The sequence below is a fragment of the Diadema antillarum genome, unplaced genomic scaffold (assembly GCF_040938485.1).
Source record: "Diadema antillarum isolate AM-2024a unplaced genomic scaffold, OU_Dant_1.0 seq00000799_RagTag, whole genome shotgun sequence".
NCBI classification, from domain to species: Eukaryota; Metazoa; Echinodermata; class Echinoidea; order Diadematoida; family Diadematidae; genus Diadema; species Diadema antillarum.
The window spans coordinates 162525-234613 of NW_027271683.1; the positions used below are offsets into that span (position 1 = coordinate 162525).

Consider the following 72089-nt stretch of genomic DNA (forward strand, 5'->3'; position numbering starts at 1 on the left):
AAAAACCTAAAGCACCATGACAACAGAAACTGTATCATCCCTTTAAAGACCTGGCAGTAAGGGGCGTATGATTGAATCGACCTTTATTCGCTGGCCATCGGGGTATGTTCAAAAAACAAAACAAAACGAAACAAGAATAGCATCAGCGAATGTATGGTGCATCGGAGCGTACGCAAATCAGTGACGGTGACTCCGGTAAGTTAGCTCAGTCGATAGCGCGTCACTCTGCTTCACGATCAAAAGGACCCCGGTTCGATTCCCGGGCACCACCGTCCCCTCTCGTAAGAGGCAAAACACGACTCTGTCCCTCGGAGGCCCCGTGTATGAGAGAGTCACAACTCATGCTCGTAAAAGATCCCGCTTCATTTATTCATCGCAAAGAGCAGGGTGTTTAAACCGGTGAAGTGGCCCTGTCGACGTCTAAGTGGACCACGAAGACCAGCTATATATTGCAGCTGATTATGGGCTATCCGGCCATCTTCGCAGATGGAAATGAAACAAACACTTTTCATGACAATTACAGATTCCATCTATTCAAGACTTACGCATGTCAAAAAAAAAAATATATATATATTCCCTCTGTTTTCAGAGAGAGGTTTCCCATATGCAGGGCTTTTTTATTATTCTAGAAAAGTGAAAATGATATATTATTTCAATTTCCTTCATATTTTCTTTATTTTGTACGTAGTGTTGTCCGTAATAACGTCACGAAGTGAAGTCTCCTTATCTTGCTCTGACGGTACAAAAACTTTAACATTAATTCATAACTTCTGAATCGATTATCCGATTTTCCTTAAAACTCTTCTAATATTCACATATAAATTTGGATATTGGTTTCCTTTAAGCTCGATTTTGATGACAATTCATCTTGTCGTCGACTGGTGATAGTCTTCTACTGAAACCAACCTTAACTTGGTTAGTCACTGCATCGTGAATGCAATAAATTCATGGTAGGACGCTTGTTATTACAGTAAGCACACCTGACTTCCCTCGTGCGACAAAGAATTTAATTTCCACGTTCCGCGACCAATACTTTCTATTTATAAGTTGTCAGCGGAAATAACTATTTCTTTATTGCTGAAAACACTCGGCTAAAATCCACATTTCTCTTTGAATCCATTATTCTTTTTTTCCAATCTGTCTCCTTCTCACTGCTTGTCATTTCTCTCATCAGAACAAATACGGACGACTGTGTTTCGGCGCCTTTTTAAAAAGAAATGATATTAAAACAGCACTTTGGCAAAATAATTGTAGGCCTACTACCCACTCAATCTAAAAATAACAAGAAGAAATCAATAGTTTTAGGAGCCATGGATTACAAACAACACCATCTCAAGTTCATTGCATTATTTATTTCAATTATTTAATATCCAACAAACACACAATAACAAACAAAAATACAATTACAGTATAAAGATATTCAAATACACATAATTGAACAAAATCAATACAAATCTGTAATGAAGAAACTACAATGAACCGAAGTGAAATAAAGGTAACTCTGATTTAAATGCACATGAAAATTGTAGGAAATGGAGAAATCTGCTTAAAACAGAGTTTTTCAATTCAATTTAATGCATTTATTGTTCGATTCATTTTTTCTTCCAACAAAACGTAATACAGAATAGATCAAGAATTATATTATAAGCATTTGTGAAAAAGATAAACGATAATCAACAAATACAGATACACATACATACCGGCAAAATAGTAAGTGACGTTTAGAGGGGAAAAAGAGGACTCAGATGTTCACTAGAATGCAATGCTTGTATATTGCGAACCACTCGAGTTTGTATATCGCAGGCATTTCATAAACAATGATTAAACCACTTTCCCATAATTATAGCCAACAGGCAAGATGACTAAAAAAGGAAAGATCAAAGGACACACAATATAACGCACAAACACCATGAACACGAGACAACTCTCTTGTTAAAAAAGGAAAAAAAAGACGGATAAGTAAGGAAGGAGCAACAGGAATTGGCTTAAAAGACAGGGTTAAAGACGAAGAAAGATGAGTTGTAGGGTCTAAGCCAATGCACGTGGTACACGAGATGTACGGATTCATGGTGAGAGAAGGTTGAGTTTTGAGACGATAAATGAGTTTGTTAGAAAAAAAGACTTGAAATTAGGGCTTACAAAAGTGTAACTCCTTCTGCTACATAGGAATTTTACAGAAAATTATTTACTTTCAGAGTAAAAGTATTCAAACTTTAATACAGCTTATACTTTTATACTGTTATCAAGTAATACTGATATCAAGTTAATTCAAAAATTTTGGGCCAGAAAAAGAGAAAATAGTTTGGCAAAAATATAGTGCCAGTTTCGGGAAGGTTATGAGTGAGCATTTTTTTTTCTTTTTTTTAATGGAACGTGGAATCAAACACAAAAGGAAGAGGATGATTACAAAATTTGTACATAAATTGTCCTAAGTGCAAACAGAATCTTGTCATTGATTTACGTCCACATTGTAAATGTTCTAAACAGTGTTGCCATGGCAACCGCAGTTTTCATAATGAAATTGATACAAATCAATACAAAAACACAATGGATTAAGGTAACTCCCTTGGTTTGTGAGCTTTTGATTTGAGATTTAGTACTTGTGACGGATATAGTTTTCAGATATGCAAAAGATATTTCCCGTCCGTGTTGTTCCTGTAGACAAGGTTAGGGAACCGGTAGAGGCATTGAAGCGAAACTTGACATAATGCGTTGCAGTTGCAGTTGTGCTTATCAAATATTGAGCGCACACATCATAGGTCATAGGACAGGTTCGAGTACTGAAATTTTATTTATTTCCTATTGTTGAACAATGCATTGCCATGATAAAAGCAAGTTTGCAATGAAAAACTTACAAAAAATAGGTGGATTTTTTTTTTTCACTCTAAGAGTTTCTGAGTAATTGACCGGATATTTGCATTTATGACTGCTATGGTTTAGATAGGTAAATTCCAGATTTTTAAAGAAATATTAAACACTGTGTTGCCATGGTAACCGCAGTTTTTACAATGGAAACCATGCAAAATACTGTGAATTAAGCTAAATTCTTTGTTTTTTTAGTTTGGTATTTGAGATTTAGCATTTCTGATGGATAGAGTTTTCAGATATGCAAAAGATATGTTTTTCGTCCATGTTGAACAATGGGCTGCCATGGTGACAGTATTCCTGAAAAAAAAAGAATTGTGGACAGAGCCAACTCATCCAGTTTTTCAAGTATTTTATTTGAAATTTCATTTCATTTCATTTCATTTCATATATTTCATTCTTTCTTTTTTCTTTTTTCAGCAAACATACGTTCACTGAAAAGCATGCTTGTAAATTGTCAACCACTCAAAGGATTCTTGTGAACATATTTGTTTACAAAGACAGGACGGAACAAGACAGGACAGAACAAGACAGGAGAAACACAACAACGTGACATGACTTGACAGAAGGGTATCCCATTGAAAGTAATAGAGCACAACAGGATAATGGAAAGAAAGAAAAGAAAGAGAAAAGGAAATTTGGCACATGTGCCCGTTTTGATGTATAGGTGTGTAAGTTTTACTTTTTGTTAAAATTGAATTATGTGTTGAAATGGTAACTTTTTTGTTTTTTGTTTGTTTTTTGTTTGATGTGTTTGTTGTTGTTGTTGTTGTTGTTTTTGCCAGCTTTGAGCTGTGTGTTGCCATCTTGACAGCAAACTTCTCTACGTTTCTTTTTTTCCTCTTTTTTGTTGTTGATAAGGCAAGCTTAGTATGTATTCGGCTGATTCTCTCACTGCACTGATTAAGCATTTGACTTGAGATTTGGCACATGACATGTGATCAACGTAATGTTTATAATGTGACCAACAGGCATCGTTGTGTACGTATTTCTTTCTTTATTTTTGCTTTTTAGCTTTGCCAAGAAAGTTATAGCCGTTTGATCATTTCTTTATAGCATTGTTTATTCAGAGTATGATACTGTAATAATCTATTTTTTACGATTATGATTGTAAATACGTGCAATTTAGCCTTTGTTTGTTATTATTTATTGATTTGGTGACACTGAGATTGCGCGTGGTAGTTGGATATTACCACCATACTGTTAATATCACTATAAAAATTCATAAGCACTTTCATCCCCGACGAAGGGGGAGGCCCCCGAAAATTCGGATTTTGAATTAAAATCAAGGCAACTGGCGTTTGATGCATGCCTCAATTGTGACAATTTGTATTACTATATTATAATATATACATATATATATATATATATATATATATATTGTAACAAAATTTGGTTGAATCGATTGTTATTAATTGCTTCCAACTACAACTTGTTAGAATCGATTGTAATTAATTGTTTCCAATTACAACTTGTTAAAATCGATTGTACGTTTAACAGTAAAAGAGGGCGTCCTATTTATTTCAACAGTAGTGCCGTATACGGTACTCTCAATAGTCGTTGTTATGGGATAATTCATTATCATGATTTAAACATTGATGTTAAATAATTAGTTATATTGTTGGAAATTTATGAGTTGGCACCATCGTAGTATTTACATGTTTGTTTTAGCCGTCGGTACATACCGTTAGATGGAACGATGAACCCCAAATATGTTTAGAATCAATAATTATGTCGAATTTACTAACCATGACATGATAATAGGTTATTTGATTGATATCCGGAGGATTCGCTCTGCACTACAAGGCCGTGCGGGATTGCATCCTCTATCCTTCTTCTTAAGGAAAGGAAGCATATAAATTGGCCGCTGTCCGACTGCGTCGCCAGCAAGAAGCCCGTAGCACTAACAGTACAGTAAGTGTTTGCATGAGTTCATTTGCTTTTGTTTCATTGCTGCTTGGAAGCACCAAGTAAACTGTTTATACGTTCATAAAACATTGACTCTTTAGTCTCCTTCTTTGAGTTTGATTTGTAAAGCAAGTAGTATTTTGGTGGTGGCACAAGCAGTAGAGTTCTACCAGCAAGCAGCATTGGATTTCGGGTAGTGGTAATGTGACTTGTCGCATAGTCCGTACCCAATCCAAGTTCCAGTCGTCGCCGTTGGATTTCGGGTATAATGGTAATGTGACTTGTCGCATAGTCCGTACCCAATCCAAGTTCCAGTCGTCGCTATTGGATTTCGGGAATAGTGGTAATGTGACTTGTCGCATATGCCCGTGCCCAATCCAAGGTCCAGTCATCACATTACCTTGTGCCACCACATAGTTGTGAAATGTGTTCCACGAGTTGGTAGCAAAACATGGTAGCAGAACTCGGTAGCAAAACATGGTAGCAGAACTTGGTAGCAAAACATGGTAGCAGAACTTGGTAGCAAACCTTGGTAGCAGAACTTGGTAGCAAATGTTGGTAACAAAAATAGGCGTACCAATTTAACATCCTCAACAAGAGACGCTTGGGAGTGAGCTACGTTAAGTGATGATGAACTTGTATGTATGCCGCTTGTGTTGGTGAGCTGCTTCTGACCCAACATATTACATGGTAGACACAGACTAGTAGTTTTAGTGATTTAAAAGGGATCGTTGTAAACTGCAACAAAACGAACCCCGCCTACTCGGCCATCCTGACACGGCTCGCGGAGACATTTGTACAAACAGTCAAATACACTCTCTTAATTCACGACGAGAAGGCGAGTTCGTCACAATATATATATATATATATTATATATATATATATATATATATATATATATATATATATATATATGATATATATCTATCTATATATATATATAAAAATCGATGAGGAGACATTAAATAGTTGGTTGAGGTAAGTAGAAGTGAGAGCAATTAGGGTAATCAATCCGCGAAGCTGGACGGGGTCGAGTGCAGGGCTTGTTGATGACACGCATTGTGGCCGAGGAAGTTAACCAATGATTTCTTAATACACTTGATAATTTGAAAGCTTTAAAGGGATCGTATAGTTTTGGTTGAGACCTAATTTCAGGTTTCTAACATTTTTTAGTGAGATAATCAGAAACCTCTTCTGAAATATGAAAGAGCATGCAATTCTATGAGGAATTCAACGTTTATTTGATGAAAATTGGTTTTGAAATGGCTGAGATATCAAAAAAGAGCGATTCTACTAAAGTGTGGGACCCACACTTTATCACGATTGCTTTGTTTTACTTTGTTTTTGGATGTTTCAGTCATTCCAAACCCGATTTTCGTCAAATAAACTTTGAATTCCTCTTAAAATGGTATTCTCTGTACTATATAATAAGTGTTTTCTTGGTATCTCGCAAAAAGTTAAAAGCCCAATTCTCATCTCCACCAATACTGTACTATCCCTTTAAAAGAATTTCAAACAACCTGAGATAAAAGATTTTTTATTATAACTTCAAGGCGAGATCTCCCTCCCCCTCCCGCCTCTCTCTCTCCCACCACTGTCAAACTATTAAACCATGTCATTATATCAACTGAGGATATTTGAACACTGCTCAAACAATTGGAATTTCAGAAAGCAATATACAGTTGGTTTTGAAATGTGAACGTATTAATTCTGATAAAGAACCGCGACGTCTTTAAGAAGATAGACACGGAGTCATGCGAACTTTTCTTTTCCACTTTTTTCTTTCAACGTCGAGCGCGGGAAATGGAAATAATTACATGATTGGCCCTGAGGTTGAAAGCGCATTTTCCTCGTCACCTTCCAAATTCAATCAGCTTCATGAGGTGCATGTCCATTTATTAAAATCCTTAATACGTCCTGACATTTCGAGAAATCGGGTCATTGGCCAGGAGCAAGGGCGCTCGGGCAAGGTGGAATGCATACACCAAAATTCCGCCTCCAACAAAAGAAGGTATAGCTGGCCATGCCGACATCTAGCCGCTGTCAGCTTTTGGAGTGCATTCTCTTCGACCTCATCCGATTCTAAAATTGGAGAGTGGTCCTGATGTTATTGCTTTGCGCGATGGCATTTGCCTTAGAAATTAAGTTCAGATTTTCTTTATCTCTCATATTCCTCTCGGCCTTTCCATTTTTGTCTTCTGCTTCTTTCAAATTTCTCGGTGACCTCTTTTTATCCCTTTCGGACGTCAAGAAAATAAACTGTTGATATGGGGGCTCCGTGACGCCAAGCAGCAATGGGCGTCCTTCTGCCGTAATCCAGACAAAATTTCCCGTATATCTGAAGAAAATGAAAAGAAAATTGTAGTAAGATGATTTCGAGTATTATAAAGCATGCAACGAATAAGTAAAAAAAAAAAAGAAAACCAAAGAAAAACGTACTAGGGGAAAGATCAGAAATAAATCAAACCGGCAGCGAGAAGTTTCAAAATAAACCAATTTGTTTGATATAAGGGTCCGAAAGGAGAAGAAAAAGAATCATATTCTCTGATGAAATGACATGACGTATTTTCAGATTTCATCATCTCTCCCTCTATTTCTTTCTTTCTTTCTTCTTCTTTTTTTTTCTCTCTCTCTGTCACTACATGAGTACTTACTTACTTCAGTAACGTTACCTCAAACCGGAGGGCATTGTTTAAACATGAGAATAAGCTTTGATTGAAATCGGGATGTCAAGAAATTTCGATAGAAAGTTTCTTCTTTAAAAAAAAAATCCAGACACAGACAGCTCAATACTCTTCCCTCTGGCCTTTGCCAGTTATTGAGCCTATTATTTTCTGTCAACCCTACCTACCCTTTATATAAACAACTTCTATTCAAAATTTCTTTTCCATCGCATCGAATAATCTCTTCTCCAGAGTTATTTCTATTTCTCTGTCTCATTGTCGTCAAAGAAATGAAATGAGGGGTGATATTTCAAGAACAATGCCGATGATTATGTAATTCATGGATTATCTGTACTCGTACTCCATTTTATGCTTGTTGCTTTTGTTAATTGTCAACGTCCACTTGTTTCGCTATTTGTAAAGCTTTTAGAAACATTATGAAATAGGTGCTATGTAAATGTTATCATTATCATTATCTTTATTATTACTATTACTATTACCATTATTATTATCATACTGTAATTTGCTGGTCACTGGCCGTTCTTTATTCACCACAGATGTAGCAGGAGATGTGTGAAAATTTTACAACAATCAATAAACAACATAAAAACGCAAGTTGCAGTCAGCTGTCCTGATCAACGTGATCACAAATTGACCAGCTTGACCGGCTAGAGGGCGTGATGCTCGTCGACATCCTCGTCTCAATACTCTTTTGTCCTATGTTTATTTTATTACTGTGTTTGTGTGTTTGTTTGTTTGAATGTGTGTGTCTGTCATTGACCCATTGCTTTACTTCCAATTTGTTACGGCACATTTTGGTAAATTGCACATTTTGGTAAATTAATGTGCAATTTACCAGTTACGGCACAGTTTGGTACTAAACTACACATTTTGGTTTTAAAAAATGTTACCAAAATGTGCTGATAGTGCACCTATACCTGACGGGATCAACTGTTACCAAAATGTGCAGTTAAAATTGGATTTGCCCTCACATTTTGGACAATCTGCACATTTTGGTAACTGAACTAAAAAGCCATGGAGGGGCTTGAGAGTTATTATACGGTCAGGGAAATAAGGTGATGGTCCTGCAGTAAAGACAGGCAAGACAAATTTGCTTCCCCGCAAGTCAACCCGCAAAACTTCCCCGGATACGGTATGACAAGGCCTTGAGCATGCTCAAAATATGTTCCGATTGAGTCGCGGGGGTACACGCAGAACACCAGCAGGAGACCCTTACCGCAGCATCTTGTAGGCAGTACCAACGCAGGTACTTCGCAGTACCCGTAAGTCGCTCGTAACAGAAAACGGATCGGTTTCAAAGCTCTCACGCAGGTCACACTGAACACACGCATGTAGAAGGTAAGTAGCACGCGTCTAGCAGGTAAGAGACAAGCACGAAACTCACAAACATTCTTGTCCGCCCGCAGAAATTTTCCTGCGTGCTGGAAAATCCCTACTCGCAACAAGCCAGCGTAACTTGCCCGGAAAGGTGTGACACGGCCTTACAGGCCTTACAGGCCGCGTCACATCTTTCCCGGCAAGTCTTACGTGCGACTTGCGAAGAACAATTTGTACTACCCGGAGGTCCCCGCAGATGACCCGCACTTAACAGTAAATAGCACGTATCTCACTCGTAGTCGCCCGGAGGTGCGCACGCAAATCCGTTTTACCCGTGGCCGTGTTTAGGCCTTGTCACACCTTTCCGGGCAAGCTACGCGGGCTTGTTGCGTATGGGGATTTTTCAGCATACCGGACAATTTCTGAGGGCAGACAAGGATTTGGGCGAGTTGTGCATGTGTTTACTTGCTGGACGCGTTCTACTTATGTTCTTCTTGCGGGTATCCTGTGTGACCTGCGTGCCAGGCGCGTGGGGGTGACTACTCAGTTAGAGATTCATCTGAAGGAATGGCAGAAGTCCAACAGAAATGACAGAATGTCATTATTTTGGCAGCGCTGGCCGCATACGGGGACTGCGAAGTATCTGCGTAGGAGTTGCCTGCGAGGTGATGCTCAAAACTTGGCTGCGGGTAAATCGGAAATGCGTGCGCACCTCCGGGCAACTACGGGCGAGATAATTTTCCTGCGTGCTGGAAAAACCTTACTCGCAACAAGCCCGCGTAGCTTGCCCGGAAGGTGTGACACGGCCTTTAGGCTACCAAACTCATTCGGTGGGGACAAAAACCAACTGCACTTACAATTTGTTTTTGTGATGATTGTGGAGGAGCAGAAAGTTACCAAAATGTGCCGTAACATGTCACAGCACATTTTGGTAACTGCACATTTTGGTAATTTACCAAAATGTGCAATTTACCAAAATGTGACGTAACACACCTCTTCCTCGTATCCTTTCTGAATCGTTATGCCCACTCGTTCATGTACGCACGTATGCAGACTCATTTTTTTTTCTTTTCACTCCGGGAACTTGGTAATTGTACAAGCTCTGCTTTTTGTGCAAGTTCCCCCATATTCCCTCATATTCCTTAGACTAGCGACTCGTGAATTCATGATGATCAACTATGTAAATCACGTGTATCTTTATGTGGGTGCAGCTGTACATGTACTTTACTTTTGTAATATTATTGTTTGTATTTGTATGAGTGCTTCATCACATTTCACCTTTCCACCTGTTTGTACAAATCGATTTATGCTACTTTGCAATTATTTTGTATTATTTGGATATGGAAACAAATGAATGAATGAATGAATGAATGAATGAATGAATGAATGAATGAATGAATGAATGCTCCTATTTTACTGGGCAATGTACATAGACGTGCAAACATGGTCTGGCGCTGAGACAGATGTGAAAAATGGAACCTCGTTGAGAGACTATGTATTTGCCCGGCTAGCACACTTGTTATCATCTAACACCACAGTTCTTAGTAGTCTCGTTCCCAACAAAAAGTAGTCATCTTAAGAAGATATGGATATACTGAGAGGTTTACATGAGCCATATTGATATATCACTTGCCAATCTTTTCTCTACGGGCGGTGATGTGGTTCAGTGAGTCGGTTAATAGCGTGTCTGCCTCGCAATCAGAGGGCTCGGATTCAATTCCCATTTGAATCTAGCTGAGCAATGTTGTATGTAATCATATCGTCCCCTCTTGTAGGAGGTAAAACACACTGTCCCTCGGATAGGATTAAATGAAGCTCCCTTGTGTTAGTCACGACTCAGCACGTAAAAGATCCCACTTCATTCATTCATTCCTCGAAAAGAGCAGGATGCACCCACCAAAGAGGTTCTCCTACCGACCTACACATACACACAAACAACAAAACAACGGGCGACTGGTGCCGACCCTTCACGGTTCGCCCTTGATAATTAGCAATATTCAGCAAAAGGTATCAACCAGGTACATTGTGCCATACGAAGAATAAGAAGATGAATCTTTTTCTCACAAAGAACAACAAAGGAAACCAAGAGAAACCAAAGCATGCAAGAAACTCTTTTTTTTTCGAAGACAAAAACAATCAAACAAATAAATAGGTAACATTCCTTGGTCTCTATGGGAGATTATTTAAGAAAGTTGGCATTTCTATCCCAAATTCCTTGTACATTCTCTACAACAAAAGGATTAATTCATTGATTCTCGAGGATGAAACGCCCACAGTAAAGTGGAACTGTACCACCTTAGTTGGCACGTTTGCTTGAAAGCTGCTACGAGATGATTGTTTTCGTTGATGGGTAAAATCTCATTTTCAACACGACGCGCAGGAAGCAGGAAGGGACTGAAAGAAATAATTCTGAACAATCATGATTCTGCTCTGACGTCATACTTCATCTCATCTGTTCACGGTAACCCGCTCTGGCCCGGTAAAAGTGCGACGTAATTTATCGCGGTGACGATATGAATTGTTTATAGTTTTGGATGGGAGAACGCGCAATAATTTCCCCCTCTCCAAAATCATTCCCACGGCAGTAATAAACCTGACCGACTTCAATCAGATGGTCAATCACCGCAGGTTGACGCCGATATATCGAGTGATTTGTATCGATAATACAATCACTGACCTCCGTGTATGGGGATGTTGTATATCAGGCGGAGCTGTTCTGCTCTCTCTAACTCTGCTCTTTCAATAAGAAGAGGCTCTTAACCCATTGAGGACGGTTCGATTGTGCTACAACATGCATTTCCCATATACACCTGCCCGAGTATACTCGGGACTCTTCCTCAACAGGTTAAGAACCGAATTCGCGTTACCAAGACCTCACAGCCTAGCCTACGATACATATAATATTATGACGATGAACCACGCATAGACCTTTATCATCCTACGATGCGCGTCACAGCATAACTATATATAACCAGCTTTAAAGCACAAAAACGTCTGTACAAATAAGCAATAACATCCACCCCAACAGACATACAAACCCACACAAAAAACACACACACATGCAGGCAAAGACGTTGATACACTTAAGATAATCCAAATACATGAAGTAAGGATAGTTTTTACCTTATTTGTTGAAGGAAGATAATCTCTGCTGAAAAATAATGTACAACTTTTCCAAAATGGGATCTCCTATAATCCACTAAGCAATAGAAACCTAGACCATTGGAAGATTATTTTCAAAGAAAAGGTCCTTGAAAATAATGAACTGTTCAAATGCAATGAGTCTTACCTTATTGTACTCGGGACTTAGAAACAATAATAATTTTAACAACCACTATACAAGGGTGCTATAGCAGATCATCCTAATGAACTAGAATCATGCGCAAGAGGCCATTTCTATTGATGACGTCTTCAAAATATCAGTACAGCACCTCACTTTTTTTCCTTTGATATCATAAAAGGATTTTTTCAGGTTCGCACGTTACATGTGTAGAAAATGGAATCCAACATTAATTTTGAACCAAGATATATGCTGTAAATATAGAAACTGCGCAAATTACCTCTTATATCTAATCTGACGAGTAGAAGTTTCTTTACAATATAGTGCACTTTATCTTCTAACTCATAATATAATTGTTACTTATACGTCTTTTGTGAAATCTCAATTCGATGCAAAAAACTTCACTACGACATTCAGTAACAACATAATACGTGACGGTGAATCCTATCTTTGATTTATGAATGTAATATCTGTTATATCACGTGTATACTTTCGGTGACGTGTAAGGTCTACAAGGTGAAATGTGCTGTAATAGTAAATATTGACTATTTCATCTGTCTCAAAAGCTGTATTTCTTTCTTTGTTTCCCTCTCTCTCTCGAGCGCGCTGAAGTGTAAAACCTACTGCTGTACCGATACAACCTTGACCTTTTTTTTCTTATGTTTCCATATATTCTTTTTATTTTCTGTTCATAGCAAATTGTGCCCATCAGAGGTTCAGACTAATTTTGTTTTTGCAAGTTATACACTCACACACGCACACACACGTATAATAATATATATATATATATATATATATATATATATATATATATATATATATAGAGAGAGAGAGAGAGAGAGAGAGAGAGAGAGGGAGGGGAGAGATTCATATATATATATATATATATATATATATATATATATATAATATATATATATATATATAATATATATATATATATATATACTAGCAGATATACATTACCCATGAGATTTCAGTTGAGCTTCCAGACTTTAAAGGATCAAAGCACAGCCTACTAAACTGGTACTAGTACTCGGGTCTGTTTTTCCTAGGACGGACATTTCCTGCCAATGATGTTCATGAACCCTTTAGAGGCCGACAGATTGTCGGTACTAAGCCCCCAAATTATATCCACACATTCCGCGGATAACTGGGTTACGTAATGCCATCATCATCCCATTGACGTACGCGTTGCCCATGGCAACCAAACTCTTTGAATGGAAGAGGATGCGGAGGACCGGATAAAGTTGAACGCAATGAAGGGAAGCCCCTCTCGGCTCTTGACAATCATGGTAAGGGCGGCGGCCTGCTGAAGTTAGTGAGATGGAGCCATGTGGTAAACATCTCACAAGGAACTAGGCGAACAAATTAGGTAATATTTACACGAATGACTGCACCCTCTCATCTGCAGAGGCTGTTAGACGCCTTGGGCACCCAAAATAAAGATTATGATGAAAAAACTTGGAAAAAAGATGAAAAAAAAAATCGTCTTTTTTATGGTCAAGACAATAAAAATATGCCGGGGTAATCTTAATCAACATGATGTATTGTATTTCCCTTCATACTTGGAAGTATCTTTTGTTCGATGTGCCTTCTTTGAATTCATGAACAAAATGAATTTATTTTATCCAGTAGGCAGATCAAGGCAAGCAAACATTAACACCATTATCTTTTCGTGAGAACTGTGGCTTCATAGCATAATGTTTATGGTGATAATGTGAATAATGAGTTTGCAGGCAAATGTAAACATTCGTTAAAATGTGTGAAATTACAGAATTCAGAGTCAACTTAACTTTTTTTTTAATTCTTTATAACATTTGAAAGTCTCATTCCATACCCAAATTAATTGAATTACCACCTTTATGTTAGCAAGGTTTTACATTATCTATCCAAATTAACCTGATCATGATGTAGAATTACACTTCAAAACAAAACAAAAAAGAAACAAAAGTGGAGAGTTATTTCAATCAAAAAAAAAGAGCGAGATAAGAAACCATGAGTGGAAAAAGCAAAAAAAAAAAAGACACTTTGATAACATTATGAAAGAGAAAAGAAGAGAAAAAAAAATGTCTCTCGGAAAAAAAACAACACTAAACAAAACAAATAGAATAAAAGAATGGACAGCTGTACGGCTGACTACGAAGTCACGTGCTCGGAGGAGCCAGTCAAGTGTGGCATTGACTGCGAACATAGTCATGGATGTAAAATGTTCATTAGGACACTGTGACCGATTGCTCTACCCTGGGAGTACTCATCCTGCAGTTGTAATTGCTGTAAATTTGAGCCTCATCCCATAATGTGAGGATGGAAGAAAAACAAATTCAGTTCGAGTTCACACGGACGTCATTATAAGCTTAATCTCTCCCTCGATGCTTTTGCAAGGACAGTAGATTAATGAGCTCCGGCTTGCTGTGTTTAGCAATGAAAATGGAGGTGCCTTTTCGTTTGCGTCCAAACAAAGGGAGATGGAGGACCTGAATTGGGCATTATTCATTTTATAATTTATAGGTTGTCTGTTATTACGTGTGTGCTTTCATGCATGATTGGGGCAACAATGATGATCGCATTAGAAGACATCTCGCCTCATTTGCTTTTGCGTCATACGAACGTCGACTATCAACGAACTGAATAAGGAAACTGGAACAATGGATCCTCAAATAAATCAAACCGGCTGCACTGTAGCTGGACTGCCGATAGCGTTACGCGTGATAGGAAAAATCTACCACTTTAATTCCAGCTTTTGTCTGGCTTCTAGCCTGCAAAAAGGATATTGATCTTGATTCAAAATTTCCAGTAAAGATCTAAAGTTTCCTCCATCTCATATTTAAACATACCGGATGACCTTGATCAAACATTATTTGAAATGAGTTAATGACATGCGAACTAAAAATAGTAGGCAGAGTGAATATTCACGTAAAATATTCATGACGTTTAATCGCAAAATGAGATACTTCCATTCTCGCAGAGATATTTGCAATTATAGTTGCTAAAAAAGTCCTCCAAAATAGTGAGAAACTATGGGATAATTCGCAATCGTAACTTCAGTAATATTCCATGTTATGTAATAAGCGAGGTATTTCTATAGAAAAGACTTATTTTCTCTTTCTGATAATGGACTTCAGACTTCAAAATGTTATACATGTACATTGGATTTAGCTAATTTTGCGATTAAACTTTCCATATACACTCTCAAGAAAAACTGTTCAACTTTGCACCGTTACCAGTGCCGCACTGGGAGCACCTTTATGGGTGCAATTTTGCACCTTCGAGACCAGACATGTGCAAAAGTTTTACCTTTAATGATGCTCCCATTGTGACACTGGTCTAAAACGTGCAAAGTTCAGTTCAATTCAATTCAAACCAATCCAATTCATTTACTTTCATTCTTTCTTTTTTCTTTTCTTTTCAGGAGTTATAATATAGGCATAAATTCAACTGTGCAAAGGATAAAAAATAGTCGACAAATAAAGACATACTATTACAACAATACCGGCAAAATACAATGTTATGTTTAGAGAAAAAAGAATTGAGAGGTTCATTAAAAACCATGCTTGCATACTGTGAACAAATTAAGGGATTCTTATGAAATTGACTGTTTACAAAGACAGGACTGAACAAGACAGGAGAGACTACTCGTTTTGCAAAGACAAGACGGAACAACACAGGAGGAGAAACACAAAAACATGACATGACCTGAGTTGCCGAGATAAAGGCGCTCCCTTGCAGAGAGTGTTACACTGGTAAAGGTGCAAAAGTGAACCTGTTTATCTTGGAGTTTAGGTATATTATGCAACTATTATCAATATTTTATCTGTTCTCACATTAATTTGAATCTAAGGTTTCCAAATGATGTATGATTCATTCCAATTTATTTTTATAAAGCTGACACAGAAAAAGAAAGAATGCCAGCAACCAGAATAGACTCAACTTTTGGTAAATGGGCTACGACATGATTGTGTTTTCAAACATACAGAAGGTGTGGCATTCAAAGACAATGATTACATCCAAAATAGTAATACCAATAGTAATAGCAATAACAATAACAGCAACAATAACAATAATAACAACAATAACAATAACAATAAATGTATAGCTGTAACAGTAATAATAACAATAATAACAAAGATAACGATAACAATAAAAGTATAACTGTAGCAGTAACAAGAACTATAGCAATAACAGTAACAGTAACAACAACTATAGCAATAACAGTAACAGTAACAGTAGCAGTAGAGAGCAGCAGTAATATGTAGCAGTAAAAGAAAACGCAATAGTTCATTTATCGTTCCCCGGCTGTGGAATACAAAAAGACATGATGCCAATTAGTGACAAGATATAAAACGTTCGATTTGTGAAGAGGCCTAGACCTGCATGTATCACCAAGATTATGGTGCTGAGTAAAGTATACAAAGAGTTAGATCGCAAAATTAGTCAACTCCATTCATGTTAAAGGAATAATTAAGATTTGCAGATGAAACAAAGAGTCAGCCTCAGTGATTCAAAATAGTTTTTAGATATGAGTTAGGGATTTAAAAAAACCAATGTAAAAATTGGAATCATTATGATTAAAGTTAAATATTGTTGAATATGCAAAATGTGAACAATAGTTTTAGTAAGAAATATTTCTAGACTAAACCGTCTACAGTTATGGTTTTGTGAGAAAATTAGCAATAGTAAGAAAAATAGTGATACATGTATCTCCTTTATATTTAAGACTTTATTGCGAAATGTTTAAATGGTAGGATATTTTTTGATACAACTGACCTACACATATGCATCAAATGTGATATCTAAAACACTTTGTAAATCACTGCTCCCAAAGGTAAACAGTACCTTTAATTTGAAATAGTTGCGACTACAGCTGCTAAACAAACAAGCAAACAAAGAAAATGATGAGTAAATATTATGATATTATCAATCATGAAGAAAAAAAATATCTTTTGCTATGTTACGAGTGATAATCAATTGGAATTTTTTGTTTGTTTTTGTTTTTTGCTTGTTTGTTTGTTTGTTTGCTTGTTTTTATTTTTGTTTATTTTACTACAAAATATGCTGACCACATGCAACTAGCAGACTCTATCTCACGTGTATTCACACTGTTAGGTTTCACATTGTGTGCAGAAAGTGGGGGGGGGGGGGGAACTTGCACCACTGGCGCGCGTGAGATGGCGCTGTTTATGATTAGGTGCAATGACGCTTGTTTCCAAGTTGTGTTTGATAGATATTTTGAGTTGTATGGATGTCCTATGTAGACATCTCAACTTCGTGTGTTTATTCTTGGTGCGACCTTTCCAGACATTAAAGGAAAACAGGTTTGGCTTAATGTGAAGTTGCACTGAACATTGCAGCTGTCAAAATTTATGGCACGTTTGAAATTTAGCACAAAAATATATTTCGTACGTATTTGATCTGTTTTACGTTGAATCAAAATACATGTATAGTCATCATTTTGTGTAAAATGTGTAGCAGACATGCGTGGGATTGATGTCATCAATTTCTTCTCAATACTTATACCCCACTTTACATAACATGGGATTGATGCCATCAATTTCTTCTCAATACTTATACCTCACTTTACATAACATGGGATTGATGCCATCAATTTCTTCTCAATACTTATACCCCACTTTACATAACATGGGATTGATGCCATCAATTTCTTCTCAATACTTATACCTCACTTTACATAACATGGGATTGATGCCATCAATTTCTTCTCAATACTTATACCTCACTTTACATAACATGGGATTGATGCCATCAATTTCTTCTCAATACTTATACCTCACTTTACATAACATGGGATTGATGCCATCAATTTCTTCTCAATACTTATACCTCACTTTACATAACATGGGATTGATGCCATCAATTTCTTCTCAATACTTATACCTCACTTTACATAACATGGGATTGATGCCATCAATTTCTTCTCAATACTTATACCTCACTTTACATAACATGGGATTGATGCCATCAATTTCTTCTCAATACTTATACCTCACTTTACATAACATGGGATTGATGCCATCAATTTCTTCTCAATACTTATACCTCACTTTACATAACATGGGATTGATGCCATCAATTTCTTCTCAATACTTATACCTCACTTTACATAACATGGGATTGATGCCATCAATTTCTTCTCAATACTTATACCTCACTTTACATAACATGGGATTGATGCCATCAATTTCTTCTCAATACTTATACCTCACTTTACATAACATGGGATTGATGCCATCAATTTCTTCTCAATACTTATACCTCACTTTACATAACATGGGATTGATGCCATCAATTTCTTCTCAATACTTATACCTCACTTTACATAACATGGGATTGATGCCATCAATTTCTTCTCAATACTTATACCTCACTTTACATAACATGGGATTGATGCCATCAATTTCTTCTCAATACTTAAACTTCACTTTACATGACACAATAGTCTAAGAGTTCATGTTTCAGTGTTACGGTGAAAAAGTAGCAATGGTAACAAAAGTATCTAAGTGGGGCTGGTATGGTGACAGTTGAACAGTTATGTAGTAAAAGTATTAATAGAAGTGGTAGTAGCAGTAGAAGTAAGCCTGTTAGCCACAACAAGTAGTGGCAGAAGTAGCAGCAATAGCAGCAGTAAAAGTAGTAGTTGCAGTAGTAGCAGTATAGTAGTAGTGGTAGTATAGTGGTAGTGTTAGTACAGAAGTAGTAGTAGTAGAAGTAGTAGCAATAGTATAGTAGGAGTAGTAGTAGTAGTAGTAGTAGAGGTAGTAGTAGTAGTAGTAGTAGTGGTAGTAGTAGTAGTAGTAGTAGTAATAGAGGTAGTAGTAGTAGTAGTAGTGGTAGTAGTAGTAGTAGTAGTAGTAGTAAAAGAAAAGGAAGAAGAAGAAGAAGAAGCATAGTGGAGAATGCAGATGTAATAATCACTGATGCCAAATCTTTGTAAGATGGTAGCCAAGTTTCGAGAGGTTGTCCACGCCGACTAGCTCCCACATCCCTCGTCATGGATCGTAGAATTAGTTCCCTATAATAACGTCCCTTAAAGAGAGGGACCTTGCTAGCTTTTCTAAATTGATGCTTTTTTTTACAATGTATTCCAACCTGTGCATTATCATGTCATTTAGTAAGTGAATTGAAATTACTTGAAAAAAAAAGAAAAGAAAAGTGCACACAGTCAAAATTTATTGAACTTTCAGTCAAGCTTTATTCAATATCCAGTATGAAGTGAATTCAAAGTGATGGAAAATTAAGGCATGATTTCGAAGCTGGTCGAGCTGTAGATTACTTTTTTATATAGTTATACATACGTATAGTATATTATATCAGGGATGTAGGAAATGAGCGTTGAATGTCTTTGTCAAAAACGGAATATCTAAAAGCAATGAATATTCTACTCAGTCGGCATCTCTATCCTTATATAAAACTTTTTTTCTACCTTTGTTGGACTCACATTTTCTCATATTCTTTATTTTATTTGTCCATCTTTCATGCAGCCTTTTTGCGACCAAAAACACATGCGTCTAAACTGTCTATTTCCTTGGCTTCTTACCCTTGCTTATTGATGGAATTTCATTGTGTACTATAGGCAATCTTACTCCTCTACCTTTCTTATAAATCTTTTGCTGAAGAATATCCTTATACATAATAAATGCATACTTTCTTTAAATGTTTTCAATTGTTCTCCGCATTTAACTTCTTTTCAAAATGTCGATTTACTGACGAACCTAGCAATTAGGCACTAAAAACTAACTTTTCGTCTCTTTTGTATTCTTTATAATTTAATTGTATGTAGCACAAGAGGAGATGAATGCATATTCTTGAATGTTTTTTAAAACATTATGGTCTGTTGTCTTCTCTGTGAACAAAGTTGCCTTAAATTGGAAATAGTTTTTAGTTTTTAATGTGAGCAGGGCATATAACCAAACGACAGTACTGGCAAGCAAAATAAGTCAAATAGTGTTAAACTGAATTTCTGTTGTAACCTTGTATCAGTATGGCTTCACGAGCACGGATAGGACTAAAAGCGTGTTACCATTTTTCCGTGTTCAAATAAGCATTTGACAAAATTCTTTAAATTATGAGGTAATTGTCTTTTTTCCATTTACGAATTTATCTATTCATTTATCTATTCATTTATTTATTTATTCATTTACCTATCTTTTTATCTATTCGTTTTTTCATTCATTTGTTCATTCATTCATTCATTGCCAAAACTGCCTTCGATGGTATACGTCATATTTCTGTCGCATGAAAATGAACATAAATCAAAGTGTGGAATTTGATCCAAAAAATTATCGCAAAGTGTATGATAATGTTTGATATTGTATGACATTTGACCTGTCACCAATAGCTTTTTTTTTGTATTGGTAACAAGAATAAAATTTGTTTCATTATCTCTTAAAGGACAAGTTCACCTCCATAGACATGTGGGTTGAGTGAATGCAGCAATATTAGTAGAACACATCAATGAGAGTTTGAGGAAAATCGGACAATCCGTTCAAAAGTTATGAATTTTTGAAGTTTCTGCTCAGGCACGGCTGGATGAGAAGACTACAATACCTTGTGATGTCATATGAGTACAACTGTATAAAGAGAGTATAAAGAAAATTCAAGATATTCTCACTTTTCTCACATAATAAAAGAACACTCGACCTCTCCCTTTCAGAAGTCAGGGGGAATAATATTACCCCTAACATAAGTCAGTAACAAGTCAAAGAAATGTGCACTTTATTCAATAAGTAAAGTTTTGTGAAATTCTCTTTTTATTTTCCTTATATCGTTGTACGCATGTGACATCATACACTGTAGTAGTCTTCTCCTCCAGTAGTGATTGCACAGATATTTTGAAAATTCATAACTTTTGAACGGATTGTCGGATTTTCCCCAAACTTTCACTGATTGTGTTCTACTAAAATTGTTGCATTCACTCAATCCACATGTATATGAAGGTGAACTTGTCCTTTAGTTGAGTTAAGAACTCTCTCGAGCGGTTTTCTTTGCATCTGTCAAGAATTATCAGCTTTTTCGTACCTTGGCATAACAGTTGCTATACTTTCCCTGTGGTGTTTCTCTTATTTCTTTTAGTGAGAACATTGCCGTGTTGAATAGTCCTATTATCATAAACCACATATCTTATGTCGATATGCTCCGACCTTGAGAGAAGGTTTCACATGATTATTCATGGGCATTATCAGATACTTACTAAAGCTGTCAAGGTATTCTAAATATCTAGCATATAATATTCATCTGTCTGGCTTCAAGAGGAGTTGAATGATTATAAATAAAGCTAGAACATAGGAGGCACTGCAAACTCATAGTAAAAAAAGGAAAATGTAGCAGAAAAATGATATATTGAGCCTTTAAATCTTTGCAAATTTTTATTCAAGTTCTGCACACTGTTCTACGTCAGTGGCGCCCCGGGTCCACGTGCGACTACCATCCGGGCACTCAAAACACTCCGACTGACCAATCAGCGGCTGGAACGTGCCAGGTGGACACTGGATGCAGGGCGAGAAGCCGGTGGTGGAGAAATGGCCCCTTTCACACTGATCTGTGGGACACAGAAAAGATAATTGATGTGAATAGGAGTAAGGCACTATTAACACTGTCATACCATGTCATAGTGTGTTGTAGCTCATGTGAATAGATCATACCATGGAGCTCCAACACGTCATAGAGAGGGTACTAAATGCAGGCCCATAACTAGGGTTGGAGTGGGGTTGTTCAGGGGGTTTTGGCGGACTCCCCTCCCACCGTTTGCCAGGAGCAAAAAAAAAAAAAGGAAAAAGAAATAAGAAATAACAGGAAAAGAATGAAAAGAATGAAAGCATAATTATTCATACCGTTCAAAATTTGCATTTTTTTTTTCCAGAGAAGCGGATGATGATGGATTGATATTTTATGGGTACCAATGGTGCATATTTAATCGTCAGTCGTCATCTGCAAATTACACTAAATTTGGATCAATTTCATTTTCATATGAATGTAAATAATGATATTTTCCTCTTTTGGACGGTCCTTAATTGTTTCATTATTTTTTCGTAATGTAAGAATTTTGTGAATTCTAGTACATTGATTGTTGTTATTACAAACAACATTGATGTGCCTAAATTCATGAAATTCTTCCGTCGAGATGTTTTCATTTCAACTGATAGAAAAATTGCCATACATCGACGTAAATAAGCACTGAATTGATCAATGTTATAGTAGTGGCGATGATAAAAATCACGTACTCGAGCACGATTCGAACCTACGACCTCTTGATCTCCGGACGGGCGTCATCTCCACTAGATCACTGAGCTTCCGCCCGACAGCAAGACGGAGTGTTGGTTCTAATCTTTATAGCATGCAAGTACTGCGTAATTATTCAAATTCATGAAATTCTTCCGTCTCTACTAAAACGCTGATCAATTCAGTGCTTATTATGTCGATGTAGGGTAATTTGTCAATCAGTTGCAATGAAAACATGTCGACGGAAGAATGTCAATAAATTAAAATTTCATATTTTTTTTAATCGATTGTCCGATTTTCCTCAATCTTTCCCAAATGTATATTGCTGCATTCACTCAATTCAACTTTATATGTGGGCTTTGCTTTCCTTTAGACATATCAAACGGTCATACCTCTGCAACTGGCAATATCGGGGCTCCCCTTCTCCAGTGTAGATTGACCGTCCGGACACCTCATGCAAGTCATCTGGGCATCGGTGTCCTGGTAAAAGCCGAAGCCGCACATCTTGCATGATCTCGACTGCGGGTCGTAATAGTGTCCGGTCGCGCAGGCAACTGCCAAAAATAGAATCAGAGTGGGTGAAAGAAAAAACAAATCTGTCATAGCACGATGTAAGCAGTACATCAGGAAAACAGAAAAACAATCCATCATGGGTATAGTGTGGATAGGCCAAGCAGCTGTGCGTCAAGTGATCACATGGATTAATCATCTCTCCGACACGGTCAGTGCTCGGTTTGAATATAATTATGGTCGAATCTCGAAGAGAAAGGGAGATTCATATTTACAATTAAAATTCATTTGATAGACCTTATTCGTTGTCGAGGCAGACCAAGTCTTCAGATTAAAATCGAATAATCTTACAAAGGTAAAAACATTGATGATACCATACTTGGAATGTGAAAATGCTTTTGTTGAGGAATATAATGATATTTTATTATTATCGAATAAGACATAGGCCTAATAATGGTCAGTTGTCGCCTTTATCGTCGCCAACAGATTTATGATCTGTGACCATGAATCATGATAAAACCGCAAAATATTTCTCAATTTCTTTTCAAATAAATTTTTTGGAATCCAGGCCGTCCGTTGATGCGAAAGTTGTCCAATATTATTAAACACAAGTCATACAAAACACACTCACACACGGTGATGCAACACACACAGACATACACATAACAGAAGACCTTACCACATTTCATCTTACTGCCGTCAGGAACATATCCATCTTCGCATTCTATCCCAGGATCCCCCACGAGCATGAAAAAATCCGAGTCGGTCACGTGGTCCAACTTCTCACGAAGTATCGCTATTCCATCTCGCGCTGGAGCCAGTATTCCAGAGAGGAGGGACTGCGCCCAGTTCGTCAGCTTCTTCTGAGCCCGGCTCTGGCCGCCTGGGCCTGTTGCGTTCGCCGCTAGGCTCATCATGATTCGCATGGGCTGGTAGCCTTGTGTTGTCACGTTGTCAAAGACGCGGTCCAAATCCGGCGTTGCTTTTCCGTCTGACATGTCATAGAGAATATTATGCAATAAAATCCTTTTTTTTTCAAAGTTTAACGATGAAAAATGAAAATGATCATAGCGTTTGACGTTTTTGTACAGCGTCCTTCTGTAAAATTATTTTACAGGCCGTGAAAATGATGACCAAATTAAAAGAAATAGGGCCTATGAATCTTGAGTAAAGAAGAAGAAGAAGAAGAAGGAGGAGGAGGAGGAGGAGGAGGAGGAAGAGAAGGTGTAATGACTGGATTTGAAACGCAAATAAAAAATAATGCCGATGAATAAGCCAGTTCATAATCAGCTCATTTACACGTTGGTAAAAATGACCTTTCTTTTTTGTCAGTGGGTTAGGTACTTCAATCGTTTAAAAGAGACATTATGCGAACCGGTAAGCTTGCCCGACGTAACAATTCACGGAATTTGTGTTCAAACAATGAATGAACTTGCATAGACCAGGTGACCAGAATAGTCCGTCAATCAACCGTCGGGGAAGCATCCATTTCATTGTTTTGCATTGAATGCATTAAAAAAAAAACTGTTTAAATATTCATATTGCCCAATACCAGGCTTGTTGTTTCGATTTCGATTTCGATTTCGATTTATTTTCATATTTCTCGATGAAAAAATACATCAAATATAACAAAATTAAATGAAGTACATGATATCAAGCTGGAGACATATATAAAATATTGCAAATATATAAAACATATAGTGGTCGATCTATGACGTTTTGAATCTGTGAATGGATGCTAAAGAAATATGAAGGAACCTACTTAAAAGCGAGCTTGTTGAGCGTAGGTCCCAGTTAAAATCGAGTTAAAGATTAAGATGGGGAGCACGGGTACAACATTGACCAAAACATAGAGAAAAAAAAGTACATTTATTGAGTTATATAGCAAATTCTTCTCTAATACAGATTTGGGGTCGGATAAGCCACATGCTGTAGGCGGATGAACCATTGTCGTTCTGGCGATGATAACAATATGACTCAATATATGATAACAATAATACGGTTAAAAAATATTAAAGATTTATACATTGCGTGTATTAAGGAGGGAACACATGCACCTGCAAATTCCCCCCCCCCCGAAAAAAAGAAGACATTCAACACCAGTTACAGTGCAGAAGGAATTAAAATACCAGCTGTTACCTCGCCCCAAATGTCTTAGAGAAGGAAGAAAATGCAATAGGTCATAGACACAGTGACAGAATTTGAGGGCACAAATAGCTGGTTTTAACATAACAACAACCCTGGAGTACGGTACAGCGGGATAGTCCTGTGCATCACAAAACAGATTTCAGTGAGCTGAATTAATGTAACTATGCAATAAATACTGTCTTAATTTGCATTTAAAGGATGATAGTGATAAACAACCTGTGAGTTCAGAGGGGAGATCGTTCCAGTATTTCGGTCCCGCATACATAATTGTTTTCATCGCGAAAATTGTTCGAGTACGTGGAAGGTGATAAGCGTCCCGTTGGCGGGTGGGATAATTGTGAACTGAGTAGTTTCTTTTGAACATGTGAAGAAAAGCATCAGGAAGATCATTCGTGGAGTATTTATACATGAAAATACCTAGGTTGTAATCAAACAAGTCAGGCAATTTCAAAATTTTATTCTTGTGAAAAAATTGGTGGATGTTTGGTGGATGTAACTAGCAAGCAACATTTACAAGTATTACTTGAATAATCATTATATGACAGATGCTTATCTCAGTGAATTTAAAAACCAACATGCCTGTTGGTAGGCCTACAGATGACCTTTTTCTGCTCATGCGCAAAGTGGAACTACGAACTGGCTTATTGCTTTACCTGTATGGTCGTCGAGAAGCGCCCTCTTGCGGCGCCTTGCTGGCCATCCACACACGACGGCGACGTTTTCGACGGAACAGCCGTCGTCAGTATCGCAGATTTCTTTTGCTTCGTCGGATTTGCTGATGACGTCGATGAAAGACTTGGCGATGTCCTCTCTCGAGGTCGGTGAGGTGCACTGGCCAGAGTAGTAGAGGAGTTCAGTTGGGAGATTGCTCTTGGTTGGGTCTCGAACCTCTAACCCAGGCATAGGAAAGGAAAACAGTTTTCGGCAGTCACAGCACAAAGACAACGAAGAAATTCGCATTTGCATGCTTTGCACCTATACGTACACACACACACACACAAATGCACACATACACGCAAAATATGTAAAACTTACAGGACACTTACGTACAAGCTTACATTGTTTCTCCACAAATCGGAATATTTTGTTATCATTATTAGAGGGGAGATAAATCAGGATGTAGGAATTTGCAAAACATATTCCCTATAACATGAGGAAATGAAACAGATACCAATTTACTAACCAACTACAATTAATGGGGGAAAAGAGTTTGGATAATAAGAAACTAAAATCTAGGTGATGCGATTAAGTGCAAAACACGAACAAGTCATAAGAACAGAATAAAAAAGAAAGTTGTATTTACGAGAGCAGTCGGGGACGTAGGAATGGGGGCTCCACATTCCGGACGAGCCACAGGTGTAGATGTCGGTAGCGGGCTGGAACGCGCTGGGTACCGGGATATCGTAGTCTTCATTACATGACATGCTGCAGTACCGGCCGTACGCCCATTTGTCACAAGATAAGGCCCCGTGAGCAGGAGAGCGAAGGCTCATACAAGGCATGGCTGGGTGGGGAAAAAATAATGAATGAAAAGTTGAAAAGGAGTTGAAACTATTCTCTCTGATCACTTCAATCTTTAAAGAACATACAACGTTTACAAAAATCTGCGTATATCAGATAGATTGGTAGCTATACGTTCATTTACAAACACATTGAATTGATATTGCAGTGGCGGCTCCCTCTTTATTTTCTGTTAAAACAAAAGAAATAAAAAGAAAAAAAAAAATCGCTGAAAGCCGATGAAACCTGGAAGTGGCACCAGAAATGTTTTTTTCGCCCCCACCCCCTTCACAGAATTCCTGGAACCGCCACTGGATAGTATTAATTAACAAAGGCCATGTTATAGGCCATTTATAGGCCATTTATTAAGTCTCATTCAAGATTTATTTCCCGCGTCTAGGAAAAACCAGCTACTTACGTTCGATCGTGACAGTAAAGTCGCAGATGGAACTCAAGCTATTCTTCATGTTGGTCGCTGTGTACACCACGTGGTTGCTGCCCCACGGCAGCAGGGCGTTGTTGCTGCCGTAGTTGCACGTGACACGCACCTCGTTGCCGGGGATTTCCCGCACGGTCGGCTCGTCCCACGTGACCGGGGTCATCTCTGTGCTAGTGCGCATGTTCTGGCTGGGAGGACAGGTGAGGAACTCTGGGACGACCAAGTCTGTGACGTAATCAGATGTCACAATATGAACGGAGGAGCAAGGACTCGTGAGAAGACTTTTTTTTTCTTTCAGTGACAGATTATAGGCCTGATGAGGCCATCAAATAGATGAAAAGCGGCCATTAGATACAAACTAAAATATGTAACTTACACACACACACACACACACACACACACCCACCCACACACACACACACACACATTTAATCTTATCCGTAAATGGTGCCATTCACTCGACAAATATGCATTTACTGATCTTGGGATGACAGTAACACAGAAACGTCACGTACAGACAAACAATCTAAGAAATGATGCATCCAAAGGCTTTGAAATGCTCTTGTCAGTCGTTGTAGGAGTTTTCTGCTTTGAGTGCCAAAACGAAGTCAATCGAGGTCCCCCAGATGATTATTTGCATTGAATGGAATTCCACAATTTCTAGCAATGGCAGTTAGAATATCGTCCTTCTAACTTTAACCATTGTTTATACGCAAAACATTACTCTCTTATGGGTAGAACTTACCAAATTAATGATCAGCAATCACGTGGATTATTCATTTATTCGCTGGGCAGGTTTTTTCACTATGACAAACCATTGTGATACAATGTACCATGAAAAACAATTTTTGTTGAAATTATCGTAACATGTTCCGTAAACATTGGTAAAGTTTTCAATTATGTTTATGCTGAAATAGCTACTAGCCGATTAAAACATCACACTGTAGACTTCGTAGCGAAAAGAAAGTTGTATCAAACAAACATAACTGATGGTGTCATTCAGTTGTACATGAAGCCAGTATCCATTAAAAACTTCGATGATCAATATAACCAACTGGATATGATGATCATACAGATAAAGCCGTGACAGATTTAATATCGATCGGCACATCGCACCAATAATGTCAGTCGGCAACCGCCGGGCTGTATCTGCGTTAGAGACCTCAACGTTGTGTGAAAAAAGAAAGAAATATAATCTTCCTAATATTTATTGCAAAGGATACGATTTTCTTTCTTTTCTTGGAGAATGTAAAAGAATATAGATACCACAGTGTTTTGAATGGAAGCTCGTAACGCTTTGAAGACTACTCCGAACTATACACTCGGGCAGGTGTCTATGGGAAATGTGTGTCATAGCAAAATCAGCTTCATATTATATGGGTAAGTTAAAGAACCAAAATTCACGGGAAGACGCCATGTGGGTGTCACCTGCAACACATACCGTGCAGATACACGTTGAAGACGCAGGTGGCAGTGTTTCCGGTGTCATCCCGGAAGTGATACTTGCAAACGGTGTCGGCTGTGAAATTGTACGGGGAGCGTAGGTCTGCAGGCTCCGTGGTTATGAGAAGAGTGGCGTCAAAGTTGTCCGATGCCGTCGGGACGAGAAAGCTGACCTCCACGCCCCAGTGCTGGGTGCGATCGGCGTTGATAGTACCCGGGCATTGTGTGATCACAGGCGCAAAATTATCTGTGTTAGAAAATTTAGAAATCAGTGTAGGCTTGAATAGCAGTGGTGTGAACGATGATAGATATCAAAGTTAGAAAGAATAATAATGATGTTACAATTCAATGTTTGAACGATGATGATGATGATGATGATGATGTTAGAAACTCAGTGCTAAAATGATTATAATGCGTTAAAAGGATAGACTTTTGAAGGAAGATGAAAGACAAGACAGAGAGAGAGAGAGAGGGGGGGGGGGAAGAAAGAATGTGTGTGAGAGAGGGAGAGAGAAGAGACATAACCAGTGCGTTGGTGTGATGAAAATAATTGCATGCAGTCATTAAAGGCTTACTCTTGTAACAAAAACTGTGATGGTACTGATAATTATGACAACGAAGGTAATGATTGCAACGTTGAACTATCATCATTAAGTTCTTGATGATATTGAAAAAAAAATGTGGAAAGGACAAAAAACGTAATCTCTAATCACGGGATGTCTGCGGAAGAAATGAGATCAGAATTGTGAAAAAAACCTGATTAAAGTACGCATGCACTGATAATATCGTCGCAAACACAACTATCACTAGTATTACTTAAAGTACTATCGTAACTACGACGAAATGGCTGTCAAGTTTCGCCAGTACTTTTTATCATTATTTTTATATGATAATTATGTTAGTATTAGTCTGACAACAACATGGAAACTGTCAAACAATACAGCCTAGAAAACGAGTCCCATGAGAAAGTGAAAACAAAACTGATTCAAGAAATGTTATCGAGATTCCGTGCAGAAATGCCTATCACAGTTCAAAAGCCTAAATGTCGGCAATTGTTCTATACTGCAACCTCTCAATTACTCTCATTTTGTTTTCTTCATGAAATTTATAGGTTGTAGGCCTACAGTGCACTGCCGCTATAACGATATTCTCATTATACAACGAAATAAAGGTACAAGTTCGTCTCTAAAGAAATTTCGATACAGCGAAAAAAAAAAAGAACAACAACTGCCGGTCCCGATGACACAACATTTCTCCAAGGACTTAGGGTTAGCACTGGTTAGGGTTAGGGTTACGAAAGGGTTTTAGGTTTAGTTTGATGTGAGGATTAGGATAAGGGTCATAGGTTAACTTTGTAGGTAGAATTAATTATGTTTGGCTTGGCGTGCAGATAATATATTTTATGGGAGCAATTGGCGTAGGAGCATTGTCATGAATTTAATATTGAATTGAATTGAATAACTGAAACTGCACTGGTCTTGCACTCGAGACACAGTAACAGTTCCGGCACGTTTATTTTCATATTTCACTTGACATCAAAATACATCCAAAAAAAGAAAAGAAACCAAGCAAGATACAAAATATGTTATAAGTCGGGTCATGAACAGAAAGTGTGTCAGCATACATAATGTATACATAAGACAATTTTCTATAACTTGTGAAATATGATGGAACCGCAAAAGCAAAGCTTGTAAACGGTTCCATGAAAAGATACCGGTGTAAATTTGCTATGCAATCAATGGAGATAGGACACAAAGTAATAATGACGAAACGATATGAAAGCTAAAATATCAAAGTGCAAAAGGAAAAAGAAATAAAAGAGAAAAAAGAAGAAAAAGTGAAGAAAAAAAAAAACACCCCAAGAACCCAAAGAATAAGAACTGAGTGAAAATATGGCATACAGATACACAAGTATTTTATACGTGCACATTATCTATGATCAACTTCATAATGAGTTCAAAATGTTGATACAGGTACGGATGTAGTGATTATATAATGGGAGCATAAACCTGAAATTTACATTGAACGAGGATACTGCGCATATAACATATTAAAAATTCTCATTTTCTCAAATTTCTCAAATTCTCATGGAACCGCCGGTCCTGAGAACTTCGTTATAACGGGAATGCACTGTAACTATAGGAAGACTAAGTAGAATATGCAGAAAATAGAACAGCATCATAATAGCTAACGATGAACATTATTTTGTCACCAATGAGACTATTATAGGCGCATTACGAGTCAGATCATGTACTATAATTTTCAATTTTTTTTTTCAATTTCAATTTATTTTCGTATTTCTCGATGGAAAATACATGGTATATAACAAAATATAATACAGAATGTCCAGCTTGGATATATACATGAAGAAATAGGAATACAAAAGTAATACATAACGGTCGATGTGTCATTTTCAATCAAAGTAAAGGATGCGAAGAGAAATACGATGGAACCTACTAAAAAGCAAAGCTTGTTGAGTGAACAAGCTTGTTGAATGAACACCATGTCTATCTACTTCAGTATGATGTAAGATTTACGTTTTTGCAATTATTACAAATATTATGTTCTTCTTTATGAATACATTGTGTGTAATATCTCTGTTTATTTGATGGAAAATGAAAATTAATTTGAACTTTGAACTTTGATGTGAGGATGATGGCTATGGTTACCTGCGCAGACGGGCTGCGTACCGGACCACTGGGCGCTGCTGCTGCTGACGGACTGACACGTCCTCTGGGTAGAGCCCTCAAGAGTCAAGCCCACGGCGCAACTGAAGGTGCACACCGACCCGACGGACGTGGACTGGGAGCAAGACACAGTCCCGTGCTGGGGCGCAGCGGCTGTGCTGCACCTCACCACTGCGCGGATGAGCGGAAAGGATGTAGGAAAAACCCCAAATAGATTTTGTTTTAAAAATTTGCAAAACATCAAAAAGAAAATGAAGAAAAAAGTTTAATGACTTAATTCATTTCTGGTTCAGATTTCTCTGAGCATGTTTTAATGACAATGGATAGAAAATAGGCATGTCAACCCACTGATGGAGAGATAAAAGATATATTTTCATCTTATATATTTTTCATGTCGTCTCAATCATCTCATATTTTCAATGTCGAGCTCGCGGGCAGTATTACTCGTGGAAGCTGGGCGAGAGGGATGGCTTCGTCAAGACGACCGAGTAATGCACTGATGTCAGTGTAACTGTTAGATATTTCTTATACTCATTTGGAAGAAATGCCGCTTTTACCATTTAGCTTTCTCTTTGTTTATCATTGATTTGCTGATAAGATTAAGATTTGCAGAGGCTCATGGAAATAAGGTTGAATTTTTTTTGTTTTTTTGTTTTTTTGTTTTTTTTTTTGGGGGGGGACACTTTCGTTTACCGTGAACCGCGAACTGTTTAATCTGCTTGTACAAAGGAGTATATTGTTATCTTGTAATAATTTCTGTGTTATTTTGGATATGAAACATAATATGAAATCATGATGAAAGAAGGTCACTAGGCTATCCAGAGGAATTTATGTTGGTTATCAAGTATAAAGGAAGCTGATAACAAAATAGCACAAATCAGCAAACATTTGCGACGAGTATTTACTCGACAATCGGAGCTGATAACCCCACAGACATGGGATCTGTGATGCCAAATCCCCAAAATACAATGTCTTCATATCTGACGTCATTTCCAGGATCCATGAGATATGGTTTAAAGGAGACCTCCGGATGATTTTCAGACTTTTACATAATATGTGACCCTGCACCATATAAAACAAACAAAAAGTCGCTAAACATGGATTTTCAGTTAAAAGCATATTCTGAAAGAGCATATATACCTCAAGCTTGAAAATGATGTATAACTCAAATCAAATGGACTCTCCCAACCTATCGAAATATGGGAAAGAAAGCACACACTCCTGAAAAGTGTGAACTGAGAAAAGAGGCTCTGAAGCACAGGGTCGATTCAAGCGTTTAATCTTCACCAAGCCGTGCGACATGTGCAATGAATGGGACAAAAGAAACAGGATGAAAACCCACCTGTTTAACCACAATGAAGGGATTATCAGATTAAGCTGAAATTGAGCATGTTCTATCAACATTATGTCCATGATAAATAAAAACCTTCAAAGCAGTAGCATCATCCTTTCTAAAGTTATTAGAAGAGTGTGTACAGGGTTTTTTTAGGAAATGAAAGGGGGACCCTAAAGACACACCTAATTACACTATTCTAAAAAAAAGGGGGGGGGGGTGTTCGAGATAAATTGCTAAAAAACACACTTTCCTGTTCATTTAATGATACCAAATTTTAGCATAATGTAGAAGACTTGCTCTTGCAGAAAATATAAAAAAGTCAAGATTGACCAAATTGACCCTTTTCACTTATTTTCAGACCTCACACACACACAAAAAAAAAATCAGTGCGTGCGACTTTTTGTTTGTTTTGTGATGCAGGGTCACATAATTATGAACAACTATCAACCTTTACTCTGGGTGCAGAGTTCCAGAATTAAGTTAGTGATTGGGATGAGGAATAGTAGTGTTTTCAAACTGTATAACAAATCACAATGAACAAGGATGATGACATGGCAGCCTCACAACAAGAATGCATGAGTAGGGGCTCAAGGAAGCAGAACAAAAGAAGAAGGCATGTATAAATTCTACACAGGTGAACTTGTTAGGCACGTGATATTGTAATGAATTACATTGCTACATTTCCGAAATATGTGAGGCTCCTATGTAATCATCTTTGTTCAGTGTAATTTGTTTTGGGTTTTCAGGGTATTAATTTCTCTGCTCAAGGACCACAATAAATTTCAGAAATCTTTACATGGAACTGTTGATTTATGTACTACAGGATGTGAAATCATGAAAATCGTCTGGAATGCGCCTTTAAATAATCCTTCTCCAACGCGGTATAGAAGAATGGTTTCAACGTGTATACAACAACGATAAAATGAATTGATTTGCCGGAGACCATGGTGCTTGATAATAATTAAAAAAAAAATACAGCAAAACATGAAACAAGACAAAACAAAACAAAACAAAATATGAGATAAATAACATTGATGCTAATTATGCACAAACAGACTTTGACCAAATACACTACAATTTATATATAAAAGAAGGTTTTGTCAATTACTAAAACTTAAAATAAGCGCGAAAGTGGGTTAAGGTAATACATTCGTTTTGACTTGTGCGAAAGTAACAATGAACTCTGATAAAGAAACAGAACGATTTTTATTTTGACGAATGTAATAAAAAATTAAAATCAGTGTAAATGCTCGTATCAACGGCAAAATAATGATGTAAATAGTGTGTACTATGAAATGAAATGGGGTGCTCTCTCGTCAACTGTCGTTCATTTCTTATAATAGTTCTGGCTGGCACGATGAATTGACCATGGGACCTTGTGAAAATTCCATGAGAATTTAGGAAGATAATTTCAAATTCATAAACGAGGGTACTTGCAGTCAAAGCAAATGACCACGCTGGCCGAAAAAGCGAAAACACACACACACACACACACACACACACACACACACACACACAATACTAGTAATCATCTGTCGCGCTCCCAAAATGGATAAAGATGCAGATGACAATTAAGATTTTAATGCGGTCATTCATTATTGTTCGATACAATTCATGTTACAGTATTAGCTCTAAAGCAAAATAATGTAAAATGCGTGGAAAGAGACTGTAAAGTACTGTCAAGTAAAGCTATCAAAAAATCGGATGGATTACATAACATGAGGGAAGAAAGTCATTAAAGATTATTATTAAAAAAAAAGAATAGCGAACCTCACCTACAACGGTGAAAGTAATCTGGCACGTCCTCGTGTTTCCCGCGCTGTCACGTGCCGTGTAAGTGATCACGTGATAGCCTTCTGAAAAATGTGACCCGGATGCAGGTCCACTTCGCCTTTTAGAATAAATGTATGCATGAAACTGCGTTGATAAGGTTGATCATCAATTATATTTACCATTTGCAGATGAAACAAAAACCCAGCTTTAGTGCTTCAAAATAGTTCTAAAAATGTGAGTTAGGGATAAAAACAACCAATTAGTGCACTCCCCCCGTTGTAACGAACATGGTTACAACGACGTAAAAATCGAGGCAACTATACACTCTCTATATATTTTTATTGCTTATATTGTGTTCGGTTATAGCGAAATTTCGATATAATGAAAGAAAACTGCCGGTCTCGAGGACTTCGCAGCCCTATAACTTTGCATTCCTAAATGAAAAAGTTGAAGTTGAAATTATCGACCAGAAATGTGATTGGTCAGTATCACATCTATGTACAAACCATGTAGAGAGTGGTGATAAGATTATGCCTTCACTGCCTCTTTCGATGTGTGATCGAGTCAGTATATCAACTTGTGTAAAAGTTTAGAATTTCATAACTTTCATTCTTGATATCCTGTTTGAAAAATACTTATTTTGTACCACCCTGTTCGTGTTATAACTTAGAAACAAATCAAACGTCTACATTTACACTGATTTACCAATTAACATGATTAAAGAATGGTTTCTCGGCCCTATTAGGCCTACAATGCCTGACCGTGTGTGCGTGCGCCTGTGTGTGTGTGTGTGTGTGTGTGTGTGTGTGTGTGTGTGTGTGTGTGTTTGTGTCAAACGAATGAAATTCAAATAAACAAATATATCAAGAAACAACAAAAATTGTGTGTGTATGTGTGTGTGTGTGCGTGTGGGTGGGTGTTCGCGTGCGTGTGCGTGTTATAAATAACATACATTCTTTAACACTGTTTAAGAAGCCTGGGTAACTATGTTTTCTATCTTTTGTTTTCTGCTCAGGACAGTTCCTTCTTGTCTCATTGTTATAGGCAAAACACGTCATTTGACTATGAAACTTGGACAGGATTTTGATTTTCTTGAAGACATCAAAATGCTGCTGTTGTTGCTGTTTTCTTAGGCGGATCACTTATTTTGTATTTTCTCAGTCTCTGTTACTTGTCACGGATAGAACGTAACAGAACTGACGCAAATTTCCCGGCATCTGAATAGACATTCAAATTGACATCGACATCAAGATTACATATTACATTAGTTTTCATGTTGCACATGACATTGTTATCACTTTCATCTGTCCCGAAATTGACAAAAGACAGAATTATACGAATATGGTATGTTGAACTACGTACGGAGTTGGCGCCGAACTCGGTTATCAGCCCACCAAAAGCCCAAGAAAATACAATACCAAAGGTCATATGATGACATCCGAATAGCACGGGAAGGCTATGAAGAAGGTGTGAAACTTTGTCATAAAATGAACCTTCTCATGATCATGATGATAGGCGATTTGTCGGCCTGCCAAAGATTTTGCTGCCACTCACGACATTGCTTCCCGAGTATGAAGAACTCAGTCATACGATGGTCATACGATGTCTTCACGAATGACCCAGAAACCTATACGATCAGAGCTGAATTCTCAAATGTCCTGTTATGTCCATCTTTGCTCAATTCCGGGACAGTGAATAACGCCTATACATAAAGAGGTAAACGTACGAAATCGAGCACGAGCCGCGGTCATCGTAACAAGTTGGTTCTGTCCACGTGACCACTTTGGTTGATGTGGTGGTGTACTGGTGAGGGAGGGACTGTGGGCAATTGTAGAAGCCTGGAGGCGATGTATCTGGGATAACGGAGCAGCGAAATCGACGGAAAGAAAACATGTTTAGTCCATATCATACTTTCACAATACTATCATCGTAATTTGTATCACAGCATAGTAGTAAAACTTAGCTTAGGTTTTCCCCCTATTGGACATGTATTGAAGCATGGAGCTATAGTATTTTCATTATTAAACTAGAAATTCTAAATTAATCAGTATTCCTAAATCCCAGTTAACTATACAATGAGAGGGAAAATGCATCACCTACTGCTCTAGAAGGAGTAGGCCCCCAAATAAAAATGAATTGTCTATCTATAGATCTACGTGCGCGATCACACACACGCGGGGACTGGTCGATCGCCGAACTCTTTCACTGGCAACCATCGACAACCAATCGGTGACTACAACCCAAAAATCACATCATACAATATTATGGAAGTAGAGAAAAATGATCGAATTTCAATAATGTTTATAGTGTCCCAACAAGTAATCGTGGTGATAGATGATAATGATACTACTACTACTACTACTACTACTACTAATAATAATAATAATAATAATAATAATAATAATGATAATAATAACAATAATAATAATAATAATAATGAAAATAATAATAATAATAATAGCAATGATATTAGTAATATTATAACAAATCAGAGAGACTTTTATAAAGCGCTCATTCTACCTAAAAAGATATTCATGGGACCGTGGAACAGAATAAAACTTTACAACAGAAGCTATTCCATAATAACAATAAGCAATAAACAATAAAATTATACGCATATAATACACTAGGTATAAACAAAGGTCAATTCAAATTAAAAAAGTATGTTTTGAGGTTCGCTTTGAAAGTTTGAGTATTATTTATAGAAGGTGCTTGCATTAGAGGAAGTTTTGGAACCATGTATGAGAAAGCACGATTCCCCATCTCAGGCTATGCTTGATTAGCGGTACATGCACCTGTAAATTTTGTGAGTTGAGTGAGCGGAGATTTCATGGTGGTTGGTGAATATGAAGAGTATTTTGACCAGTATAGGCAGCAGCAAATTTGCGTAATGTTCAGTAGACAAGAAGAAACGTTTTTTCTACAGGGAGCCAGTGTAGGGACCAAAAGTTTCAGGATAACATTATTGTATTGTTTTCTTCGTGAAGGTAAGTAATCTATAGCTGCACAATGCTGAAGAAGTTAGAGTTTACTGAGTTCTTTTTGTGAGATCATGCAAAACAGAGAATTGCTGAAATCACACGGGACGAAATGAGAACATACATCAATTTCTTTTGCTGCTGATCTACGAGTTAAAGTGATGGTACAGTATTGGTGGAGATGAGAGTTGGGCTTTTAACTTTTTGTGAGATACCAAGAAAACACTTATGATATAGTACAGAGCATATACCATTTTAAGAGGAGTACAAAGTTTATTTGATGAAAATCTGGTTTGGAATGACTGAAATATCCAAAAAACATAGTAAAACAAAGCAATCGTAATAAAGTGTGGGACCTCGCTCTTATTTTGGATATCTCAGCCATTTCAAAACCAATTTTCATTAAATAAACGTCGAATTCCTCATAGAATTACATGCTCTGTCATATTTCATAAGAGGTTTCTCATCATCTCACCAAAAATGTTAGACACCTGAAATTAGGTCTCAACCAAAACTATACGGTCCCTTTCCTTCTCCGAATTGAGCTTAGGTCACGCAAATGAAATCTTGCATGCTGGGATACATTATGGTCTTTCAACTGAATGCTAGATTTGCATCAAAATAATGTGACACCAAGACTACGAACTTTGATCATGATAGTGAAGTCGTGATTGTTTTAGTCGGGTGCAGCTAAGTAAAATGATGATTGGCTGCAGGAATTGCTAATTTTATCAGCAACTGGTTTGCAAATATCCTACCGACCACTACATCTTCATGTCAAGGACCAACTATTATTAACGACCAGTAATATATAGTATTGTTGCGGGAAAATGGGTGTTGTTGCACTGACTACTGGGGGTGGCAGGATGTTTACCGAGCGGGAATGATACCCCCAATAGAAAGGCACATTTTCCGCAATGGAAGAGAGTTGATTAGTAAGATATAAGGTGCATCAGGTACATTCACACAATCAATTCACCACGATGAGAGAGCTGCAACACAGTTCAATCGGAAGAGCGTATGTTCCGGGCAAAACCTGTTATTTTATTGGCAGATACTTCTCGTTGACAACGTACATGATCAAAATGAGTTATGACGGAACTTGTGTAATTACTCTAACAGCATGACATGACGACTTTCGCTAAAGTCCTTAGAGTCAAGAAGTAGCTCCTCTTAAGAAGTAAAGTGCCAGAAGTCCAAAAAGTTAAGTCCCTTGCTTAAACAGATCAATCGATATTTATACCTCTATGCTCAATGTATTTCTTTAAACTTACAAAGGTATTCGGGCAATTCAAATTATGCGGAACTATGAGGAACATAGAATATTTGGGGCGTATACCTTCATATTAGGTAAAACATAGAATTCTTTAGTGGACTATACACAACATAAAATTCCAAACGATGTAATGCGAGGAATGGACAGAATTTACGGAATGTGCAAGGAATGTGTACTTTATCAGAGATTCAGTCTAGAACGGAAATCCACTTGTTATGGAATGTGCCCTACTTGGTACTTTATGAGGTTGAATTATGCCAAAAATCCTAGGAGGAGAAACCCTAGAAAGTGTCAACATGGAGGGGCGTGCTTGGCACGTGCGGAACGTAAACATTTGACCCCACGAGAATTCGCTGCGGAGGGTGAGTGGTTTTCATCTACAACAAGGCACTTATTGTTCTGCATGGTCAGTGCAGGGAGGTGGGTCCCTGGTCAGTGGTTTTCTGCTTATCCATATTCGTAACAGTAGTATAATATGATATAATATAATATAGTATAATAAATTATATATATATATATATATATATATATATATATATATATATATAGTCCTATGTCGGTGATCATATAGTTAGACTATAGTTATTACTTTCTCAAGACTATCACAAAAGTTGCCAAACGCTGTAACAGCTATTTTATTACTTCAGAAAAACCTATACAAACCCTGACAACTGCCGAAGAGTGAGGTCGTATATAAGAATGGTTGTCGAACGGTCTTCGCTATACATGTGACGGGGGCCAAGCGCCCACAGCAATATTGAAATACATGCAATACATAAGCATACCAAGGATTACAGTACAAACTCATTGGGCATGCATGTACATGTACAATCATACATTTTTGTGATTTCAAACACGTATACACCTACCAATCACAAAACATATTAACAAAAGTATATACAATGTACATCTTGTAAATTTGGTTTAAGTATTCTCACACAGGGGATTAATCTAGAGAACACCGACCATTTTCCAAGGCGGATTCCCAATTTCCTGCCCACAGCAATTATTTCCAAATGAGCGGAAGAAACAAGGGATATGTTGTTATTCTTATTACTATCATAATGTGCATGTATAATGACTACACTACTTTCATTTGAGATATTTATACCTTGCAGATTTGTATCAGAAACTATTATAATCATTTGTCAGTTAACAGTTCATTTCATTCTGGTTTGTTTTGTTAACAATCAACAATATACAGAGACACAGAATGATATTTTATCAACCGACCTGGTGGTGGCGGATCGGATCTTCGTCGTCGACGTCGCGACCAGGCATCTGAAAGAAAGAAGACATCGTAAATAGTATTATAGGAATGGCAGTAGATTGAGCATCCATTTTTACGGGCAACATCATTGGTATCACGCAAGGAACTATCCGTTATGCGCGATTTCACTATAATGTCACGCATTCAAGAAATATCAAACTGGCAAGCTCATACATAACCATTAGCAAAACAACAACAACAACAACAAAAATAACTGTAACAACAACAAACAAAACAAAACAAAACAAAGGAAAAACTTACCCCAAACCCCAAAACTACAAAAAAAAAAAACTGAAAAAAAAACAAAACCCCAAAACATTATCTCTTAAGATTTCTAGCCTAATCTGGAATGAAGAAAGCTGTGGTTAAACAAAGAAAAAGGGTAGCAAATGGGAAAAAACACTTTATACATCAATATCGGTTAGAATTCTTCATCATTACCATCAGCAGATGCTGTTGTGGCCTATTGGGAAAGACTGAGGTCTCTGAAGTTGAAGTTCCTGGTTCAAGTCATCTTCAGCAAGGTTCTTTGTATTCTTTGCATATGGATCATGACAGCCCTTTGGCGTTTTGAGAAGACTTACTTGATTACCGCGGTGGCCACGGTAATATCCAAGGCACTTAATAAATAATGATCTATAGCATATGAACAAACAAGAACAGTTTATTGTGTTGTGTCCAAGTTTGTTAAAGCTTTGAATCCAACAACTCATAAGAAAAAAGGCCGCAAGTTTACATGAATTATACTGACCCAACTATATGGAAATTAAAAGACACGGAAGAATAAGAAGGCCTATAATGATGAATACCGAACGTATGTTCGTTGCGACGAGATAGAATGTGAAAGAGGAAGGGGAGGAGAATGATTAAGACAATTGTAACGAAAAAAAAAGAAGAAGCAGAAAAACATCTAGAAGATATCAAAGTAGAAATAGAAAAAAAGTTGGGAGTGATTAGAGGTAGAAGAGATAAAAAATGAACTATCTCGATACTGCTCAAAGATGAACCCCCCCCCAAAAAAAAAGACCAGTTAGACACGACTTTAATCCAAGGAGGGGACGTGCTGTTCAGCTGTTTCTTCTCGAGTTTCATGACCAACGATTTCACACAAATCTTGATAAATCTGTCGCCAAAAGCATAATTCATTCATATATTCATAATTCATTCATTTTTCCATTTTCAACAGTAACATTGAAATGAATTATTTTACAGAAATTGAATACATGAATTTCACCATAATAAGAAAAGAAATAAAGGATAAGTTTACGGAAATGCTGGAAATAGGGAGGAATGCTAAAAAGCAGTACTAGTAGGGTGCATTCAACCAACACGTAATATAAGAAATTATATGATTAATTGACTGATATACATAACAAGCGGAAAAACAAAAGAAACTTTGAAGTGGAGACCTATATATTAATAACCTAATTAACGTGAAACAAACACAATAAAGAAATCCCTGCACTAAGTCGCTGTCATGCCAGGCAAAAAACAAACAAACAAACGATAAAAAAGAAAAAAAAGAAATAATGAAACATGAATTCCTCATCAAAGGACAAAATAATTGTTTATTTTAAGCTTTGGGGTTAATAAATCCTTCCTCATCCGAACCGAATATCTCGATATATCATGTTGCATCAGATAGTAGCTATTTTTCCGACATGCCCGAAGTAGAGAATTACAAGTGAAGAAAGTGAAACTTCTCTTTAAGGTTCTTTTTTATATATACTCCTTCAACAGTTTTAAATTTTCTCTGATGATACAGAAGTTAAGTAAAATGCCAGCAAGAATAGAAAGGGAACGACAAAATAATACTCTAACTATATTGCTCTGTTGTCATTGCACTATCAGACTGCTTCTCAGTAGGTCTAATTAAGATCGATGAATCTATAAAGTTCCTGTGGATTCATTTTCCTTATTATGTCAAAACATAATGCCCTATTATTATATTCAACTCACCAGAGCCTGAAATCAGGAGGGAGCACAAAATGACAATTGAAAGACACAAGGCTGGTTTCATGGTTCCCGACTAGTGGCACAGTTCTGTAATAAATCCCGAAGGAGCTAAAAATCTGTCCGCTCACAAGAGCTTGGATCACCAACTGAGCACTGCGCTCTCTGAGATGTTTCAACATTCTGAGTTATCAAGCCACTCAAGGTGAGAAGAAGTAGGATTTAATGGTTAACTTGTCAATGTTTGCTACGATAATGAAGAGCCACTTGTGTCCCGATGTTTGATTGATCTGAAGTGGTTTTCTGCACCTCACCTGGCCACTTCCGGGATTTGGGCTGCGATATCTCACATAAAGTCAATAATTGATAATACATATTATTTGATTTAATCACAGTCTGTGTAACGCGTTGGCTGAACTTTGGAATATCTGTTACCCCCTTCTTGGCCTATCCAAGGTCCTATCCATATTTCGATGATTTTGTTGATACCCTTTATTCCTTGTTTTTGTATCGGTTTTGCATAAAGTGTGTACAAAATGCGATAACATCATGCACTTCTAGCATCAGATACAAACAAAACACTCCCGAAAAGCTCTTGATTTCTTGGTCCAGGGTCAAGCATCACTATTCACCACTCACTATTCACATCAGCAGCCTTTTAAGGCCATGGTGACGTGAAAACAAAAATCACAGGCGTGATAGGGATACTGGGAAAGGCAACCAGTCACAGAACCTTGGGATATTTTTGGTTCTCTTTTCTCTGTCCCTTTTTTTCAGAACGTTTTTAATTGAAATGAGCAAAGCTTAAGCTTCCCATTGCTTCCAACTCATTTCAAAATACTGTACTTATGAAACGAAATCTGTCATTATTCAAAATACAGCTTTAAAAACAGATAACTACTATAGAAACAGACATTTTGGGGGTTCAGGTTTAATCGATCGCACAGGAAAATTGGTATTTAAAAGTAACATCGCAAGTATTTAAAAGTAACATTTATGTCACTTTTATTGAAAATAATAAGTGTAAAATCTAATATACTAAGACATAATCTTGGAATTCAAGGATAGAACTTTGATGGGATACACAAATAGACAACTTTTCTTTTTATGAAAAAGTGATATTAGTAAATGTCTTATTTTTGCCTTTCTTTTTTTTCGCCTAACGTGGAAAGGGATGTAATAACCCTGTTATTCTATAGATTGTCACTAAAATGACATTCCATCTATAAACGAGGCATGACTATTAGGAATATTCAGTAACTTGACATCGCAAGTGCTTTGATTTTTTTCTCTCATAGTTAGGCCTACTATATATGAATTCGAATCATTTGATTTTGTTGTTACTTATTCAGCCAATATACTTCCATTTTGTATACCCTGATGTCAGATAGTTTTGTAAACTTCATCTTCATATTTTGATTGTTGTCAGAAATGTTTTGCCCGATTTTCCCTCTTTGCAGAACAGACGGAACTGGTAGTGCATATTATACCAAAATTCATTTTATATATAAAACCTCTTGACTTGATTTTATAAGAATATGGAAACGATAATGATGAATGCTCTTGATGAAAATGATATAATTTCCATCTTGGTTATCATAATAACCAAAATCATCATCATTGCATGCGAACGATTTGAACGATGTCTAAGACAGGTCATGATGATGAGACAATAATATGTTTTTTTTCTTCTGTTGTTGTTGTTGTTGTTGTTGTTGTTGTTGTTGTTGTTGTGTCCGCCCTTTGTGTTGAGCTCATTATCATGCATAACTCACGGTTTAGGACACAAATGAAACGAGGACATAGATGGAAAACGATGTTATACAATCGAAATGAAGTCAAACAACGCAATGAATGACTGTATTCATGAAGCAAGTGCTTTTCTTGACCAACAGTGTTGACTATATCATGCACGCACTTACATTCCTGTGTACAGCCGACTTCCACAATGTCATTCGATTAGAGGGATAGTCAGTTCCAATCCACAAAACAACGATAGACCCTCCCCCCCCCCCCAAAAAAAAAAGAAAGACAGAAAGACAATCTTATGATAAACGTTAGGCCTATTATCTTTCTGGTAGATCATAATGCTATCATTCCCGTGTCATAGAATCTTATGTATGCACATAGGCTATCGCTTTGTTTGTTTGCATGTAGCTGCATGTTTGTCCACTGCAATGGGGTTTTTGTTGATAGTGTGGTTTTGTTGACTCAAGGACTCGGTCCGGTTTTCGGCTAAATGATCTAAATCAATGACTGAACCCGGACATGCACGCATAATGATTATAATATCAGTCTTCTCCTCCGAAGATCTATATACAGTGTATCTGAAAACAACAAAAGCAACAAAATAATTATGGTAATAGTTTGTTATTCCAAAGGTTTGTATATCTGAGCATGAAGTAGGGTGTCTTATTCAGAAAGTTGTAAATCTGAAAATTAAAACAAGAATGTTCGTTATTCCGAAGTTTCGTTTATCAGAAAATGAATCGTAATTCCAGAACTTCGGTTTTTTTTTTCATTTTCAGATTAACTACCCTTTAGAATAACTAACTTTATCTTAATTTTGCAACTCGTTATCACTCCCTGTTTTATGTGTAATGGTGTGTGTGTGTGTGTGTGTGTGTGTGTGTGTGTGTGGGGGGGGGGGGGGTAAAGGGGTACCTGCTATACCCTTCTCAGGCCCACTGAGGAAAGGGCCTGAACAAAAATTAATTTTGTTATTCTTTAATGCATCATCGCCATAATTTGGCACATACAGGTAGAGTAACCCATCCATATGGCCGCACATTTAAATTTTCTCAAGGTCATCCATGGAGGGCGCAATTTACAAAAATATAAAGAAAAACATAGGAAACATGCTAAAAACATGATTTTCTTTTTAATTTGTTTATCCCAAGTAGAGATGTGTTATCATAGACCAATCATTTTCATATTTGCCACAAATGATAAGCATACATGGTTGAAATTTCTCAAGTTCACCAAATTGGGGGGGGGGGGGAATTCATGATATACAGAAATATACGTACATTGAGACTTGTGATGCATTTTCTTTTTCGATAGGTACATCTATAGTTATCATATTTCATATTTCCATTATATTCCAAGTTTGAGTTTGCAAATTCATATAAATATGATAAACAAATAATATTTCAGGTATAAGTTCGGTAAAGGAATCAAAATGACACAAAATAAAAGGGCAATCTTTGGAAAATACTATTATTCAAGTATGTCTATTATATACAGTATATTGTTTGATGCTTTTGTCACATAAAAACAAAAGATATAATCAAAACCATTTCAGGGCCATAGTTACTACACATTTTGCTTCTTCAGCAAATTTCAACCAATTATTATTTAAAAAAACCCCAGTTCATAGATTATACACTATTTTATTGTTCATTGAAAGTTGAACAGAAAAATAACTCAAAATCTGACTGACATGGTTATACCAGTTTACGGTTGCCATGGCAACCAGGAACATCAAATATAGCTGAATTATGTAATAAAATGTTGGCAATAAGATTTTAAGAAAAGTCTCCAAATTTTGTTAAAATTGGATCAAGGGCGAAGGAGTGGCAAAATGATCTGGTATGGAGGGGCACAATGCCCCCCCCCCCTTGCGCTTTTAGGGTTAAGAGAGCGAAGTTCATGAACTCAGCCTTACACGGGGAACACGGAAAAAATGGATGACAACGTGGATTACGGATAGTCTAGAATCCAAACTTGTCACAATAATAACTAATTTCATTTCATTCGCTCATTCATCCATCAATGATTGCATCAATTCAATAAACGTTCATCATAGGCCCGGCCTAATATATGTCTTTGAACATTGTGGTAACCAAACAGTCAATCAGTAATTATGCACGGACACAGCCTTTTTGCATAGGAGAGTTTGTGAAAGCGTTTTTTTTTTTTTTTCAATGGGGGGGGGGGGGTGGAAGCATCTTCAAGAACTCAATAATAAAATTGCAACATCAATCATGATGTCTACAACGTATAAGCAAAGACATAAAAAAACACCTCCTTCATTATGTTGATTAATGATGATTATAATATGGGTCAATGTGTGTATAGTTGTACCCACAATGCTGATATTACTGCTGTAGCCTTAAATGTGTAACATCTCAAAAATGCCAAACTTGCATGGTCCTCTTAAATCAATATCCTATGATGTCACAACTCTGGGGTTTTTTTTCTTCCTTCCCCACCTCCCTCTTGTTTGCCGCTCTCATCTCATCCCTTCATTTTGCAATAGGCCTATGATTTTCACTCATCTGCTTATCTGAAATTTTGGGGACTTTGTTTAACAAGCTCTGCTCTTTTAGAAACCCACACAACATTCTATGTTTACAGTATAGACCCTACAGATACATATTAAACCTTTTTCAATCGTAATCATATTCAGAACAATACTATGTAGGCCTACATATTATGTCCTCACAAGGGGTTTGTGTTATATTGTTGTAAATGCTTTGTGAAATAAATTGAAATATTGGAATTGAATTGAATTGAAGGACAGCAGCAATTACGTCGTCATATCATAATAGGTTACAGTGAGCTAGTACAGAGCTACATAACAGTGTTTTACCTCCATAGTGTTACGGGGTGCTTTTAATTATTTATCCCATTTGTTACGTTCGGGATGTATTTTCCCCCTGTTTTTCCCACATTTTATATTCAGACAAAAAACAAAACAAAAACAAAACAAAACACGAGTGCGGGGGGGGGGTAGAGTTTGCTGGGCAGCTAGTTATTTATTATCACAAGCGGGTGTGTGGGTATTTATATTCATGTGTGTTTGTGTGCGTTTTATGTTTGTCCTATATCTTATTAGGTCTAATAATAATACGAATAAGTATTGGGAGTGCAAAGATGCCGACTGTTTTAATCCTTCCTGTGCCAATGAGTCAACTTTGCTCTAATTTCACACACATAGGGCCTACTTATGGACAAGAAAATGAAATCTGTTATGAAGAGGGTAAATGGAGGTACGATGTATAAATAAGAATTTATGGAGATTGATCAGTATTCTTATTTACCTGATGAATTCAATGACAAGGTTTCCAAACACTATATTTAAATAATTTAAATAATTTGTGCATTTCCAATGGCGTATTTCTGGATCAACTGAAGATTGCAAAGGTAATTTCTGTTTTTAAAAGTGGTGATATTTCTAATTTCGTGAATTATCGTCCGATATCTGTTCTGCCGTTTTTTTCCAAAGTATTTGAAAAATATCTATATAAACGACTATACACTTTTTTCATTTCATGTAATCTTTTATCAAACAGTCAGTATGGATTCCGTTCGGGACACTCCACTTCTACAGCTCTTCTTGATTTGATACATAAAGTTACAACAGCGATTATTGATTTGAAACAGTATACTATTGGTTTGTTTCTTGATTTAAGCAAAGCTTTTGACACTCTTGATCATTCAATTTTGTTGAATAAATTAGAAAATTATGGTATTCGCCGAGTTTTGTTAAGATTGTTTAAAGATCATTTGTCTAAGCGATTTCAGTTTGTAACAATTGACAATTACAAGTCTTCGTATAAATGCATTCGTTGTGGAGTGCCACAAGGTTCCATTCTCGGTCCAAGTGTTATTTCTGATTTATATTAATGATATTGTTTGTTCAGGTAAAATTTTACAGTTTATCTTATTTACAGACGACACCAGTGTGTTCATGTCACATAACAATTTTAGTTATTTAGTGGATTAATTTAATCATGAATTGATTTGTTTGAGTAATTGGTTGATAATAATAAATTGGTGATAAATGTAAGCAAATCTCAGTTAATGGTATTTTGAAAGAGAAAATTTGATATGAATGCTGTTTTGTATTTTAATGGTCAAACAATTTCTCGTTTGTCTTGTGTAAAGTTTTTAGGAGTGTATATAGATGACAAGCTCTCATGGCATGAACACATTTGTGTCGTGTGCAATCGTATTGCCAAAGGTATTGGTATTTTTTATTATCTGAGGCATTTCCCTAGATATATTCTGATTATGTTATACCATACTTTATTTATTTCCCATATCAATTATTGCAATGTGGCCTGGTCGAATGGAAATGATTTTTGTATGAAAAAAATTGTTTGTATGACAGAAAAAAGCTATTCGAATAATTTCCAATGTATCTTTTAATGCTCACACTTCACCTTTATTTTTTCATTTGAAGCTTTTAAATGTATATGATATTAATAGATATAATCTTGCAATTTTTATGTATATGTGTTCAAAAGGTTTATTGCCCTCCAATACTTCACCTTTATTTTTTCATTTGAAGCTTTTAAATGTATATGATATTAATAGATATAATCTTGCAATTTTTATGTATATGTGTTCAAAAGGTTTATTGCCCTCCAATATTTCTTCTAAATTTTTATTGAATAGTAAAGTTTATGCTTATAACACCCGTCGTGCTAATGATTATCATTTATGTCATGTGAGAACAAATATTTCTAAGAATACAGTTTTTTATAAAGGTCCATTAATATGGACCGAAATACCATTTGATTTGAAAATGAAACCGTCTTTGAATAGTTTTTAAAGGAATTATACATTTTTACTCCTGAATTCATATTCTCATTTAGAATGATTATTCTAATTGCACTTATTACGTCTTTTGATTTGTTCTTCAGTCCTTTCCTTTTCTCTTCCTCCTTAGTTTCTTCTCTATACTCCCGATATATTTTACACAGTATTTATGTTTTCTAGGGGTCAACGATTTACAAGGCTTCTGCTGCTCTTCTCTGTTGACCCCCCATTCACATGAATTTCTTCTTCTTCTGATTAAGTCTGCCTCCTTCAATAGACTGAAGATTCTTGCAGACTGGTGCTATTTACATTATAATACAATTTATGTTACAGATATTTACAAGCACATAGAAAATTTGACGAAAATACTAGCCACTGTGATCAACCGTTAGACGGTTTCGAAATGATCCCACAGATGGCGCTGAAACAATTTCTGACGACAGGGAATTCCAGTTCCTTACAGTTCTTGGGAAGAACGAATGGCGATGCGATTCAGTTCTCGAATATGGTACCTGATAGGAGTGTGGTTGCGAGGCTCTCGTTAACTGAGTAGCCTGTTTGATGATATAGTCCTGTGCTATACGCATCGGTTCTTGTTCTTGTTGTTGTTTTTTGTATGTGTGTGTATTTCTTTTGATATTCATATATTTGTATCTATGTGTTTTCATTGTATTAATTGTTTGATGATTTTATGTTGAATGGAAATAAATTTGAACTTTGAACATGTATTGTGCTAATGTCGAGAAAAGGAGACTAGAATCTAGACTAGACCTTCAGTAGGGCCTTCACGCGTTGTCGACATGCTACCTGACAGAAATGACACGTGGTAAAAGACGAGCGAAGGTTGCGAAATCCACGTTCACAGACAGTGTACTCGACCCTGTACCCATTACACGTATCTGTACGTACAGCTTTCGACGTCTCTCTGCAAGTTGTTGTGTACACATCACTGTATGTCCTTCACAGCAACCCGAACGATGTCGTCTGATGATTTTGAACCCTGGGAGGCTGGGCCTACTTATACTCAGCTGCTTATACTGCACATCTGCCGCTGGTATCGATCCGAAATTATTTACATCAAACTATCATTGTATTCATGAGGTTCGTGAGATGGCCTGGTTAATGACATTTGATCAAGCAGCAATCAAAAACAAACGATCAGGGTAATTTGTTCTCGCCACCACTCGTGAGCATTCGTACCATTGCATTATTTGCCTGGCATTGACATTCGTTCAGATACTCGCCGTTTTATCCAGCAGGAATTGCAGATCTCGGTCATCAATATTCAACAAACATGTCTTACGGCACAGTCGGGTTTCTCGGAGCTGGAAAAATAGCTCAAACCATCGCCAAGGGTCTTCTAGCTGCAAGTAAGTCTATCTGTTATCTGTCTAGTGTCTAATTATTTTGCTAATTCATGAAGATGTGAACATTTGCTGAGGCAAGCTGTTATGACTTATCACGGATCACTCACTCAAGTGTCATGGTCATAATGTGATTGCCATATTGCTGCAACTACTAGTAGTACTAGTTAGCGTACGTAGGCCCCAACATTGCCCCTGCCCTAGTACATTATGTAGTAATTTAGTATGGAACTCAATGTCACTACTACCCCTCTCTCTCCTACTATACTGCCTCGAATCTTATGGACTAACGTTGTCATTAGATCTACATTGTAACATACAAAAAGGCCTGTATTACTGTACGTTAGGCAGTGAGACAAACTCATCATTTTTTAAATTGCTCCCAAAGGGTCAAAGAATTTAAGACTGGGATGTTTTCATTTACCTTGATTAAATTTTACCTTGGGCATAAATTTATAGACTTATTACATTTTTATAGGTTTTTATTAATTTCAGGCACTAGTCTAGATCTATTTCTAATTCTGCATACATGTATAGACGGATATAAAGATATTTTATGACTAAACATGACTAGATCTTTTTTCTTTTCTTTTTTTCGATTTTAGCAGGGGTACATATGAAACTCTGGCCTCAAATTTATTATTTATCTTTTGGGGAATATGGTGGTGATGCAACACTTTCATTGATTGTCTGTACTGCTATGTTCATCCTCGACAGATGCTGTTGCACCAGACAGGATAGCTGCTAGTGATCCAGCGAGAAAAAATCTTCAAGTTTTGCAGGTAAAGCAAAGATTATTTTGTCACAGGGCTGCCAACTTGAAGTCAGAGCTTGGAGTATTGAAATATTGTCACAGGAGAGTGCAGCGAGGCAAAATCTGCCCTCTGTATTTAGTATCACGTAGAAAATGGAAATGGAATTGACAGAACCGAACAATCAGGAACCATCAGCCTCTGTGACCTAGCTGTGAACTTGTCTACAATTTTGTATCTGCAGGATGCAGTAGCAAATTATAACTCAAGAATTTTGATTTCTAGATGAGCACTGAACATGCCCCTCCCTTTTATTATTTAAAAGGGGCACTGCACATGGTCTAGAGGAAAAGACTCTTGACTTTCAATGGAGGACCCAAGTTCAAATCCAGTCCAGTGCCTACATCCTACGACAAGATGTTTTTACCTTCTACTGTATGTCCCTCTTGACCCATTTGTGTCAATGGGCACCTGGCAATGCTACCCTTACGAAAAAGTCCTGTGGTACTCCTGTGGTAATTACCACAGGACGGTACCACAGGACAGTACCACAGGACAGTACCACAGGACAGTACCACAGGACAGTACCACAGGAATTGTCCTGTGGTATTTTGGGACATACCACAGGACAGTACCACAGGAATTCCTGTGGTATTTTGGGACGTACCACAGGGCAGTACCACAGGAAAGTACCACAGGACCGGTACCACAGAACAGTACCACAGGACAGTACCACAGGAATTCCTGTGGTATTTTGGGACGTACCACAGGGCAGTACCACAGGAATTCCTGTGGTATTTTGGGACGTACCACAGGGCAGTACCACAGAACAGTACCACAGGAACTGTCCTGTGGTATTTTGGGACAGTACCACAGGACAGTACCACAGGTCGATCATTACCACAGGGCAGTACCACACAGCATTTTCATGGTACCACAGGAGAGTACCACACAGGATAGATCGAAAAAAAAAAAACCTGGGAGACTTTTAGCCACATTTCAAGGAATATTCCTGATAGGTGAGTGATGGATTTCAGGACAAACATGGCCCTACTTAATAACCTGTCCTACTCCTAACATATAACCTCAAACGAGAGTCTAATGGCCAAGTGCCAATCTAGTCCTATAATAGATCTATATAGTCATATTCTATTCCTAGGTAGCCATCGACCCTATCAATACATATATATATGGCCGCCTATCCGTAAAGCATTAAGGCATGGTTACTAACTCGATTATACTTTACTATCAAGATATGAAATTACACTTTCATAACAATATCTATGATATTGGGAATAACATAACATAATTAGACAATCTTTCATAAAGTTCAAAGTAAGTTCCATCATTAATACTTTGACTTTTTAAGTCATATAGGTATTTTCTAAAATCTAGAGTGCTTTTTATGAATATTCATGAGCTATGTAAAAATTTGTACCACAGGAGTACCACAGGAGTACCACAGGAGTACCACAGAAGTCCTTATGAAATTTCTCATGCTTTTCATCAGCACTTTCACTAAATAGGTAATACTGTAGGAGTATAGGACAGGATAAGTAATGGCAAATCAATTGTTATAATTCACAGCATAACTCATCTATCAATTAATTGAGGAATATTAATATGTGCTTTTTTGTTTGTATTTTTGTTATAAATTTCAGTTGATTCTGCCTTGAAATTTTCCTGTGTGGTACTCCTGTGTGGTACTGCTGTTTGATATTCTCCTGATGTGATAGTCCTGTGGTATAAAATGTTAAGAAAAAAAAAAGAATATCCTGTAGCATTTTTCTGTGGTACTTACGAATTTAATTTACTGTGTGGTACTTCTGTGTGGAATAGCAACATATTATGATTTTCCTGTGGTATTTTGGATAGTTCCTGTGGTACTCTCCTGTGGTAGGCCTATACATCGAAAATTACCACAGGAATTCCTGTCGTACTGTCCTGTGGTACGTCCTTAAATTCCACAGGACAATTCGTGTGGTACTGTCCTGTGGTACGTCCCAAAATACCACAGGACAAGTCATGTGGTACTGTCCTGTGGTACTATCCTGTGGTACTTTCCTGTGGTATTGTCCTGTGGTACTGCCCTGTGGTACTGTCCTGTGGTACGTCCCAAAATACCACAGGACAAGTCGTGTGGTACTGTCCTGTGGTACTATCCTGTGGTACTTTCCTGTGGTACTGTCCTGTGGTACTGTCCTGTGGTACTGCCCTGTGGTACTGTCCTGTGGTACTGCCCTGTGGTACTGTCCTGTGGTACGTCCCAAAATAGCACAGGAGAAGTTGTGAGGTACTGTCCTGTGGTACTATCCTGTGGTACTGTCCTGTGGTACTGTCCTGTGGTACTATCCTGTGGTACTTTCCTGTGGTACTGTCCTGTAGAACTGCCCTGTGGTACTGTCCTGTGGTACGTCCTAAAATACCACAGAACAAGTAGTGTGGTACTGTCCTGTGGTACTATCCTGTGGTACTTTCCTGTTGTACTCTCCTGTGGTACGTCCCAAAATACCACAGGACAATTCATGTGGTACTGTCCTGTAGTACTGTTGTGTGGTATACGTCCCAAAATACCACAGGACAATTTGTGTGTATACTGTCTAGTGGTACTGTCCTGTGGAACTTTCCTGTGGGTACTGCCCTGTGGTACATCCCAGAGTACCACACGAGCCTGTGACACAGTACCACACAGTTCCTGTGTTAACATATATTTGTGTGGTACATTGTGTGGTACCAACCAGTACCACAGGGAGTACCACATGAGCCTGTAAAACAGTACCACACAGTTCCTGTGGTAACATTTATTTATGTGGTACATTGTGTGGTACTGACAAGTACTACAGGGAGTACCCTACAAGCCTGTGGTACAGTACCACACAGTTCCTGTGGTAACATTACAAGTGTGTGGTACATTGTGTGGTACCGACAAGTACCACAGGGAGTACCACAGGACTTTTTTGTTAGGGTAGGGTAATAATAATAATGGCAGGGCCCTCTGGTAGAGCAGGTGTAACACTAAAGAGTCTATCCTGGATTTAAAGGAGACATTATTTCATTAATTTTCATTATTGGTATCAGTGTTGTTATTATTATTATCATTATTATTATTGTTGTTCCTATCATTATTATTGTTATTATTATGATAATTATTCTCATTATTATTATTATTAGGGCAAGTCCAAGATAACGCGCACGTTACGTATGGGACATTCAGAGACTTTTATGACCTGAAAAATAGATATTGAACTTCATCATGGTGATTGATATCTAGAAGAAGTATAATCATGTAAAAAAGTGAGAAAAATGACCTTGACAATTACATTCTAGAAGAGAAAATATGTGCTGTTACGTATGGGACCAGAAAAATTTTGTTTTTTTTAAACATTTTTTTCAACCTCCAAACTCTCTGAAAGTATATCATTCTACAACTTGTAACTCACTGTGATGAAAGTCACAACACTCAAGATTATCACAGGTAAGTTTCATGTCATTAGGCAAAAAGCTGTAATTACAGGTTCTAATTAAAGACAGACATGACGTGTTACGTATGGGACAGTTCTGTATGGGACAGTTTGTCCCCCATTCATTTAGTGTGTGAAGAACCATGTTTATGGGTATTTTGCATAATTATTGAAGTAAAATCAGTTGAAACTACTCAAATACTGATCCAGATTGTCAAGGAAACAATATTCCCCAAATATTCACCATCATAATCATATTCAATCATATTTTTATATTTCTATGACCAACCTGGGTATGCATGCCCTTTGTCCCCCATTCGTTTAGTGTGTGGAGAACCATGTTTATGGGTATTTTGCAAAATAATTTTGCAAAATACCCATTTAAACAAATTTTTGCATAATTATTGAGGTGGAATCAGTTGAAATTACTCAAATACTGATCCAGATTGACAAGGTAGCAATATTCCCCAGATATTTACCATCATAATCACATTCAATCATATTCTATATTTTTTATGACCAACCTGAGTATGTACATTTGTATGCCCTATTTTTATCAGGGTAGTTACTACTGAAAAATTGAATAGTTTAAAGTGTTTACTTGCATTGATGAAGAGCAGTTTGCCATTTAGTTTCAATAAAAAACAACTTGACACAAGAAATATTAAGTTTAATAAATAAGCAATACCTGCTGCGTGGAACCCTAGTGATCGAGTAGATATATGATGTCTGTCTAGCAGTCAGGTCATTGATTCGAGTCACAACTCAGTATGTATACCCATGGATTTTGTTGTGGCTACTACTGAAAACTGAATAAGGACAATTTGTGTATCACTTGCAATAAAAAAAAAAAATCATTTTACTTTTTATTTTTTTTTCTATATATATCACAACCATTTCAAATTGGATCTCCATCACATAAACTTTGAATTCCTCTAGTCTTAGGATTTCATGCTCTTAAGTAATTCATATAATTGGTTTCCAATCATCTCTTTAAATGTTGAAAACTGAATCCCCATTTCTACAAAAAACTATACCATCCCTTTAATCTGATTTTTCATTGTGTATTTTGCCATTTTCCCCTCCCCCTTTCTGAAAATTGTTCAGTCAAGTTCATGTATTGTTTCAAGTGTCTATAACTCAAAAAGTACAATAGCTACAATGTTGGGATGCTTTCTTCAGGATGATTGACCATTTGTGTACTGAGAGACCTTCCCAGCTAGCTACATGTACATGCATTCACATGCAATATGTATGAGGATGTCCCATATGTAACACATTTGTCCCATACATAACATTATTTCAATGCCTAATAAAAAATATTTCTTTTACTTTTTTTTTCTTTTTTCTCTGGTATTTAATTTCTCTAAACAATAAATTAGAACTTTCCAAAAGGGCATTAAAATAACCGTAGCAATTTCAGAAAAAACCTAAAAAAATGACCTCATTTTGTTACGTATGGGACATCTCATGATAGAACACGAGCTAATTTGCATAATCATTTGCATAATCCCAAAATTTTCATACCAAGTTACACTATGTGATGAACTTCTTATGTCCACATATTAATCAAATATTATTTGCTTTCCTTTGAATTAATATGAATTTTTATAAATGTCCCATACGTAACGCCGTGTTTCACATATATATGCAAATGAGGCCCTTGAAATTTGCATAAATTTACATAATATCATTTTTTCCTCCACGGAAATCAAAACTTCAACTCATAAGCTTCAAAATGATACCAAACATGTCAATATTGAGCAAAGATGAAATTTTGCCTTCTGAGGGGACCTTATCTTGGACTTGCCCATTATTATTATTTTGTTTTTAATACAAAAGAGGGTCTGGCTTTTTTGCTGAATCCAAATTCCATGCCACTTTCTCTTTGTGTAATTGCTTTCATTTCTTTTTATGTTTTCATTACAAACTAAACCAGGACTTGGGTGTGAAAGCAGCAGATGGCAATGCAGAACTGGTGAAAAATGCAGACACAATCTTTCTGGCGGTCAAGCCGACCGTTGCTGGCAGGGTTTTGGAGGAGGTTGCCCCTCACATCACCAGGGATCACCTAGTCGTCTCCCTGGCTGCCGGTATCACCATCGATATTCTTGAAGATGTATGTGTGTGCACCTGTTTCTGGTTTGAATATTTCATTGTGATTGTGATTTTGTTCATGTGGTGGTGCTTGTTTTTTTCCTGTGTGTTCCTTTTCTTTATCAAAAAAAAAAAAAAAAAAGGGGGGGGTAGGAGTCATGTACACCTGTGCAAAAGATTGTATGAAATATCATGATTATCAGAGACACTTCCCAGAATTTTTCCATCCTGTTTTGATTGGTATGATTTTATTGTTATTTTATCACTGATCATATTGATTGGGATTGAATGTATATTTATATTTATTTTTTCAAAGCCAGGTTCATAGTGCAAATATTTGGGAGTATGTTATCTTTCTATTAAATGTGTTTAAATACATTTCGTATCATTTGCTAAATTGCATTATTGGTATATCTTAATGTACATAAGACAAGAATTAAGAGAAAAATCATATATCACAGTTGTGTGAAAATACATATAGCATTAGCTGAACTAGGACCTGAATCAAAACTGCTATTGTTGACACGTTTTCTTGATACAGTTGTACTTGTGTATTTCATGTATGTTACACTATAATTCACGCTTTACAGAACTATGATACACGATAATGCTCTTGAATGCCCCCAGTATAGTAATAGTATAAAATTCTTTGTATATCAGAATTATTATTGACAATAGTTATGATTCATCAGTCATTTAAGTGAATTTTGGGTGACCTTTAAAAAATTAACAGGGCAAGGGAATCAGGGTATACAGGAATTTACTCTTTCAAAGGTCAAGTTTTGTACCCATGACAACACTGCTGAAGACTGAAAGATTGATCAGTGGGGAGAGATTGAGAGAGGCAGTTATCAAATACTGTTGTAATGTTTTGTTCTCGGCAGTAGTACATTGTTTGGATGGTGTGTAATTCAATCCGCACTCATGGATATGATAGATGAACCTATAAGCTGGCATCTCTCTGCTAATTGCTGTAGTTCAGAAGGGCAAGGTTGGTAACAAATGTACAGGAAAAGGAAAATAATTTGTGAGTTTCTTTTTTCATTGAAATTGAAAGGAACATATTAAGGTCACCCATGAAAGCTATAAACAATATACCAAGAAAATGACATTTTATTTCACAGATCTGGGCTGCCTGCCTAAAGGGGCGTATGTGATTATTTGAGCACGCTACATTAATTGAAGAACCATGTAGTTTAACCCATTGAGGACGAACTAATTTTGCTACAACACGCGTTTCCCATAGACACCTGCCCGAGTATCTTTGGGACTCGTCCTCAACGGGTCAAAATTGAATACATGCAAAGTCTGGTCTGCTCATGAATGTGATTTGCTAGTGTTTCCTAAAAACAAGATAACTATCATAGTGCTGAGTATTTTCGTAAAAGTGGTTAATCTCCCAATAAGCTTTTAATGAAAATCGATGTGTTTTTATTTCTATTCGCAGAGTCTCCCCACGAAAAGTAGGGTCATCCGGGCCATGCCGAACACTCCGCTTATCATCCAGCAGGGCGCCACCATCTTTGCCTGCGGGAAGAACACCAAGGAGGGTGACGGCAAGATACTTCAATCTCTCCTCTCACAGCTGGGCCTGTGCATTGAGGGGGATGAAACGGTGATTGACGCTGCCATGGCACTCAGTGGGTGCGGTCCAGCCTATGTGAGTACTACGTGGAACGTAGAATCGTAGCTCACTGATGCGACTGTAACTGGCATGGTTAACAAAATAAGGCGGGCATTCCTGGAAGGACAGGAATGATTGTTCATTCTGTAGATCATAGTGCATAATTGAAGCATATATTAGTACCGCCTCAAAGAAGATACGACATTGCAGTCCAACCTCTCTTTATCCTACACTACCTACATAGCTACCACTGGGTCGACAAATACACTATAATGTATGTACATAAGCATTGATTCTCCCATATATCTGGCCAAATACAATGTAGCTTATCAGGATGGGCACCGGTCTCAACATGGCTGGATATTAAACAGAGGTCGTACTGTATGTATGAAATCTTACATTTTTGTTCCATCAATATAGTACCTTGACAAAGTCAAAGACATGAAACCTGCAAACAAACAATCAAATGTGATGGGCCCATGATGAGTAATGACTTTTAATATTTGTGTCAAAGTCAAAAGTTTGATATCTTTCTTACTTCCTGTTGAAATTTCCATGTTTAAGGTTGTTTTGTAATGCTGTCTGTATGAGGTTGGTTCAATTAGCAATGTGAATCAATCCACAGCGTTTAAGCCCTATTCAACTGCATGCATCAATGCCTTTAGACTTGAAAGCTAAAAATAAAAAATATTTCATGATAATAGAGGTGGGCTATAGAGGGTGACATTTTCAGAACATGCTCATCACACCTTAGTTTGATGACTTTTTGCCTACTGACACCATTTTTGAAAAAAAGAAAGAAAAGAATGCAAAATCCGGGGTGCCCCGGCCGAAATCGTAAAAAATCCAAGATGGCCGCCGTTTCGGCTTTAAAAAGACATTTTTGGCCATAACTCGGCTATTTTTTGGTCTATTGTGATGATTTTGGTGTCTAACCCCATGTTTTAGGGGTCAAAGAAATGGATTATCATGATAATTTTAGTGTAGAACCTAAGCTACTACATGAAACTAACCTTTTACCCATATTTAGGGTTAAATTTCCTTCTCCTTTACCCCTACCCCAACCGCCATTTTTTTTCACTTTTTTCCGTACTTTTTCAAGTCATGTTAACTACCATACTCTTATTAACAAGTTCTAGCAATCTGATTTTTTTTTTACTACCGACAATACAGCAAGAAATACAAATAACTTAACGGTATACATGTATGTGTCATGCCAATACTGGTCATGTGGCTGGTGCATTCAGAGTGCATGATAACTGTGGAACCAGTATTGTACTGTATCTGCTTTATAGTGTGCATTAACATTTTGGTCCTAAGACCTTTAACAATATAAATAAATAGATATAATAATAAATACTCCTTCTCCTTTACCCCTACAGTTGTACCCCAACCGCCATTTTTTGCACTTTTTTCCGTATTTTTTTCAAGTCGTGTTAACTACTTCCATACTCTTAATAACCAGTTCTAGCTATCAATATGGTGTTTTCTTGCAACAATACAGCAAGAAATACAAATAACTTACATTATACATGGTTTACATATGGGTAATTCCATGAAGTTGGGGCACAAAGTGTTACATTTTAGCATAACTCAATACTAATTATGCTATACATTTATTGTTTATAGGCTTTACATTTGTATTGAGACCATACATTTTCCTGGAAATTTTATGCCATTCAGACTCAATTTTGATGAAGTTATCTTAAAAAAATGTAGCGGTGTCCTGTAGCATCGTGACGTGTCCATGTAGCATCGTGATAGTTCAACTCTGGTCCTTAAAGACAAATTAATGCAATTAGCTTGACCAAAATTTGATATAATATGCATAATTACTAGATTAGTCAGATAGCTAAATATCTTAACTTTCATATCCACAGTTTTACTTTTACAAGAAAATTACACAATTTGTCACTATGCTACGCGGTGTCCACCAAATGTAACAAAAAAGGACACCGCGTAGCATCGTGATACATTTTGTAATTTTCTTTTAAAATTAAAACTGTGTACAGGAAATTTGAGATATTTTGCTATCTGACTAATCTAGTGAATATGCATATTGCATCAAATTTTGGTCAAGCTAATTGCCATAATTTGTCTCTTAGGAAGAAATTTTAAAATATCACGATGCTACATGGACACGTCCCGATGCTACAGGACACCGTTACATATTGTTTAATAACTTCATCATAATTGAGTCTGAATGGCACAAAATTTCCAGGAAAATGTGTGGCCTCAATGCAAATGTAAAGCCTACAAACAATAAATGTATAGCATCATTAATATTGAGTTATGCTGAAATGTATTTTTCAAATATCACGATGCTACATGGACACTGCCCCAACTTCATGGAATTACCCATATACGTGTCATGCACTACATGTCTGAATACAGATGTACCAAATGTTTATCAGCACTACAAAGCAGATACAGTATAAGCACTGGCTTCTGTTACAATGTACCATTCATCCTGAATGCACAAGCCACACTATATACATGTACCGATATGTGCATGACACATATATGTAAACCATGTATAATGTAAGTTATTTGTTATTATCTATTATTATATTTATTTATTTATATTGTTAAAGGTCTTAGGACCAAAATGTTAATGGACACTATAAAGCAGATACAGTATTTAATACTGGTTCCACAGTTACCATGCATTCTGAATGCACCAGCCACATACAGCTGTACCAGTATTGGCATGACACATACTGTACATTTATATACCGTAAGTTATTTGTATATTTCTTGCTGTATTGTCGGTAGAAAAAAAAAATGGATTGCTAGAACTTGTTATCAAAAGTACATGTATGGTAGTTAACATGACTTGAAAAAAAATGCGGGAAAAAAGACAAAATATGGCGGTTGGGGTAGGGGTAAAGGAGAAGGAAATTTAACCCTAAATATGGGGAAAAGGTTAGTTTCATGTAAAAGCTTAGGTTTTCCACTAAAATTATCAAGATAATCCATTTCCTTGACCCCTAAAACATGGGGTTAGACACCAAAACCATCACAATAGACCAAAAAATAGCTGAGTTATAGCCAAAATTGTCTATTTGAAGCCAAAACGGCGGCCATCTTGGATTTTTTACGATTTCGGCCGGGGCACCCCGGATTTTGCATTTTTTTCGTTCTTTTTTTCAAAAATGGTGTCAGTAGGCAAAAAGTCATCAAACTAAGGTGTGATGAGCATGTTCTGAAAATATGACCTAAAATTGACCCTCTACAGCCCACCTCTAATGATAATGATAACAATTGGTGGTATGCTTTCTTCATGCTTCAGTGGTAATTCTTAGAAATCAACTAGGACTAACAGTGTTTAAAATCATAGGGAAGCTGACAGCCAAGAAAATGTAACAAAAGAGGCAGAGCCAAAGAATGCAATCCCAATAGACATCCTACGTAAGTGTGACATCACAATAGCCATTCATGCTCAATGCCGTGGATGCTGGTTCTTAAAGGTCTTATTTACCTTTGGGAACAGTGATTTTAAAAAATATCAAGATATGACATTTAATGCATGTGTGTAGGTCTGTTGTACCACAAAACATGCCACCATATAAAATTTTTGCAATAAAGCCTAAAATACAAGGAGGTATCTGTATTTTTCTCAATAAACCGTAACTGCAGACGGTTTAGTCTGGATACATTAAATATCTATTGTTCACATTTTGTATGCTTGACAATACTTAACATCGATTTTACAGATTCATATTTTTACAGTGGTTGTTTCTATCCCTAACTTATATTTTAGAACTATTTTAAAGCACTAATGCTGGGTTTTTGTTTCATGTGCAAATGGTAAATTATGCCTTTAACAACCTCACGCACAACGTAGCCGGGATAATTGTGAACAGAATGATTGCTATTAATTAACCATGCTCAAACATGAGATTGGGACATCATCACTCCAGTACTCTACTGACCGATTCTGTGACGCGGTTTATGTATTATCGGCATGTGCAGCGCCATTACTGCGGTGTCCCGGCCGACCCCCCCTCCCTCTCCCCCACCCCTCTCGCGCGCATGGAATGAAAAACTGATGCATGGTTCTTTTAGCCAATAGGCGTCTCGTACTGAGTGCGTGAACGCTTGCTTAGTGCGCGTACTCCTGCTACTAAGTGCGCCATAAACATGTTGCGTGGGGGGTGGGGGAGAAGAGGGGGGGGGGGGGTAGGCTGGGACACCGCAATTTGAGCTAATGGCTGCGCCCAGTACCACAAATTGTCTGCTGCCCTCAACGAACCAGAATCGGTCAATAGGGAAGAATAATGAGACATCACCTTTTCACCTTTCACCTTTCACCCCCAGGAAGCAAGTCCGAAGTGTTACAGTGATAAAAGGTTGAACTCAGCATTACGGTCCCCTTCCCTTTTACCCTGAGCCTCTATTTGTTTTTCTTGGCAAGGGAGTTTGAAGTTCTTGATGATGTCGGAGAACAGTGATATTTATTGCATTTATTTATGTGAATTTGACTTTTCAAAACTTTGTTCCAGTTCTGTTTATGTGATCCCCCATAACTCTTTGTGCCATTGTGTATTAAAGGCCCTGTGTGCCACATTTGTATTCTGAGACGACACCAACATAGTCATGCTTTTGTAAAACATTCTGCTTTACAAAATATTCAAGTTTTATAGATTTCTGTTAAGCTGGACGTGTAGTGAGCAAAGTTGTAAAGAAAATGCCAAGCTTTGCTTTGATGTAAATTGTTAAAGACAATTATTCTAGGATTGTTTTCCTTTCAAATGACCACTAGCTTTGCATTATTGAAAAGCATGACTTTTGCACACAAAACAGTGACAGAAACTTAGAATTTACATTGGTACATGCAAATCCAGTCGGCAACACTGCTTGCTAGTCAATCACCACATAAAATGGAAGCTGTGTGTGAGAGGAACGAAATCGTGTGAAACGTTTTCATTGTACTGCATGGCATTTGGCGGTTTATGAATCGGGTCGGGCGGGTTTGTGCATTTGAATAAAATATGCAAAGTTGGCACGCCGTCGTCTGAGTCGGGTGTGCGAACGTGGCACATAAAGAGTTTTAAAAGCGAGTAATGTCAGTATTTCGTGTTAGGTACACTTGGGATTGAAGTTAGGGATTGGGATTGAAGTTGATTGAAGTAAAGGGCACCAGGCAAGCAGTGTAGGCATAGAGGTGAAGACGGGGCAGTGGTGGTATAAAAGTTGCACTTTCCTCCGTGTGTTTTCTCACAGGCTTACGTGGCGATAGATGCTCTTGCTGATGGAGGAGTTAAGATGGGTCTCCCAAGAGATGTGGCAATCAAGCTGAGTGCACAAGCATTACTGGTGAGTCTATAACCCTATTATTTTTAGCCTGTTGACTGAACTGTTCATTCCTTCACATGCTCCTTTTGGTGATCACTGCAAATGAAGTAATCTCTGCGTGAGTCAATGTTGCCTCCATACCAATAAAAAAGTTTCACCATGCAATCATGTATGAAAAAGAAGAGCTTGGTTGAGTTGATGTTTCATGTCAAATATTTGAGAAGTTCAAGGTACCATTTACCATTGGGAGCAGTGATTAAAAAAATGTTTGAGATATCACATTTGATGCATATACAGTGTACGTATGTAGGTCAGTTGTATCACAAAACATCCTACTGTATATTTTTTTCAATGAAGCCTAAAATATAAGGAGATATCACTATTTTCCTACTAAACCATAACTCTTTTAACTGTACTTAGTCTAGAAACATTTTTATCATAACTATTTTTCACATTTTGTAACACAAACACCTAACATTGATTAAACACTTAACATTGATTATACTGATTCAAATCTTTACAGTGTTGTTTTTGCCGCTGGGGCCCTGACTCACATTTTAAAACTATTTTGAAGCATTAATGCTGGGTTTTTGTTTCATCTGCAAAGGGTAAATAATGCCTTTAAAGGATAATCAAGTCCCTTTAACTTGAAATACACAAGTTGTTGCACAAACTGAAATGGTCAGGTCTTACCTTATGTTTCACTTAGCATCCCTTTGTCACACTACATTGAGTGCCACATACAACTCCAATGGTCTCCTTGTTTGACCCAAGTGACCATTCAGTTTTGCTTGTAAGCCAAAGGAGTATATGTGAGTGTGTATGTCTGTGTGCCATGTTTGAAGATTAAAACGTTCCCTAATAATTCAAGTGTAGATGATATCTCTTGTGTCTGAATGTGTGAATCTCTGAAATTATTTTTTTTTTTCCCAATTGGTGAGATAATTACAGTTCACTCCCATAATGAACACAGTTATAGCGAAATTTTGTTTTTAAACTTAAGTAAACTGAAGTAAAACCTCAGTTCCCAAAATTATCTTACTGTATATCTTTATGTACGGTACTGTTTGGCTATCAAAATGTTGATATAACAAAAGAAAACTGTTGGTCCTGAAGAATTTGTTATAACAGTAATCACCTACTCTAAAACTGTTTCCGTGCATTTTCTTTTTGTGAATTTTGTGAGAGCCAAGATTCACGAAATTGAAATGCACACAAAAGTTCTTGTCTACACTATATGCATTGAATGCCAGTGGCAATTCGCAAAAGTTTTATGCTACAATAAAGGCCATTGGCTCCGATTCGCGAAATTTTCGTACAGCGAATATATTGTGTTTTACAGTATATGCTGTGGGCTGCAATCCATTAATCTAAAGGAGCTGAATGAGTTACGATAAAGAAATGGTTGATGATTTTCTCCAATGGAAATGCAGGGATCAGCCACAATGGTACTGGGAGGCAACAAGCACCCATCGCAGCTCAAGGATGAGGTCTGCTCACCGGGAGGAACAGCGATAGATGCCATCCATGAACTGGAGAAGGGCGGCTTTCGGCACTGCCTGATCGAGGCCGTCGAGGCGGCTTGCCTGAAAGCTAGAAAGCTGAATGCCTTGCTGCAGTTTCAGAAGAAGAATTAGTTCTGTGCTGGGCTTGATGCAGTGTCAGGTACGCAATTCCAACTCATGTAGGAAGAAGTAAAATGAATGAGAAACACTCCTCTAAAACTATTAAAGAACATGATTAAAATACAAACAGTTATAGTGGGGCAGATATGTGAAAAATTTGCTCACATCCGGCGGAAATTGTGAAATTTTGCATAGAGGGGTATTTTGGGGCGCTGATTTCAAAAATTGCCGGATCCAAGAGATCTGACTACTGGGTCGGCCGCCATTTTGAATTCCAATATGGCCGCCATGACGAAACGACGAAATCCCTATATCTTTGGTTCCACGTGACCTGTACACTGATAATTTGCTACAGAAGGGTATTTCTACATTCTCAATTCAATAATGGATTGATATTAGAAGTCTATCAAACCTCATGGCCGCCATTTTGAAATCCAAGATGGCCGCCAAGACGAAACGTTGAAAAAGCCCTATTTTGAGTTCTAAATGACAAATGGAGCTCAAATTTGGTGCTCCAAGGTATGTGAACATATAAAAGTAAATAAAAGATAAATTTGTCATGGCAGACAAGCTGCATGGCCGCCATTTTGAATTCCAATATGGCCGCCCAGACAAAGTACAGTTGATAATCCCTATCTTGAATTGTAAAATGACGAGGCGTTGGCATTAGCACACAAAAGTGTATTAACATGTTGGATTCAATAATGGATGAATTCAAAATGTTCGGCAAGCTGCATGGCCGCCATCTTGAATATCAATATGGCCGCCCAGACGAAAATGTTGAAGTTCCCTATCTTGAATTCTTAATGGCAAATAGAGGTAAATTTTGTTGCCCAGATTTCTTTAGAACGTGCCGATTTGAATAATTGGTCAATCGAAATGTGTCTGACCACCTACATGACCGGCATTTGAATTCCATTATGGCCCCCCAAGCAAACATCGGGACTTAATTAGATCCCGCATGCACGGGGTGCAAAAAAAAAAGTGCAGCAAAAAGCCGTCATTCACGTTCACTGACGTCATAATGTAGGCCTACATACTCCAGCAATGCGCACCCAATGAAATTACAAATGCGCGCTTAATCACTTACAAATGCGCGCTCAATCACTTATTCATTGTAAACAATGTCCAAGTCTTGTGTACCGTATTTGGAATACATTCCTACGGACATCATGGTCATCGTGGGAACTCGCCTACGTCATGTAGTTGACTGATATTACCAAATAAAGGTAAATGAGATTTGTTCACTAAACCGTATTATATAAAGAAAATAATACTTAGGTTTAAGGTCGTGACGTTTTCAGTCAGATGCAGCTTGTTCTTATAGGGGTAAAAATGTCCTGGAACATGCAGTCGTTTGTGCCTTGTGCATGTTGCACCATATAAAATACCCCTGTACGTGATGCATCTCTACTGACACATTTGCATTTCTGCATTATTTGTTTGATATCAGAATGAATTGAGAATGATCATGATAAAGACAAACTGTCTCTAAAAGGTTGACATAAGGTCAGTTACTGGCAGTTTGCACGCTGCAAAATTTCGAAGTTTTTGATAGAATATGTTAGCTATATTTGTATTTTGTATTTTTATTTGTTAGCTGCTTCATGAAGTTTGTAAATGTATAACTATGAAATGCTTTGATTTTCTTATCATCAAAATAGTCTTGCGACATTCATTCCTCTTGACGCTGTTACATATTCTACATGTATGTTCTTGTCCATCTATACTTATATAAACACATGATTTTCAGTACGTCTTCTAGACGTAGGGTATATTTGATGTACCAGTAAGCACGTTTAAATATTCCGCAAGACTTGTTATTCTGTAAAAGGCACTGAGAAGATAAAGACCGTAACAGAAACAGAATCTAGCATTACTGTTGTCATTCCAATAATTTCTTTATTTAACATTCTTTCTCTTCATTATCAATTACTGGACTCGAAGAAGACATCGTCAACAATGGCAAGTCCTATAGACTGGAACATTTGCGCTCTTTGTCAGGAACGTTCCGAGACTGAACCACTAAGAGATGCAAGTAGAGCGAGCAATCAGTCAAGTAGAGATGTCTATGAGACTCTAGCTCGAAACCTCAAGACATTGAATCATTTAGATGCCTTGCCTGGCGGGATAAACATCTGCAGACTAAATGGTTGTTGTGGTATTGCAGAAACCCTAGCTGCGCATGCTGCCAAATTAGTAGAGCAGATAAGCCGAAAAATTGTGCAAAATTTGACTAAAGCATGAAACTTTCACCAGTGTTAGTACATGTTATAAGATTCATTTTAAGATCGGGAGGTAAGTCTGAATTGACCTCTGATTACCTCCAAAGGTCAATGACCTCAAAATTTGATAAACATTGATATTTTGCGTCATTAATTAATGTTAAATATGGTAATGATGTACTAAAGACTCATTTTTCTTACAGTGGAATTGTCTTCATGTTCCATAGAACCCTGACAGGTTTACTTTTGACCTCTGATGACCTGCAGAGTTAAATGACCTCAACATATCAGAATATTGATATTTTGTCATTGATTAATGATAAACACGGCAATGATGTACTAAAACCTTTTTTTAACAGTGGAATTGCCTCAATGTTCCGCAGATCCTTGACAGGTTTTTAGCTTTGACCTCTAATGACTCCAGAGGTCAATCACCTCAAATTATCAGAATTTTGATATTTGGTGCAATTGGTTAATGATAAACATGATAACGATGTCCTAAACATTCATTTGTGTTACAACTGAATCGTTTTCCTATTCCTCAGATCAAGGGAAATTATTTACACGTCTCTGCCTTTGACCGCTGAGGACTGTGACAGGTCAATGACCTCAAAATATCAAAATATTGATATTTGATGTATGTTCAATGGTTAACTGTATACCTGGTGTGCTATTATGCATTATGCTATTAGCATTTATGCTACAAGAAGTGTCTTCTCATCCCACAGAACATTGGCCATTACGATACCCTATGTATATCCAACTTTGACCTCCAAGGACAATGTGAGGTCAGACTTTTAGAATATCAAAATTTGTGTAGGACTGCAAATATTGATGTTTGGCTTCATTGGTTTAATCCTGAATGTTTAATCATGTACAAATCACGCCTTGACGTTATAATCAAAGTATATGTATGCATATTCCACAAAGCATTGGTTCATAGTAACAGGTCTCAGGAATGTGAGCGGTCAATTACTTCAGAAATGAAGCTTACGTGTCTTCATCAGTGATGGCAGTGACCTCAAATATAATATTTATGTTAGGGTTAGTTATGCAGACTAGCTTGCATGAAATTATGTGCAACATTATCCAATTTGCACTGGACAAAATTTGTACGCTTAAACATGGAAGGTGGGGAGAGGAGTACCATATTTTGGGTTGATGCTTAATGGTTTGTAAAAAGGCATATGGCTAAGTAAGTCCCTTGAACTGGATGAAAGGATGACAGATGCTAACTAGAAAACAACAGGCCCACCTCATCAGGTGTATGTCACAAGCCAAACAACCCGAGTCGTACAGCACATGAGTTACGCAGCCCACGAGTCATACATCCCGTGACCTAAACACTAGATGAACAAGGTCAATTAGCTCGACATCAAATATAATAGGCCCAAAAGCTGAGCGGTCCGCGAACTCGACACTCGACGAAAACAAGGCCCACGAGATTAATATATGTATTACATCAGAAAGCTTAATCTATTCAGTGTAGGTCTTGTGGACCTCCCCCTCCCCCCATGTGTCGGACCCTTATGGGCCTGGTTTGCCTATACTATAAGCAGGGCTCGACACTAACGGTGGCCCGGTGGCCCAGGGCCACTAAAAACGCATATCGGGCCACCAAAATTTCAGAAATGAAGACTTTGGTGGCCTGATCAGGCCACCAAAAAATGTCGGATGTTTGCCTTTGGGCCACCAAAAATAAAAGTTAGTGTGGAGCCCTGCTATAAGTGTCAAGCTCATGGGCAATGCTACCTAGTTTCGAGCTGGCGGGCCTGTGTCGGTCAGTGTCAAGCTCGTGGGCTTCATGGTTCCGATGAATAACTCATGGTCCTGGAGCATATCACGTGACGTCATGGACCATTTGGAAAGCGACATACTGTGAGGCATAACATGCATTCCACATGAAGCAACCCTGTGTCTTGCAACTTGCTATTGTCATCCAATTGAGTTTGGGTCATTACGTCAGGCAATTTTGGGCATTTTTTTAATGACCTCTTTAGGTACCCTCAATTCAAAATAGGAGTGGAACTAGTATTTACTCTAATTGTCTTCTTTATGCTAGATACTCCTTAACACTTGGGCCTGGCCAAGAGTTGTGCCCCCATGCCCAAATATTGGTTGTTTCCAATATGCCGCCATCCGGTTTGCATCCAATGTGTGAATCAGGGTACGCTGACAGCGGGTAATATCACCTGCATGATCCGGTTAAGACTCTCTGCCAGCAAGTGATGATTCAGTGTAACCTGCTGAAATTGGTCTAGATCTATACCCTTGATCTCTTTCAAGACAGGGCAGCATCTGCGTCTTCAGTGAAGCACGCGATCGGCACACCAGGATCTCCTCCACGACTTAACTGGATAGACATCCTGAGGTCAGCCCAGCGTTCTTATAGGTGCACAGCCACTGAATGCGATCAGTCATCAGAGTCTTTCAGTGGCAATATCTAAACAGTTTGGGTGAAGGCAACCTTGTCTCTATGATGAGTGCATTGCACATAGAGTACAGGATGCACGAGATGATATAAGAAAGCTTCTTTTTGATTCGCGGGATAGGCTACAATCCTTTCTCAGGTAGAGGTTCTGAATTATCGGGTCGTGCTCAGTCTGCACACAGTGAGCTGAACACCATATCAAGTATGCGTGTATAATGATTGTGTGTAATGATATGGGAAAAATGCATGGAAAATCAAAATACATGTTTATGTATTTTACGTGGAATCAGTTCCTGTCTGTTGTCTTGGCAGAAATGCACCAATCTTGCGATGCTGTTGTTTATTATTTTCCCTCTCCATCACGGGTACATATGGAACGTGTTGATCAAAGTTTTTGTGATGTCGGAAAATGCGAGGCTGTATTGCACGTGGCCTTCAATTTGTTTTTCACATTATATTGGCATGTGTAACAGACTGTAACTCACCAAGATGCCTCTTGAAATGTTTTGAAAAAAGTTCTGCCTGATTTCACATGAGCGGATGATTATCAGTTGTCTTTCTGCTATCATCTTGTGTGAAACAAAGTATTGTTTCTATTCAAAAGATAGCGTGCCAATTAATCTGCACTTATTGTTGGTGCTCTATAGGCCCTATAAGACAATCAAACCCACCTTCAGCCTAGACATTCGTAGGCGTTGTGGTGTAGAGGGGGATCTGAACATCTCTCATGAAGCGAGACTTCTCTTTTCTTTTCTTTTCCCCACTAACAATGTGAAACAAAGATATCTGTAGGCGTTGTGGTATGTAGACGTGGTAGAGCGAGACTTCTCTTTTCTTTTGTTTTCTTTTCCCCACTAACAAATAAGTTTAGCAGGAAACATAGAAGCATTCGCACATACTGTTTACATTTCCCATCACATGCTTTTAAATCGGAATTTTCATGTAATTTACACATTTTGCCTGGAAAAGAATTACCAAGAACTTTTCAACACAACACATGTTCAAAAGAAACCATTTGGTTCATATATAATTTACTCTACGGAGTGATTCATAGGGGCCTACTTATCACCGTCCACGTACTCGAACAGTTTTCGCTAAAGATACAAGTATGTTTACAAGACTGCAAACATTAGAATGATTTGCCCCTTAACAAATCAGACTACATCTCTTGAAATGTCTTCAAACGTAAATTAAAGTAATTCCTCTTAAATGATTACTCTCTTATCTATCTATCTATATATATATATATATATATATACATATAATACACATACTGTCCTACTTTAGTGGGGGGGGGGGGGGGGTTCCACAAATTGCTCAAATCCGATTTAGTGATATTTTCCTGGAAAAAAAAAAATGGCTTAGAAATCAATCCTGTGAGATATGTCATTGGAATCGCCAGCGCAATATTATTTTGTTAATTTATAAGAAATAAATCGCATTTGTCACTTGCTGCCTTTTGCCAGGGTGGGGCGGTACAGGTTTGACAGATCTGCGAGAGCATTATACAGTGCAATTAATATTTCTTCACCGGGGACATGGTGATGTGCACTTTACAATTTCATGTTCAATTTTCCTAAAGAGTACACCTTAAGTGGGGCGGCGGAATTGTGTGTGTGTGTGTGTGTGTGTGTGTGTGTGTGTGTGTGTGTTTTAAGTGTGGGGGTGGGGTAGGGCTCCGGGGCAGCGTTTTTGGCAAGGGTCAATGGTCGATTTTTTAATTATGCTTTTTCCGTTTTCAGTATGCACCAGACCAGATTAATAAATAGGACCATCCAATGCTCTCTATAGAACATCATCATGTTTACCATTAATCATGATGTCAAACATCAATATTCTGATAATTTGAGGTCATTTAACTGTCGAGGTCATCAGAGGTCAAAGGTGGAACTGCATGTGCTCTTTGGAATATATGAAGACAACATCATTATTGTGTAAGTTCCCTAAAACTCCTTACTACTTTCTCCAAGCCAGCGACCAATTATTGTACAGAGGCGGATAGATATTGGATTGGTCTGTCACCTTCTCTCTGTACTGGTCGGGGGTTAAATACTCACATAGACACCAATCATCACCAAAATTCCAAAAGTAGAAGAAGCTAAATATTGTTCCACAACACCAAATGCAAAATGCGTTAGAATGATAAAATTTACATGGATAACACCAATGCTACTAACGGCATATTTATTCCAACGACCTGCCTTCCTGTAGGTCTGAAACAAAAAAACTTCTTCACAAACAAGTTTCTTTCCTCTCAACTTAGTTCAGCATTCCACTCATCACTTAGGAACGTCTTTACGGCTTTTGAGACCATTTCATATACCGTCTTATTCTATGGGAAATGGAGGGATTTAGTAGGGAGAAATGATGCTAGTAGGTGTGGTCACTTATCTCGACATCGGTACGGTCGACGAATGAGGTCCTCGTCTGCATGTCATTGTCGATCTCGTCAGTGTGGCTGGGCCGTCCGTTGAGTGGTATGCTGTCGCGCTCTCATTAGACTCTTCGTCACCATCACTGTCCACTTTGTATCAGTCTGACAGGGCGCTTTAACATCTCCGATGACACCAGTTGACTATTTGGAGTTTGTAATTGCACTCCAAATTGGAGTAAACCAAAGTTTTGTCTTATCGTGACGCACAGTTTCTCCTCATGTGCTGCTGCTCGCGGATTCAGTTACGACAGTCAGATCCTCATCACATTCACAGCGTCGATAAAGATTAGTTGATTGACTTGGAGAGGGCATGATGTACCAAGGAAGGGGAACTCCTGTCTTTATCTCTGTGGTCTCCAACTATTCTCAAAGTTCCTCAAAGTTCCAAAATGCTCTGCAGCCTTTGCTTCACTATATAGTGTGAAGCCACTCCCATTGTGCTTGCCACTATAACTGATTTCTCGGCTCAGACATGTTTTTTTATAACTAATTTACTAACAAACTTCCTTTCTCTAAAGCATGTCATTGGCTCAATCTTATATTGGGGCGTGGTGTTCACTAGAAATTAATTTCTTATTGGTCAAAATGTTCAATTTGCTCCTCCTATTCGTTTCTGTGAGAATTCA

The 72089-nt window shown here is 37.4% G+C and overlaps 2 protein-coding genes across 2 annotated transcripts; one reads left to right on the forward strand and one right to left on the reverse strand.

The window, feature by feature from the left end:
* Positions 1-21437: 21437 nt before the first annotated feature.
* LOC139739475 (sushi, von Willebrand factor type A, EGF and pentraxin domain-containing protein 1-like) lies at positions 21438-41670 on the reverse strand. The gene is made up of 12 exons (XM_071650079.1): positions 41610-41670; positions 39614-39661; positions 35853-35979; positions 34129-34244; positions 31000-31188; positions 28329-28577; positions 26867-27112; positions 26252-26452; positions 25602-25838; positions 23495-23791; positions 22683-22844; positions 21438-21610 (listed from the first exon to the last, which is right to left on the reverse strand). Exons 1-12 carry the CDS (start codon positions 41668-41670, stop codon positions 21438-21440), a joined length of 2106 nt encoding a protein of 701 aa, XP_071506180.1.
* A 7709-nt stretch (positions 41671-49379) lies between these two features.
* Positions 49380-64385, forward strand: LOC139739452 (pyrroline-5-carboxylate reductase 1, mitochondrial-like). Its single transcript, XM_071650062.1, has 6 exons — positions 49380-49522; positions 50234-50298; positions 55669-55848; positions 57274-57486; positions 62677-62769; positions 64182-64385. The coding sequence occupies exons 1-6, from the start codon at positions 49447-49449 to the stop codon at positions 64383-64385; spliced, it is 831 nt and encodes a 276-aa protein (XP_071506163.1). The 5' UTR covers positions 49380-49446.
* Positions 64386-72089: the final 7704 nt, after the last annotated feature.

Coding starts and splice junctions, on each gene's coding strand:
- LOC139739475 (XM_071650079.1), bottom strand. CDS start 41,670: ATGAAACCAGCCTTGTGTCTTTCAATTGTCATTTTGTGCTCCCTCCTG. Junction 35,980..39,613: donor ATCCGATCCGCCACCACCAG/GTCGGTTGATAA, acceptor CCGTTATCCCAG/ATACATCGCCTCCAGGCTTC. Junction 27,113..28,328: donor CTTCAACGTGTATCTGCACG/GTATGTGTTGCA, acceptor ATTACGTCACAG/ACTTGGTCGTCCCAGAGTTC.
- LOC139739452 (XM_071650062.1), top strand. CDS start 49,447: ATGTCTTACGGCACAGTCGGGTTTCTCGGAGCTGGAAAAATAGCTCAA. Junction 50,299..55,668: donor AAAATCTTCAAGTTTTGCAG/GTAAAGCAAAGA, acceptor AAACTAAACCAG/GACTTGGGTGTGAAAGCAGC. Junction 57,487..62,676: donor GTGGGTGCGGTCCAGCCTAT/GTGAGTACTACG, acceptor GTTTTCTCACAG/GCTTACGTGGCGATAGATGC.